The sequence below is a fragment of the Sceloporus undulatus genome, chromosome 3, assembly GCF_019175285.1.
Source record: "Sceloporus undulatus isolate JIND9_A2432 ecotype Alabama chromosome 3, SceUnd_v1.1, whole genome shotgun sequence".
NCBI classification, from domain to species: domain Eukaryota; kingdom Metazoa; phylum Chordata; class Lepidosauria; order Squamata; family Phrynosomatidae; genus Sceloporus; species Sceloporus undulatus.
In genome coordinates this window covers 254,344,979-254,417,067 of record NC_056524.1, presented here as the reverse complement: position 1 = coordinate 254,417,067, position 72,089 = coordinate 254,344,979, and the positions used below count along the sequence as shown (strand labels likewise).

The 72,089-nt window shown below is 39.7% G+C and overlaps 1 protein-coding gene across 1 annotated transcript; it reads right to left on the bottom strand.

The window, feature by feature from the left end:
• Positions 1-29,783: 29,783 nt before the first annotated feature.
• Positions 29,784-66,171, bottom strand: SEC62 (SEC62 homolog, preprotein translocation factor). Its single transcript, XM_042457525.1, has 8 exons — positions 66,050-66,171; positions 52,631-52,739; positions 49,071-49,176; positions 47,656-47,866; positions 45,662-45,754; positions 36,020-36,080; positions 33,600-33,719; positions 29,784-31,744 (listed from the first exon to the last, which is right to left on the bottom strand). Exons 1-8 carry the CDS (start codon positions 66,083-66,085, stop codon positions 31,278-31,280), a joined length of 1,203 nt encoding a protein of 400 aa, XP_042313459.1. The 5' UTR covers positions 66,086-66,171; the 3' UTR covers positions 29,784-31,277.
• Between the last annotated feature and the right edge of the window lie 5,918 nt (positions 66,172-72,089).

Below are 72,089 nucleotides of genomic sequence, written 5' to 3'. Positions count from 1 at the left end.
CACACGTCTCCCAGCTGCACCATCTGGAACCTCCCAGAGAGGTAGGACCGGAACCACTGGAGCACAGTGCCCCCGACTCCCACCTCTGCCAGGCGCTCCAGAAGGATACCATGGTCTATGGTATCGAAAGCCGCTGAGATGTCCAAGAGCACCAAGAGAGACACGCTTCCTCTGTCAATGCCCAGACGGAGGTCATCGACCAAGGCGACCATGGCAGTCTCAACCCCGTAACACGCCCGAAAGCCGGTTTGAAATGGGTCTAGATAATCCGTTTCATTCAGGATCAATTGGAGCTGGATCGCAACCGCCCTCTTGATCACCTTACCCAAAAATGGCAACAGCGATACAGGCCGATAATTATTATGCATCAGGGGGTCAAGGGAAGGCTTTTTTAGTAAAGGAAATTGCCCATCCCTGAAAGATGTATTAATAATCCGGTGTAACGTTGATGTTACCACCGGTCCCCCCTGAGCCGCCAGCCATGAGGGACAGGGATCGAGAGAGCAGGTCGTCTTCCTAACACTCCTAAGGATCCTGTCCACATCCTCGGTACTTACAGACTCAAAGTGATCCAGTTTAACCAAGTCCACGGAAGCTCTGGACGCCTCTACTCTGGTTTCTGCGCTAATACTGGCATCCAGACCTTCGCTTATCCGAGAGATTTTATCCGCGAAGAAGTTGTTAAATCGGTCACAGCAGGCCTTGGAAGGTTCAAGGATCTGGTTCGGGGCAGGGGGGAGCTGAGTTAGCTGCCTCACAACCCTGAACAACTCTGCCAGACGCGACTCCGCGGACTCGACACGTGCACCATAGAACGAATTCTTAGCTGCACGTATCGCCTCTCCATAGTCCTTCAAAAGATGGTCTAGGAGAGTCTGGTCGGATAAGCGCTGGTGTTTCCGCCAGCGGTGCTCTAGCCGTCGCAGAACCCGCTTCCTTGCCTGGAGGTCTTCCGTATACCAGGGCTTCCTTTTGGAAGCAGGTCTGAGAGGGCGCTTGGGAGCGATACTGTGTATAGCCCTGGAAAGATTGGTATCCCAGATACCAGTCAGGGCATCAACAGAGTCGCCGTTGGCATTTTGTCAATCCCATGTCAACAGCATTTTGTAGTATCTAGTGATCATCTTTTTTCTACCTTTATCTATTATTTCCTCCCATTCCGTTAGCTGATTGTTAATTCCAATTAAATTTTTGTCCATCTTCCCTCTTTCTCTCATCTGTCTGTAGAGATACCAATGGCAGTCTATCCCTGCTAATTTCAGTTCTTCCTGGGATTTTATCTCTCCATGTTCTGTTTTTGATTTAACCAAATCTTTATATCTTATCCAGCCATTTTTGGAGAGGCTCTCCCTTCCAAAAAACGCCTCATGTGGGGAACATATTAGAGGGATACCTTTACACATACAAGGTTTTAACTTTTCCCAGACCTTTAACAAAGCTTTACGTATTACGTGATTCATAAACTCTTTATGCATCTTTTTCTTTTCATAAAAAAGATACCCATGAAAACCAAATCTCATATCATGACCCTCTAAAGCCAGCATTTTTTCATCTTCCATCAATAGCCAGTCTGTTAGCCAAACCATAGCAGCAGCAAAATAATACATTTTGAGGTTCGGTAGACCTAATCCGCCACGTTTTTTATTGTCACATATTATTTTAGCTTTAATTCTGGCTTTTTTCTTAATCCAGATGAACTTCAAAATTTCTTTCTGCCAGATTTCTAGGGGTTTAAACATATGAAGTATTGGGATTGTTTGAAACAGAAATAAAAGCCTAGGGAGGATATTCATTTGGATAACAGAAATTCTGCCCAGCAGAGAAAGCTGCAAGCCCCCCCACTTGTCTAGATCTCTCTTTACTTCTGACTACACTTTTTCATAGTTATTGTGAAATATATCAACATTCTTATTAGTTAATGTGATACCTAGATATTTTACTTTCTTTTCAGTCTTAAAGTCACTTTTCTCCTGTAAAATAGCTTGTTCCTCTTTTTCCATATTTTTTGTAAGCATTACCGTTTTATCTTTGTTCACCTTTAAACCTGATACTTCTTTGAATTCCTCTAGAATTTGTATTAACCTTTCAATACTTACAATTGGATTTTCTAATATATATACCATGTGTCATCTGCATACAAACGCATTTTGTACACATGTTTCTTAACTTTTAAACCCTGTATGCATTTTCCCCTTCTAATTCTGTTATTTAACGATTCTAGTACAAAGATAAATAGGAGGGGTGACACTGGACACCCTTGCCTCGTGCCCTTTGAAATCTGAAATTCCTCCGATTTACATTGATTTATGATTAATTGTGCATTCTGCTCCTTATAGATTTCTTGGATCCATTTGCCAAATATGTTTCCCACCTCCATCCTTTCTAACATTGTTAGCATCATTTCCCAGCTGATGCTATCAAACACCTTTTCCAAGTCCATGAAAACAAGCACTACACTGTTTTCGTTATGTTTATCGTAGTATTCTATTATGTTCATTATATGTCTTATATTTTCCTTTAATTGGCGATTTGGCAGAAAGCCCCCCTGTTCATCTGGGGTCCAATCCCTTAAAATTTTCTTAAATCTTTCTGATAGAATCATTGCGAATAATTTATAGTCTGCATTCAGCAGGGAAATGGGCCTATAACTTTTCACGTCTTTTTGATCTCTGTTTTCTTTTGGCAAAAGAATAATGTTGGCTTGTTTCCATGTGTCTGGGTATTTTTGTCTTCCAATAGCGTTTACTGTCAGCTTAAATGGGGTGGTTAATTGATCTTCAAACTTTTTGTAATATTCGACCGGGAACCCGTCCAGGCCAGGTGCTTTCCCCTTTTTTGTTTACTTCTGTTATTTCTGCTGTTGTTATGGGGCCATTAAGAGTTTCTCTTTGTTGCTTATTAAATGGTTGCAATTGCGTTTTGTCTAGGAAGTCTTCCACATTTTGTTTGGATTTTTTTTTTCCCTTTATAGAGGTCGCTGTAGAAATCTTTAAATTCTCTCTTGATTATGTCTTGATCTGATGTAATTCTTAAAGCTCTAGTTCTTATTTCTGATATCAGATTACATTCTCTTTGTTTTCTCAGTTTGTATGCTAACCAACATCCTGGTTTATTTGAGTGTTCATAGTATCTTTGTTTGAGATATTTAAGTCTTTTTTTAATCTCTTCATTCTCTTCCCAATCAATTTGTTTTTTAATTTTTTAAATTTCTGTAGTTGTCTTTCTGTCGGATGTCTTTCGGTTCAGCTCTTTTTCTTTTTGTCTGAGTAGTTTGTACATTTCCTCTAATTTCTCTCTCTTCTTTTTCTTTAATATATAATTCTGTTGTATGAAGAAACCCCTCATGTATGCCTTAGAGGCTTCCCTTACTGTAGTCACATCAATGTCGGGTCTCAGGTTTTCTTCAAAAAATAGTGACAAATTTTTTCTTGCCTTTTCAACTATCTCTTCTTTTATTAACAGTAAGTCATTTAATCTCCAGGTATATTGTGTTAAGTTCATTTTTATCGTAATTATTAGTGGACTATGGTCTGATATTGTACTAGGTTCATTGTTCATATTATTAATGTCCTTACACCAAGATTTCGTTGCAAACATCATATCTATCCTAGAGAGGGATTCATGTCTCTCTGAATAGTAAGTGAAGTCCTTTGAATTGCTGTATTTGTATCTCCATATATCATGCAATGTTTGCTCCTCTATTAAGTTTTCAAATGTTTTAGGGAGTTTGCCCTGTGATTTTTAATCTTTTTCTCAGATTTTCTGTCCACTTCAGGGTTGACCACCCCGTTCCAATCACCCTTTACCAAAATCTTGTTGTATTTGAAGTTGTCTAAAGTTTCATTCAATTTTCGGTAGAATTGTTCTTTCCTTTCTAGTGGGGCATATATACCAACTATTAAACATTTTTCACTTTGCAGGATTACTTTGTTCCCTATAAATCTTCCTTCTTTATCTGCAAATAGACATTTAGACTTGTACTTGTCGCCTACATAAATTACTACACCGGTTTTTTTTTTACATTGGCTGAGACATATTCATTACTGAATTTCCTGTTTTTAAGTAATTTCATATCTTTTTGCTTTATGTGCGTTTCTCGCAGGCATACCACTTCTACGTTTTGTTTTTTAAGATAGTGAAAGACTTTTTTCCGATTTTGGGGAGAGTTCATGCCTCTTAAGTTCCATGATATTATCTTAATTTTTAAGCTTTTTTGATCTTTAATATTTTGTCTGTTTTGTATATTTTCTCTCCCCCCCATTGTCTTTAAATAGCTGAGCTTGCTGATTCTTCCTCGTCTTCTTTTCCTTCTTCTTTTTCTTCCTCTTCATCTTTCTTATCCCTTTTTTCTAATTCCCTCCTGTATTTCTTAAGAAAGTCTTTCATTTTCATTGTGGAATTTATTCTGTATATTTCTGACTTAAATTTAAATATTACACCCTCTAGTCTATCCCATCTGTATATCATGTCATTGTCTTTCAAAAGATTAGTAAGTGGTTTGTATTCGTTCCATTTTTTAAGTATTCTTATAGGAATGTCCTTATATATAATCAATTCTTCCCCTTCAACTTCTAAGCTCTGTTTGTAATTCAGCTGTATTATTTCATCTCTTGTTTTTTTTTCTTGTAAAATAAATAACTACGTCTCTCAGGAGTTTCTTTTGTCTGGCTATCTTAGAGTTTATTCTAAACATTTTATTGATCTCCCATTGAAATTTATCTTGTTCCTCTCCGATGTAATCTGCCAGAATGGGAGTCAGGTATTCATATATATCCTCGTTTTCTTTTTCTTTCAGGCCCCTGATTTTGATGCAATTTTCTCGTTGTTTCAAGTTTTGCAAGGCCCTTTCATCAAGTTCTCTTTCATGTCTTTTTTCTATCTCTGTTACTTTTGTATTTATTTTTTCTGTTTTTTCATCAATTTTATTTACATTCCTTTCCAACTGTTTTATCTTCTGTGGCTTTGCCTAGCGTGTCCTTGATTTCTTTCAGTTCAGATATGATTTCTTGTCGTATTTCTTGTTTTATTTCTTTCCTCATGGCTGCCATATCTCTCTTTAGTGCTTTAATGTCTTCTTTCATGTCATAGTATAGAGTTTTTAGTTCTTTTAATATAGCTGTCTGTTCTGAAGGTTTTGGGTTTGTCTCAAGTGAGTTTCTTCTTTGTTGATGTTGTTCCTTTGCTTTTCTGGTGTTCATTTTGAGTCTATCTTTTCCCCGCTCCTCTTGGGCCTTTACTACTGTATTTTACTCGCTATCTTCTCCTCCTTCCTCTCTCCTAGTCTTTATTCCTCTCTTAACCTCCCTCTGCACTCACCTGGCCAGCCTGATCTCCCCCTGTCTTTCAGCTTCCTTCTCCACTCTAATATCCCTGGTTAAAAGCTTTCTTCCTCCGCTGGCCTCCTTACTTCTTCTGGGTCTTAGCCGCTATGCTTTGCTCCCTATCTTTCTCCTTGTTTTCCTCAATCCTGTGCTGCTGTGCTTGGCCTCCTTCTAGACTCTCTTAGCCAACCTGATCACCACCTGTCTTTCAGCTTCTTTCTACACTTACTTAGTTCTTCCTTCCTCCGCTGTCTTCCTTGCTTTTCTCGGTCCACTGCCGATGTGCTCTGCTCAGTGACTTCTTAACTAGCCCCAGCTTTAGTTTTCCTACCTCCACTATCCTCCTTGCTGTTCTTGGTCCTCTGCCGCTGTGCTTTGCTCGCTGTCTCCTCCGTTTTTCTTCAATCTGGTCTCCTCCTCCCACTCAGTTTCCCTCCGGGCTCAGGCAGCCCCGGCTTAGTTCTTCCTTCCTCCACTGTCCTCCTTGCTTCTCTCGGTCTACCGCTGTGCTTTACTCACTGTCTTCTCCGCTTTCCTCCGACCTGGTCTCCACCTCTCTTTCGGCTTCCCTCAGCGCTCACACAGCCCCAGTTTGGGTCTTCCTTCCTCCACTGTCCTCCTTGCTTCTTTCGGTCTGCTGTTATGCTTTACTCACTGTCTTCTCTGCTTTCCTCTGACCTGGTCTCCACCTCTCTCTCAGCTTCCCTCAGCGCTCACACAGCCCCGGTTTGGGTCTTCCTTCCTCCACTGTCCTCCTTGCTTCTCTCGGTCCTCTGCCGCTATGCTTTACTCGCTGTCTTCTCCACTTTCCTCCGCCCTGGTCATCACCTCTCTCTCTCTCTCGGCTTCCCTTCACACACACACAGCCCCGGCTTGGGTCCTCCTTCCTTCGCTGTCCTCCTTGCTTCTCTCGATCCTCTGCCGCTGTGCTCTACTCGCTGTCTTCTCCCTTTTCCTCCAACCTGGTCTCTCTCTCAGCTTCCCTCCGCGCTTACACAGCCCTGGCTTGGGTCCTTCTTCCTCTGCTATCCTCCTTGCTTCTCTCAGTCCTCAGCCGCTGTGCTTTGCTCGCTATCTCCTTCCCTTTTCCTCCGACCTGGTCTCCACCTCTCTCTTGGCTTCCCTCAGCGCACACACAGCCCCGGCTATGGCTATAGTTCTTCCTTCTCTTGGTCGTCTGCCACTGTGCTTTGTTCGCTGTCTCCTCCGCTTTTCTTCGACCCGATCTCCACCTTTCTCCCGGTTTCCCTCTATGTTCAAAGAGCCCCGGCTTGGGTCCTCACTGTCTTCTCTACTTTCTTCTCCACTTTCCTCCACCCTGGTCACCACCTCTCTCTCAGCTTCCCTTCACACACACACGGCCCCGGCTTGGGTCCTCCTTCCTTTGCTGTTCTCCTTGCTTCTCTCGATCCTCTGCCACTGTGCTCTGTTTGCTGTCTTTTCCTTTTTCCTCCGCCCTGGTCACCACCTCTCTCTCAGCTTCCCTCCACACACACATGGCCCCGGCTTGGGTCCTCCTTCCTCCACCATCCTCCTTACTTCTCTCGGTTCTCTGCCGCTGTGCTTTACTCGCTGCCTTCTCCGCTTTCCTCTGACGTGATTTCCCCCTCTCTCTCGGCTTCCCTCAGCGCTCACACAGCCCCAGCTTAGGTCTTCCTTCCTCCACTGTCCTCCTTTTTTCTCTCAGTCCTCCAAACTCAATTTCCCTTTATCTCCAGAGCACCAGCTGTTCTCGCTCCATGATTGTTGATTGTTAACAGCTGTGGAGTCTGTTCCAATCTCCTCCGCTCTATGCTTCTTCGTTTTAAACTTTTCTTCAAAATGATTTTAATTCCTTATTATCAAGCCTGTCCTGTCCACTCCGAAATTAACCCCTTCAGTCAATGTTAATTTGTTTTTTCTGCCTTCCCTCTTTAAATTTGGAGATGAACTTTGAATTGAATAAAAAGAAATATAAGGCACTGTTTACCTGCTTTTTGTAGATAAATTCAGCTCTTTATCTTTTATTCCCTTGAAGGCATTTGATGAAGATATCTTCTTAGTTCTAAATACAAGTAGCAAACTGTTCTTTTCACAGGTTATGCACTCGTTCTTTTTCTAAAATAAATTGGTGGCGGCTCTTGTGCCTAAAAAGGCTCCCTTGCTGGCGCCGACTCTTCTTACCTCCTTTGCTCTTACCCGCTCGGGTCTTGAGAGACTGAAGACCCCCAGTCAGGGTATGGCTCTTGGAGGTTCGCAAAGCTTCTTCACCCAGACAGTGCCATGCCTGGGGTTTTTCCCTGCTTCGTGATGGAAATAACGAACTGGGAAAACACCAGTAAGGGAGGACAGTTTCTCAGGAGCTGCCTGAGATTGCGTCCGACGGGCTGCCGTTCCAACCCAGAAGTCGACAGAGCCTGAACTATAATTCTAAGAATTCCTCAGGAAACTCTCAGTGGCCATACTTTCTGGGGGATTGTAGGAGTTCTAGTAACTTTCCCAAGCTCTGCTTCAGTCATGGTCTTGTTCATTTTCAATAGTGATCATTCAGTTATTTTCCTCATTTTACTTAGTGAACATCATCACAGTCCATTCTTTCCAACCCTACCCTGGATGCCAGCTGTGGGTCATCTAATCCCCTCCTACCAGGGAGTTGTGATATGGGAACCAGAAGCAGGGCTTCTAATCTCACTGCAGATGGTTGGTTGGATGAGTCTGGAAACATCACCCTGCTGCACCCCAGTCACTAGCAGCACAGATCTCAGTCACCTGGTGCACCTGCTGGCTGTTACGGTAATTTGGAGAGTTGAGTCAGGAGACAATATAATCATAAGCACATCTGTGATGCATGACCTCAGCCATGCTTTGTATAGAACACACACACTATTCATAAGTGACACAAGGTGCAAAGCGGCTGAAATGTAAATAATGCAGTTGCATAATATTCGGTGGGGGGGGATACTATTGGTTTAAATCCTTAAGAATAGAATAATCCAGATCTGTAAATGAGAAATAAGAATACAGATACTTACATGGAAAGAAACAGAAATGTGGATAATAGTTATAAGCAAGTATATAAAGACAGTTTTTAAGGTCCAAAATACACTGCAGAAATAGTCCAGTTTGAGACTACTTTAACTGCCCTGGTTCAATGCTAGGGAATTCTGGGAACAGCAGTTTTATGAGACATTTAGCCTTCTTTGTCAGAGAGCTCTGGTGCCACAATACACTACATTTCCCAGGATTCCCTAGCCCTGAGCCAGGGCAGTTAAAGTAGTCTGCTGTGTGTTTTGGGCCTAAGTTTACTTTACTGTATTAAATGCATGATATAGCTTGATTGATTACTTACCAATAAAATTCTACAGTTATATTCGAATTCAGAAAGACTAGTTATTTTCAGTAAAAGCAAGAACCATTAGGAAGGAAGTCAATATCCTTTTATGTTTTTGTTTTTGTTTCTATATCTCGTTTAGTCTGTTTTGTTATTATATGTTAGTTTTTCATTGTTTTGATGTTGTTGTTGGTAAAACTGTGGATAAATGTTTTGATCATTTGTGCTAATATTTAATAAACATTTATTTTTAAAAAATTAAAAGTAAGAAAATACATTTCTGGTTTCTTGTGTATGCAAATCAAGAGGGAGGATGAAAAGCAGTTTTTAAATGACATATCTATACTGTGGCTTAACTGCACACTTTCTGCCTATAAACCTTTCCTCCAAACCTTCCTTATGACCCGTAAGAGCAAACACTTGTGTTGGATATGCGCAGCTGTAAAACATAATGTCTTTCTGTTTTTCTCCACACCCCTTCCCACCTGCCACTCCTATGAATATGGGCTAAGTAACAATAGTCTGCCAAATAGATACGCCCTGCTACAGAGAGCCAACAGCCATAGGGAGGCCTAAATATATTGATTCTTTCACTCTCTTTCATCTCAGCTTGCTGTTTGCATATAGAAAAAAAAATAGCAGTATATGTACCATTTATGCTAAATGCATTTGATATTCTGTTCCTGATTTGTTATAGCTTCTGTGTTTTGATCTTTGGCTTTGTTTTCAGAGTTTTGACAAGTGAGAACAATTTAACAACAGAAAAACCCTGCTGGATTAGATAAAAGACCTATCTAGTTCATATTTCTGTTCCATCTGCATGACCAACCAGTCACCCATGGGAAGGCCACAGAAAGATAAAAACATAATAGCATCTTCCTCCTCATGTTCCCCAGGGATTGGTTTCCAGAAGAACATTGGCCAAAGAGAGGCACAACTTGAAAAAATAGTCTAAGAACATATTCAACCAAGTAATGTTTTCAACTATGAGGCAGATTCCCACACAGAATCAGTCAGTTTTACTACACTTCTCATAACTTACTCCTGCCCAGCATGGTCAGTGCCCTAATTCAAAAAGCTGCTGGCTTCCTTAGTGATTTTGGTACCATATTTTCCGGCATATAAGGCTACCCCTCTTCCAACGCATATCAAATAAAAAACATCAGATTTGATTTCAAATAGGTAATTTTAATTCAAATGCTTATGACATGCAGGTACTTAGCAGGAAAACTGTCACTTATAAACATAAGGCTTCTCTGAAGATGCCAGCCACAGATGCTGGCAAAACGTTAGGAAGAAACTCTTCTAGAACATGGCCACATAGCCTGAAAAAGCCACAAAAATCTATGGATGCTGGCCATGAAAGCCTTCGACTCAAACATAAGGCTGTTTGTCATCAAACTTGTAAACATAAAACAGTGCAAGTGGATTAAACTTTTCCTAATTCACTCTAAAGGTGAAAGGAAGGATAAGACAATAAGCCCATAGGAGCTGCCATGCCGTTTGTTTTCTAAACTGTCAACCAAACTGGAACAGATGATGATAGAAGGAAGATAACAAACAAGAGAGAGAGCAAGTGCTGGGCAAGTCCCTGGTGAGTTAGCAACACTCATCATAACTGTAAGCTACAGTATTTTTACAGGTTTTTCTGGCATGACAGTTTCCCTGTAAAAGCCTTCAAAATCCTCCTGTTTGTCATCTGATATCATAAATACATCAATGAGCTCTTGTGATACATTTGTAAGGCAGTCATCGTATGGATCGAATTTCGTATCAGATGGTGTGGTCTCAGCTTCAGCTTCCTCTTCATCTCGCCACAAGTAGTCGTCCTCCATACCATCTAATGAATTTGATATGCCACACTCATTGAAAGACTTGATTACTGTTTCTGCATCAATATCATTCCAGACTTTTATGACAAACTTGCACAAAACATCCAACTGTGGAGCACGCATATTTCCTCCTTTTGTGAATGACTTTCCACCACTAACCATCCATTCATCCCACTGTTCTTGAATGCGATCTTTAAATGGCTTGTTTAGGCACACATCCAATGGCTGTACCAATGATGTCAATCCTGCAGGAATAACTGCTGCATCTGTGTTTAGTTTTGCAAGCCTTTGCTTGGGGCTGGGAATTAAATGAGTCCCGAACATATCCCAAACCAGTAGACTGTGTTTTTTAATAAGTCCACCTGGTTGCCTGCTCCATACATTATCAAGCCATAGCTTTACCCTTTCTTCATCCATCCAGCCTTTTTCATTCGCATGTCCAAAACAACCAACAGGGAACTTGAGTTTCAGCATTGTTTTTCTTTTAAAAATAATCATTGGTCTCAGTTTGGCGCCATCAGCTGTGCATTCAAGTACCACTATAAAACTAGACTTCTCATGTCCTGTTTTAATTTAAATTGTTTTTTCACCTTTTTGATGGACAGTTTTATTTCCAACCATATCAAAATTCATTGGAGTTTCATCCATATTTCCAATACTAATTAACGCACTGCCATGTTTAGTGCGCTGTTGTATTATGTATCGATGGAAACTAATTGGTTTGCTATCAAGATCTGCAGGTACTTTTGGGGCAATTTTCATCTTTTGCCTCAGTAACATATCATGCCTTTCCATGAATCTAGTACACCAAGATACAGTGGCCTTAAATCTGTTGCTGTGATCTGGGTTAGATTTGACCCACTGAAGTGCAAACAAATGTATTTTATTTCATGTCACTACAGTGGTACCTCGGGTTACGAAATTAATTCGTTCCGCGGCTAATTTCGTAACCCGAAAAACCTTCGTAACCTGAATTGCCATAGGCGCTAATGGAAAAAAATAGCTCTCTGCTGCCCTCCGGTGGCGAAATAGCGCCGAGGTTTTTTCGTAACCCGAAAAAACCTTCGTAAGCCGAAACAATAAATCCCTATGGGATTTTTTCGTATCCCGAAAAATTCGTAAGCTGGGTAATTCGTATCCCGGGGTACCACTGTACATAACCATTTTGGTGATGTTCGTTCACCATGTCTGCTATATGGTTTTCGAGTTCTGGCCAATGTGGGGTGCCTCTTCTTAATGCACTTTTACTCCTTGGCATACTCTTTAATGCTTTTTCATTTGCTTTCCAGTCCCGAACCATCTTTTCTGTTACTCCATATTGTCTTGCAGCAGGGCAGTTATTAGGTTCCAAGGCAAAGTTTACAACTTTACGTTTGAAACTGGCTTCATATTTCTTTCTTCTTGCTGGTGGAGCCATGATGGGGTTTTGACTGTTGGACATTTGTATACTGTCCTGTATGTACTGGTGCTATACTGTATGAACAGGTACAGACAGTGGTCCTGTATTGTCTGTGGTACTCAGTATACAACAACCAGTCAATCATGGCAAGTGATGTACCTTACAGGCGATTGGCTTGTTTGTTTGTTTGTTTGTTTGTTTGTTTGTTTTTAAACTCCAACCTGCTGGGGCAGTAGTGCCTACGTGCGCCGGCTCCCTAGGCCTCTGCTGAGGTCTGCAAAGCCTACCTCGCACGCAGGCCGCGCCCTGGCCTACTATAGACTGAATCAAGGGGGCCTGGCGCACATATGCGCTGGCTTCAGGGGGCCTCTATGGAGGCCTAGAAATCTGGCTGCTGCACAGTCCCTAACCCTAAAATTGATGCCAGCATGGTGCATTTGTGTGGTCTGTACTGCACCGTTGTCTCGTTTTATTCTTCTCCAGATGTGTGAACTTCAGTTCCCAAAATTCCTTGGCCCTGGCCATGCTGGTTGTGGCTAATGAGTATTGAGAAATGTTTGACCTGCAACACCTGCCACTTCTTTGCCACCGGCCAAATATCTACTGCACACATGTACCCATGAGTGACTTCCACTTTCTTGACTTTAGCAGGCGTAGTAGTATGCCCACTATTCAGCAAGATGGCAATCCTTCATTAGCATATTACTCTGGGGCAAGGCCAAATACCTTCTTCTTGCTACAGCGGCCCTTAAGGTCATAAACAATGGGCTGATACAGGTTGAGTAATAATAGTAATAATAATAATAGTTTTTATTTGTATTTTCTCACCTCTCCCAGATGGATCGAGGTGGGATTACAGTCTGTTAAAATACATACATCAATATAATGTATCCCTTATCCCTTGTCCAGAAATCTGAACTCCAAAGTACTCCAAAACTTTTTAGACTACAATCAGTGTAGTACAGTGTGCCCGCGCCATATGCGGGCACACTATACGCGGCTTTCAGCATATGCTGAAAGCCGTGAGTGAGCCTGCAGAAGCGTGCAGGGTGCAAGCGGCAGCGTGTCCCATTAAGCTTAACGGGGTGCGTGCCCTTGGTGCACATGTGCGCCGCCACTCTGCCACACTGCCACGCCATGCACAAGCCCCATTACTTTCAATGGGGCTCGAGAATACGCGGGGGCTCCAGAACGGATCTCCCGCATATAAAAAGGGTGCACTTTACAGGCGGATTTCCTCTTCCACAGACTTGCCATCTGCAGATTGGTGCATCCATGGATGGTTCCGCCCCATTGTTCCCAACTGCGGTGCTTGCACACAGTTGCCCCAATGTGGGCATGTGCACACTGCATGCCATTGGGAACAATGGGACTTCAGGTCCCACATATTTTGCTATTCACGCAGGGGATCCAAAATGGAACTGAATGGAGCATACCTGTATTGTACTTCCAAGACTGGAGAGAAACATGGCTAGAGAGAGACACAAGGTAATCCATGCCTACCAACAATTTCACAGGTTCTCAGACTCTCCAACCTCATTATGTCTCACTGTGTATATGCAAATGCAAGTTTTTTAAAATCTGGAAGAAAAAAAATTGAAATGCAGAACATTTCATGTCCCAGGAATTTTTGGATAAGGGATATTCAGCCTTACAAAAAGGATTTAGGCTTTTAAAACTTTTCAAAATACTTGCATTGAATTTTTAAAAGTATAATTACAAAGAATCAGGATAGGGGAAGAAAGAAGATGGGGGGGGGGGAAATAGGTAAATACATAGAATATGAATGGAGGCTAGTAAGTAACAGGGTGTCAGGTCATAACTCTTCTAAGGGCTGGAGATTTCAGGGCCAATATCTCAGACCTAGGGACAACTCTTTGTGATCACAGAGGAAGCAGGTCTTGCTGATGTCACAAGGAGAAGCTATCATCAGGCATGATGATATGTTAAACATCTACCATGTTTTTAGTACATTCTATCTGAGTATTCATTTTTGGGATTATCTTATTCCCTGAACATGGATAAGGGTTACAAGTGTTTAGAGACTAGGTCACTAAAAATTTAATGATACTCTCCTATAATCTTACATCTTCATCTTGATCTTTTGAATTGCACTAATACTGTAACCTCCTCATTTTGAAATTAGGACGTTATTACTGGGCAGGATGGGGTGTAGTCAAATAGAATAAAAATCCCAGAGGAAAATAATTAATGTGGAATTAATTAATTAATTAATTAATAATTTAAAAAGAATTAATAACTCAGCCAGCAGAAGAAGAAAAAGACAACATTTGAGAACAAATTGTTAATTGTAACCAGATAGTAATTTCATATGCTGAATGTGTGTGTTTGCCTTCAAGTTGCCAGTCAACTGACTTATGCCAAGGCAATAAATGTCATAAGGTTTTCTTAGGCAAGGAATACTCAGACATGGTTTTGCCATTTCTTCCTCTTGAAATATAGCCAACAGCATCTGATATTCATTGGCAGTTTTCCATGCAAATACTACCAGGACTGACCCTGCTTTGTTTCCAAAATCAGATAGGACCTGATACCTTTCAGATATTTAGGATACATAAGTAAAAAAAATAACAAAGGTGTGTGTGTGTGTGTCTGTTAGGAGTTGTCAGTCCAAGTAAGGCAGCTGGGATCAGGAGTAGCTTGAAGTACAGCAGAATATGCAGATTAATTCATGAGGAGCAGATTTTTGGAGCAAAGTGTGCAAAAATGAAAGACAGCAATGTAGAGAGACAGCTGCCCTGCCAAGTGGGCTGGCAGTACTTAGGATGCTGTGTTCTGACCGTAAAAAGTTAGTTTTGGACTACAGGTCCCCAAATCCCACAGTCACTGGCCAAACTGCCTATGAAATTCTGGGAGTTGTTATCCAAAAAAGTAAATTTTCCAAGCTATTAGAACTGGACTGTGGGTTACAGTAAACATCTTTCTGAGTACAACCTGCTAGCAACACTTCTGGAGAACCCATTTCCCTAGACATCCATATTATTCTCTTGGGAGCAAGTTGGAAATTACTTGAAGGCACACAAGAACAGCAACCAACACATCCCAGCAATTTCTCTCTGTGGCTAATCTGATTTTGTCTCACTTTTGCTGCTCCCTTGGGTTTGGTTGCTTTCAGCCTCCATTAAAACTCACAACAGATTTGTTCTCCCTGTAGTTTTGAAAGTATTTGCCAAGGCAGAGCTAGCAAAGGTTCTCATAGGTGCTTTCTGCACCGCCATTTGGGATGTCCTCCGGACGTCCCATTTTAAAAAAGGGGCGTCTCTTATAGACGCCCCTGGGCCTAGTACGGACTCCGTCCGTACAAGATGGCGCCGGCCCTTCTACATGGCCGGCGCCGTCTTTGCGTATCGGACGCTGAGCGTCCGTACGCGTCGCGCCGCTTGTGACGTAGTGAGTGCGCCCCTGGCGCCTCGCTACGTCGCAAACGCAACGGAAAAAGAAGCTCCATTTTGGAGCTTCTTTTTTGGTCCGCGCGGGAGTCGGGCCGTGTGAAGGCTCCGCCCCCCCCGCGGACCTACTGGCGGCGGCGGCAGACCGCCGCAAAGCGGCGGTCTGTACCCCGCCACAGTTTGCAGATGCCACTTCCACTGGAAAATGTAGTTCTGAAAGAGGCAAATTGGAGCAGGAAAAAAATCTGGTTGGGAAATCCATAAAGCACCTTTTTTCCACCCAGCAATGCTGCTGAAGAAATGCTGACAAGCTTCGTTTTTACTCCACCCCTGTCCAAAACATGTTTAATGTTTTAAGGCATGCAAAACTGGACTCAAGGAAAGAGTCATTATTTACTAATTAAAATATTTCTAAACTACAGTTTATCACTTGATCTCAGGGTGTGATCAAATAGTCAATGTAAAACAATAATTAATATAAATGCTATACAGTAGTTGTTCAACTGTAATAATAAAGACCTCACCTCCACCACATAGGATGTAGTTTGGTTACCAGGATGAACTTTGGATTCAAAGGTACTTTACCAGAGGGAAAAGCTTTAGAGCAAAATGGATCTCTTTAGACAAATAAGGTGACAAGGTGGTCCAAAAAAAAGAACCAATGTACCTTTGGTCTTAGAAATGTGGCAAAGGATGAGTATGGAGCACAGAAAGCACTAGGAAAGGCTCACAGGGAGCAGATCTAAAGACCAAATGAATCTTCACTTAGGCCCCATTCACATTATGAAATAACCTGGTTTGGAAACCGCATTATTTCCCTGTAGTTCAGACTTGCACCAGTTCCACTCGGCACAGTTCGCAGGGGGGGGGGAACACACCAAAAAGCCCATTTAAACCGGTACATTTGGCACTGGATCCCTTAGCGGTTCGTTTTTTAGAAACACAATGATCTGCATCTCCAATAGTGTAATCTATTGGGTTTATTCAGATTGTGCAGCCACTGTTCAGGAAATGGAGGTGCTTCCATTTTGATCTTGAATGGTGGTGAATGGAAACTTCAGACTGGATTTAAATGCCAGAGAGATTCGCTGCTTTAAAATGCAATGTGAACAGTGAATTGATTTTGAATCGATTCACAGATGCAAATCTCTCCATGCAAAAAACATAAGTGTGGCTGGCCCCTTAAACGTCAACCTGAGCTAAACCCATCAACCTGCTAGGTGCCCAGCTAACAAAAAGCAACAATAGGGCCCTAAACTCAATAGCAGCTAAAGGGTTCAGAAAAAAAAAAAAAAAGGAACAACTACTTGGAGTTAGGTGGCTCAAATGTCAGTGGGGCTGTGGATCCACTCTGAATTGTAAAGGAACTGTTCAAGGTGGCAAGCCCTATTCCCCAAATAGTCTTTGTACCCCAGCAACCCTTTAAAGTTCGGACTAAAATCTGGAGCAGTTCACTCGTAACACAATTTAAAGTACTCTGATAGCAGACCTTGGGAAAGCTCCTCTGTTTGTCACAGGCCATGCTGGGTGGGGGGATTATGGGAGCACTGGCTCCCAGAAGTAACTTTTCTAAATTCTGAATTTGAGAGCAGAGTAAATGAGTGAGTAAATATGAAGCAGAAAGTTTTAGGTGTCAGCCGCTCTTATATGCAAGACAAAAACCATTTGAAAATTTTATATTATTACAGTTGGACAAGGATACCAAATTCTCTCTCAGAAAAAATTATTTGTTCCTTAATAGCCACAGCTTAAAGTGTTGTTGTTGTTGTTGTTGTTGTTGTGTGCTTTTGGGTAATTTCTTACATAAGACAACCCTATCATGGTGTTTTCTTGGCAAGATTTCTTCAGAGGGGGCTTACCTTTGCCTCCATTTGAGACTGAGAGAGTGTGGCTTGGCCAAGATCACCCAGTGATTTTCCTTGGCTGACCAGGGATTCAAACCTTGGTATCCAAAGTAATGGACCAGCACCCAAACAATTACTTCTTAGTTAATTGCATCTAAGACAAAGGAAATTAAGGAAGAAGGGACAGAACTAAACATTTGACTCCTTTAAAAAGTTTCCTTTTTGATGGGGGGTATGGGGACCAACTTATCAATGATTGTAGGAATACATTTCCTTATTTATTTATTTATTTATTTAATAAATATGCCACATTTTTCCCACCTGTGGTACTTGAGACAGCTTATAATTGTTCAAATCATATATCAATAGAATTTAATGCAATTAAAAGAATGCCCATTAAGATAACAAAACAAATATAGGTAAGACAAGCTTTTTGACTGTGAGTCCTCAAAGGCCTGCCAAAACAAAAAAGTCTACCCCCTCCTTTCCTTCTGATCAGATAGATGAAACTAAAGCATGAGTCACTATTGGCAGATCCAGCATCTCTAGGAATGGGTGCAGCTGACACAGAAGCCTTAACTGTTCATAGCACTCCTGGCCACTGTAGAAACCAGGCTTACATGCTCAGGGTTGAATGCAGGAGTACACCCAACCTGCAGACCTATGTCTTCAAGTGGAGTGAGCCCAATCCAATACAGGCTGAATTTCCTATTCTGTAATCAGCCTTTCAATGGACCAGGAGCACCTCTTTTTTATCTGATAAAATTTCAGTTTGTTCTGATGCTGATGACAATCACCACTTTAAAACTGCAATCACTTCTTAGGATTGTGGTGTAAGGAAGTAATAGAATTGGGTCAACATACTGGTAGTACCAAACCCGCAAATTCTAGGCAACCTTTCCAAGCACAGACATGTAGATGTTGAATGGTATAGGGGACAGAACCAACTGCTGAGGGACTCTAAAGGACAGCAGTCAAGAGAGTCCGCCAACACTACCTTCTGAGTTCACCTCTCCTGGATGGTATGGAGCGACTGTAAAACAGTGCTCCCAAGTCCCATCTGAGAAAAAATGGCCCAGGAGGATATCATGGTTGGTGGTATCAAAAGCTGCTGAGAGATCCAGCAGAACCAACAGGGTTGCACAGTTCCTCACCTAGGTTGTCTACCATGCTAATCAAACCTATCTCTGTGCCATAATCAGGCCTGAAGCCATATCGAAATGGATCTAAATAATCTGTCTCATCCTGATACCCCTGGAACTGGGGAGCCCCTACATGGTCTACTGCTTTCCCCAACATTTTGGATTTGGAAACTGGCTGGTGGTTATCCAATGTAAGGGGAAGGTATTTTAAACAATGGTTTTATAACTGCCTTCTTTAAACATAATTGATCACTCCCTCTGCCCACTCCACCAGTTCCCCTCAAGCTTTCTTAAGAAGCCAGGAAGGGCAAGGTTCTCATACACATGTAGTGGCCTTCACTTTTCCAAGAATATAGTCCACATCCTCAGGCTGTACAAATTGAAAAGTATAATTTTTTTCTCTCCAAATGAGACACAGAGAGGCAGACAGAATCCCAGGGTTTGTGTGTGTGTGTGTGTGTGTGACAGCTTTTAACTGGTGAATGAGAAATATGGTACCTATGAATCTATCTACATAGCAGTTTGTGTCGCTTTCCAAGGTGTGATAATTATCCAATATTCAGTTTAAAAACAGTACATGCATTAAGCCTGCATTCCCTCAGATGTACTGGACTGTAACTATACGGCTTGGGTCCAGGCTATTTGAAGCTCCATATCTCCCTGTACAAGCCCCCCAGAATATTAAGGTCATTGGGAGAGGCCCTTCTCTCTGTCCCACTCCCCTCTCAGGTGCATTTGATAGGAACAAGAGAAAGGGCCTTTTCAGTGGCTGCTCCCAAGCTTTGGAACTCCTCTGGCGATAGGTAAAAATGTTTTTATGCAGCCAGCCTTTTGCATGACATGGGTGCTGTTTTTGTTTTTGTTTTAAAGAGTTTTGAACTTGAAATTTTAATAATGTAATGTTTTTAATTGTTTGATTTTTAATTGTTTTTTAAACTTGTATTTTTGTATGGTTTATAGTGTTTTACCTTGGTGTGTTTTAGATTTGTTAGCTGCCTTGAGTCCCTGTATTGGGAAGAAGGCAGGATATAACAACAACAACAGCAACAGGACTGCAAATACATTCCTGGAAAATAGAAATGTTACCTGCATTCACTTGGCCAGGTGAAGAATGTTGACTTTTAGGATTAAGCTGACAGTTTGCTGTAAGGCAAGTTTCTGCCTGTCCTAGCCCCTGCATCTCAGGGCTCTCTTGATGCTGGAATGTAAGTCAGGAAACATAGGCAAGGCCTCTCCAGGCTAGGATGCTGGTATAGAGTAAGTAAACCTAGTATGTTTTGGACTGCCACTCCAGAAGCACATACCATCCAACTGTCCAGATTTGGTAGGAACAGTCCTGATTATTCCTCTTGTTGCCCTGTTTTTTCAGCTGCTTTTAAAATGTCCTGTTTTCTCTCCCCTGCTCCCATTTTCCCTCGTTGTCCTCTCCAAACTCAGTTCAAAGTGCAGAATTAGTTTGCAGTCAATTTGCTCAGTGGGAGAAGAGGAGCGGAGAGGGCAGAATCTTACCTTTCCCCATAGATTCAGGCAAATGCAACCTGCTATGGGTTCTCCTAGCTCAGGGGTAGGCAACCTGCGGCCCGCGGGCCGGATGCGGCCCAGCGAGGCCTTGGGAACGGCCCCAGCCTGGTCCTGCCGCCGATTGCCGCCGGGGCCTTTGGGGGGGCAATTGTCTATAGAAGCCTCAGAAACATGCATTTATATTAACATTTTATAAAAAATCAGCAATTTTTTTCATTTGTCCTCCATTTTTTTTAAAAAAAAAGTGTCTTCCATTTGAAAATTTTGTCCTACATTTGTCCTGGTTTATTTATATATTTAATTTTAATTTTTTTTAATTATTTATTTTTTGGCTTCGGCCCCCCAGTTGTCTGAGGGACAGCAACCCGGCCCCCGGCTCAAAAAGATTGCCTACCCCTGTCCTAGCTAGTCAGTTCTTCCTCATTAAATCTTTTGCCACCATGACCACATTCTGATGTTGCTTGGCCTCATATATACTGGTTTTCATCTGTGAAATGTTGTTGCGGGATCACCTTGGATTTAGACATAATGGGACTCTGCCTTGTTTTCTCAAGGTATAGCTCACTCCCTCTGCCCACTCAGCCAGTTCCCTTCTAGCATGTCCACATCCTCGGGCTGAACAAATTGAAAAGTATTTTTTCACCAGATGAGACAAAGAGAGAGAGAGAGAGAGAATCCCAATTTTCAGCTGGTGAATGAGAGGTGTGGTACCTATATATGAATCTATTAACCAGCAGTTAATGCCACTTTCCAAGGAACATTAAATGTCTTATATTCAGTTAAAACATTAACCTGGGGTTATTCTGGATTCCCCCAAAGAACAACCATTCCTCCTCTTCCACAGTTTAGAATAGATAAAGATTCTGCTAAGCACCTCCACAAGTTTTTTTTAAATGAAGCATTTTAATAAAATTCAGATGGTGGTCATTGTCAGCGCAACTGCTGGGGTCCACTGTCAGCGACTCCAACGAGTCCTGGGGTTAAATCAGACCCTTGGAGCAGAGCTGGCCGAAGCGTGGCTCCAAAGTCCAATTGGGATGACCGCAACTGGATGTCTTCTAGGAACTGCAGCAATGCAGGAACCTTCGGGGACACACAGCAAACCGATGCTGTAGCTTCTTCTGATAAACCACCAGAGAAACTAAGTCCTCAAAGTGCTCTTTATTCACAGTGCTATAATACAAAATCAGATCTCTAAAACTCCAAAACATACCAATCCAACTCCTACTTCAAACCCACAAGCTATCCCTTGCAACCCCTGGGTTTATATAGTCTCCAGACCATGTGGTCTCCCAAACCCAGTGAGTTAAGGTGTGTAACCATGTCATGTGTCTCCTGTGCAATCCAGACATGTGGTTTCATCATCCATGGCTACGTGCACTTGGGCACTGAAGTGTCCTTGAGCCAATGGGCTTCAGCTGTGCTGATCAGCTTTGCCACTCTGCTGAATGCTCATGGCCAAACACACACACATCAAGCATTTCCCTGTGTGCTGTGTTTTAACCCTTCATATCCCTGACAGTCATTTTCTAGCATTTGGCATTTCAGAGTTAAAATTCCTACAGTTAAAAACCACAAGATGTGTTAAAAGTTCTGTTATTGCTACAGTTAAAAACCACAGCTGCCCTGTTGCCTCATTTTCCTCTATGCTGAGGCCAACTGACAACTTAGATACCCTCAGATGTACAGTAATACATCTTGCCATGTGTGGCAAGAAGGACATGTACTACTGCCATATATCACCTTTTCCCTTTGCCATCACCATGCATTTTGCCCAGGTCTGGTTCTTTCTTGAACTGAGGCACTGTGGCCACGGTTCTCTTGTTGCCCTGTAATAGCAGCTGGCAACAAAGGGCAGCAAGCGGCTCTGCCATCTGCATGGGAGATGCAGTTCACTGCCACTTCCAGCCTACCACCTGAAGGGTTTGCTTTGTTTTATCAGAGGGCTGGCCCTGCCACAGACTTAGACGACTTCATATCTCAGTTGCTCTAAGCAACCTCTGCTCAGCATCAGGTCCTCTTGCCGCTGTCATTTGGATATTTTGCTCAGTCCCCATCAGCCCTCCTCTGAGATTTCTCCAGGCATTGCCTCTGTACCGGGGCTAGGAATTGTGAGGTTTTCCCAGTATTGGTACGCTGCAGCTCCTAATATCCCTGAACATAGGCTATGTTGGCTGAGCCTAATGGGAGCTGCAGTTCACCAACATCCAGAAGGCCACTCCTGTGGGACATGTTTATGACTGTGCCAGACCTGAGCAGTGGAAACATGTTCTCTTTTGGCATGAAAGCAGAAATGCTCAATACTGCAAGCAAAACCAACATCTGTACATGCTTGTTTAGAGTCATGGTGTGGTTTGAAATGCACAATGGTATGTTCCCAGCTCGGCCATGAAACCCATTGGGTGACCTTGGGCAAGTCACACTCTCTCAGCCCCAGAGGAAGGCAATGGCAAACCTCCTCTGAACAAATCTTGCCAAGAAAACATTGTGATATGTCTGCCTTGGGGTTGTCATAAATCAGAAATTACTTGAAGGCTCACAACAACAAATAATAGTGACTCTATCTCTACCCAACAGTTCCTTTCCTGCTGCTTAGTATGTTCTCCCAGTGACAATGCAAGCCAGGTGTCTTTTTCTGGCTATAATTTCTGACATTTACATAAAGACCCAGTAAGGGAGACTACTGCATTTTCTGCAACATAGAAAGCTCTATAATGAGTTCATGGCCCAGCAAAACAAATCTAAGTCCAAGTTCAGTATGCCATACCCTCCAACATTTCACCTATGAAAACCAGGGCATGTGTGGCCAAGCAACTTCAGATTGTTGTTCAAAATGGCAAAAGCTATTACACACAAGCCAGGGGGGATTAAAGTAGTATGTGTTTGGGCCTCCAGGGGAAGGGCTAGATTCTCTCCCTTCCTTTTCTTGAACCCTGCTGAGTTAACTGAGTGCAAACTACTTTGCCCTTTGAACTCAGTTTGCAGCAATTAAAATAAGCTGAGGACATAGTGGGAAGGTGGAAGAGAAAATGGGACATTTTAAAAACAGTTGGAAAAGTGAAATGACAAAGTATTAGTTGGGATTGTTCCTTCTAAACTGGGACAATTGAAGGATATGGTATGCTACTCAAAGTTGTCAACATTTGAGCCTACTGCTACATGTGTGCCTTAAACAGCAGCTCAGTGTATCTGCACATAAGTGCAATTTGTTCCACATTACGAAAGGCTGTGCAGGCTGATTTCTGCACATCTGCTGTTAAAGTAATAGGAGCAGGTCAGACAATGTTTATCTGTTCAGTTGGCAATCCTGAGCCTACTAAACCATCTGCAGTGCACAAACCTTGGTCTGAGAAAGACCGGAAATTTCTGTCTTGCATGAAACAAGGAATGGACAGTCTGAACTATACATTACCTGCTTAACCAGTCTGACAGCATACTAGGTACCAGGATCAGCCACTTAAGAAGTTTCAAAAATATTTGTAGTTCCTTTCCACTCAATTTGATCTTTCACTGAGGGAAGAGACAATTGTCTCATTTCACTACGTATTTGTTGTGCGTAGGTCCTTACCTACATGCTTGCCAGGCCATTTCTGCCATTAGGGAGAGTGAGGCAGTTGCCTCAGATGGGAGGTGCAGGGAGGCAGCAGTAAGTTGGCAAAGAGAGAGATGGGCTAAGTAACTTGTTTGATGTGCTTTCAGGTTCAGTGGAGGATGGTTTCCTCCTCAGTACTACAGTTAGGCTTCTGTATTCAGATTCTTTATCCACAGATTTCATCATCCACAGTTTGAATATACAGTGGACCCTTGTTATACACTGGGGTTTGGTTCCAAGATCCCCCATGTATAACAAAATCTGTGGATGCTCAAGTCCCATTAAATATAACAACATAGCAAAATGGTGTCCTTTATTAAAAATGGAAAATCAAGGTTTGATATTTGAAATTTACACTTTTTTTTTAACATTTTCAAACTGTGGATGCTTGAATCCGTGTATAAAAAATCTGTGTATAAGAAGGGCCAACTGTATGTGTGTGTCAAAAATCAGACTTTGCTGTGGGCCACTTTGTATATAAGGGATACCATCGTACTATGCTATTGTGTTTAATGGGACAAGAATCCACACATTTTGGTATCCATGGGGATCCTTTAACCAAACTCCAGTGGATACAAAGGGCCCACTGTACTGAAGAAGGATTCAGCTGCCAATCCAGTTGGAGCAGGCAGCAGTAATGCAGGGGCATCACTAGGAGTATTTGGGTTATGTGGGCCCTGTTCCCTTTGCTCTTCTCATACAAGTTGGAAGAGAAAAGGATTTTCCCTAGTAGTGTATTGTTGTTGTGAGATCTCTCTTTTATATTGCAATATCTGGAGTAGCTTCATCTTGAATGGGCAGTTAAAACTCATTGGTTCATAATTTAATGACACTCCCTTAGTATTAAGGAGTTGGTAATTTGAGGACTTGGCTTAAAGTCACTTCTAAAGACCTGCTCCTCAGGGTAGATAAAAACTCCTATGACTGGTTTGTTGATATGGATCAACACAACTGGCTGCATTTTTGGACTCTCCTTAGGACTGACAGATAATAAATGGCCTCAAGGCATTTTTAAGCAATAGTTGTGTTTAAGTAATAGTTGTGTGCCTAAGTCAACATTGAGTCCCAGATTTTGGATAATGAACACATACTACAGTATTTCATCAGTGAATCAAGGATGCACATTCAGATCAGAAGATACTGAAAGGCTGATTTGAGAAATGAAATTGCAGTGATAATTGCAATATGTCTTTTTCCAAAGGAGGACCACTACTTTTAGTGGCTTCCAGGACCAGTAATTCATTTTGTCTCCAAATTTTCAGTGGAGGAAGAGGCCCAAGAGTGGGAGGTGTATGTCAATGGCCCAAAAGCCACGTGCTTCCTTCCTTTGTTTGACTAAGAGTGTTTATTATTAGTGACTCAAACATGTTTTTCCAAAATTGGGACCTGACACAGATTAAATCCACACTTGTTCTGAGAAAAGCAAGAGAACACTTATGTATGAGAAAAAGATGTGACGGGAAAGAGATGTCCATTTTCAAATGCATTTGTTGTTGGGTGCCTTCAAGTTGTTTCCAGTTTATGGCAACCCTATCATGGTTTTGTTCAGGAGTTTGCCTTTGTTGAGAGAGTTGGACTTGCCCAAGTTCACCCAGTGGATTTCCATGACAAAGTAAGGATTCAAATCCTAATCTTCCAGTGTCCTACTCCAACACTCAAACTACATACAACCCAATATTTCATTAGTTAAAACAAGGAAAAACGTGTTTCAGCAAAGAAACCTGCAGATCCCCAATAGTCTACCATCCAAGCACTAACTAGGCCCACTCCTGCTTATATTTCCAATCAGATGAGATCAGGGCCCCATTCACACTAAGAAATAACCCGGTTTGGAAACTGGGTTATTTCTCTATAGTTCAGAGTTGCACTGATTCTACTTGGTGCAGTTTGTAAGGGGGGGGCAACCCAAAAGTCAATTTAAACCAGTGCATTTAGCACCAGCTCCCTTAGTGGTTCTTTTTTTAAGAATTGCAACGATCTACATCTCTGATAGTAGTAAGTCAGTTATCACGCAGCTACCATTCAGGAAATGGAGGCACCTCCATTTTGATACAGAACAGTGGTGAATGAGGACTTCAGATTGGATTTAAATGCCACTGAGAGATTTTCTCCCTTAAAATGTAGTGGGAATGGTGAATAGATTTTGAATCTATTCACAGATGTGAATCCCTCAGTGCAAAAAACGAAAGTGTGACTGGCCCCCAGGTGTGTTCAGCATAGTGAGATTTACAGACTATATTAACAGCCTGGCCACCTTAGTGGAACTGTTTTTGGGAGATAGCAAATGCACTGAATATCCCCAGAAGGCTATCATAAATGGAAAGAAATATTGATGTCCATGTTGGTCCCAAGATTTTTTTAAAGAAATACTTTAAAAAGTATCTGTAAACAGTTTACAGCTTCCAATCCCATTCCCAGATTAAGACTCTGATGGTTTACATCTGCTTTGAGGAATGACAAGCAGTTTCCCACAGCCCTTCAGGAGACAGAACAAGCATGAAGAAATAGAAAACAGGTAAGCAAAGTGTAGTTTCATAAATTGCTGGAATATAACTTCCAGCATTCCACACAATTGGTTATGATAGTTAGAACTGAGAGGAGTTGCAATCTCAAGAACATCTTGAGGTATGCATTTTCCTCACTCCTCTACTGGAGAAAGAAAATATGCAAAGAAAAGGAAGGTTCTGGAAAAATCACAACTTCCCATTCAAACAAAAATTAGTCATATAGAACAAGGGCTAATTTAAGGGGTGGGTTCATTCCATAACCACACTATGCATTCTGTTAATGATGCAGGGTATTTTTTAAAGGAATAAAATATATGTGCTTTAAAGTTCTAATAAAGACAACTTCCTCATAGAATTTAAATATGTTATCTATTGCTAAGAAGTTTATCAGCTGTAGGAAGAGAAGGAAATGTTTACCTGGGATCTACATCAGAGACAGAATCTAACCGTATGGAGTTACACAGCAGTTGTGCAATGCGGCCTCATTAGTGAATTGCAACACTGTACAATTCGGTGTGCATGCCTCTGCATGCATAATGCACATCAGTGGATGTGTATCCATGTGTTATGTACACATGTAACCTCCACAAAGGTTCCAGATGCACAACTCTGCTTCTGCAATCTTGATCTAGTTACAGTGGATGAAAATGTCCAGCCACTTCCAGAGGAACTGATGCATGTGAAAGACACCAAAAAGATTACACCTGTTTTTTAAATGTGCAGACATCAGAACAGCAACATTTTCTAAACTATATACAAGTGTCAGTTTCCATATTTGGAGCCAGGTAGGATTTTAATCAATCTGTGACAGTGGCTTTGCAACAGAGTGAATCTACACGTGCCACTTTGATATGCAGAAAAACAGCCTGTTGGGAATAGGAATGTGAATTTCATTCTTGCATACATTTTTTCTCCTTGATGCACAGTTTTTTCAAGACTATTCAGTTTGGGACTTTCAGTGACACAAAATGATAAACAGTTAATTACTGCCCATTTTTGGAGATAAAATTGTACTTTTAAAAATTAATTCTTGGTTCGCTTCTGATTTTGGATAATACATTACGATGACTCTTGACACTAGATTTACATGCACATAAAAACTGAGAGGAATAGAACTTTTGCAGTTGTTGTTCCTCAAGATGCATTTAAATTTAAAATGAGGACACAAATTAAGATGAAGCTTTTCTGATATTCTAAAGTGCTCCTCAAAGTAATCATCCCTGGGCCAGTACCTGGCAAATTTCAATGGAAGAAACAATTGTACCCACTGGGCACAAATATGGTGCCAGTCCCTAGCACAGTGGAAAAAGTAATGGTCGGTTCTCCACATCCTACAGGATTGTTTAGCAACTGGCAGCTCAATGCAACTAAACTAGTTCCTGCAGCAGAGAACTGGCACTTCAGTCTTCACTGTCACTGTTAACACGCACTACAAACCATAAGCTGTTTCAAAAAGTTCATTTTTGCAGATTCAGATTATGATCAATGTTACCTATGTTCCATTCAGCAATTATTAGCTCAAAAGTGGACATTGGCCCTCCAGTTATTGTGGGATTGCAACTTTCATCATACAGGGCTCCCCCGGGTTACGAAATTAATTCGTTCCGCGGCGCCATTCGTAACCCGAAAAGCATTCGCAAGCCGAAGCCCCATAGGCGCTAATAGCGAAAGCCGCGATTTGGTGCGAAAAAGCGCCGAAAAGCACCAAAAATTTTTTCGTAACCCGAAATAACCTTCGTAACCCGGAACAGTTTTTTTAATGGATTTTTTTCGTAACCCGGAAATTTCGTAACGCGGCGCATTCGTATCCCGGGGTACCAGTGTACCTAGATGGAGGGCCACAGCTTGCCCATCCCAGCCTAGATACCCATGAATTCCTAGCACCCGTTGTTTCTCCCAGGCTATGCTATATGCACTGGTGTACAGCCTGCACCAGGTGACCTCTTAAGGGGCAGTGATCCTATGGATGAGACATCTCCAAGACCCTCTGTCTTTCACTGCTCTGCTTCGGTCCTGTAGATTCAGACCCATGATCTCCCTAATAGCATCTAGACATCTGGTGTGCTGTCTTATTCTCTTACTGCTGTCTCCTACCTTTCCTAGCATTATTTTATTATTATTATTATTAACCTTTATTTATGAAGCGCTGTAAATTTACACAGTGCTGTACATGCAATCTTTTTAGTTAGATGGATCCCTGCCCTCGGGCTTACAATCTAAAAAGACATGACACAGAAGGAGAAGGGAGTGGTGGAGGAAAAGGGTAAGAGGTCCAGCAGTTCCTCTCTACCTCTGAGGCCTGGACCAAGGCAGATGGACTAATTCTAATTAGTCATGCCTTCTCATGATGTGGCCAAAGTATGACAGTCTCAATTTGATCATCTTGGCCTCCAGGGAGAATTCAGGTTTGATCTAGCATTCAAAGACCCATTTGTTTGTCTTTTTGGCTGTCTACAGTATCCTTAGCACTCTTCTCCAGTATCACGTAACAAATGAGTTAATTTTCTATCAGCTTTCTTTACATCTCACATCCATAGATGGTGATGGGGAATGAAATGGATTGGATGGTTCTAACTTTAGTGTTCAGTTGTATAGGTTTACTCTTTAGGATCTTGTCTAGTGCTTTCATCACTGCCTTTCTCATTCCAAGTCTTTTTATTTCTTGACTGCACTCTCTGTTCTGATCAGTTTCAACTAAGGTACAGGAAACCTCTATTTTGATTTTCTCATTATCTAGCTTGAATTTGTGTAGATTTTCCATGGTCATTATTTTTGTTTTCATTATGTTCTGCAGTAAGCTTGCTTTTGTACCTAATTTCTTGACCTTCCGTAGTAATTGTTCCAAGTCCATTATGTTTTCTGCTAGTAATTATTGCTTAGTACTTATGTCATATATCCATAAGAAGCTTTGTCATCAGGTAACTAACTGTATGGATGATGGAAAGCTAGATGCCATTATTTTTAGAAAGCTCATCTAAAATCTATTGTACACCACAGAGTTCTGAAAGTAGTCTTGAGAGGAACTATAATTTGTGTATAATGTTTACAAGATGGACACACTTTAAGGAAATCCTTCTGTATTTTTATATGGGAGGGATCATAGCTGAAAAAGAAGTGGTGTGAATCTCATGTAAACTTGCTTAGAGTGAACAATTTAAAGCAGTGGTTCTCAAATGGTGGGGTGGAACCCCCAAAAGGGGTGCAAGACTTGGAGGCCCAGATCCCTCCTCCCACCTTCCTAAACTTTTTTGTGTGTAAAACATACACGTGTTGGGTTAAATATCGAACTTACTAATTTGAACAATGTTATTTCCTTAAAAATGTTAAAATATGAATAAACATGAATGTGTGAATGAAAATATGCACACTAAATAAAATATTTTTATTCACATACTAAGTCGATTGGGGTGGGGTGTGACATCTGCATGTAGATGTAAAGTGGGTCCAAAGGGTAAAAGGTTTGAATACCACTGGTTTAAAGCCATCTTAGCCATGCAAACAGGTTTTACAAGCTCTGCTTCACCTACTTTTATGCATGCAGTTATTTAAGCATCTCTCAGACACAAAGTAGGATACACAAAGAACTAGTTTGTTTTTATGTGCCTCCAACAAAAGGGAGTAGAGATCACCTTCTACATGAACACTGTAAAGTGTTGAGAATGAACTGCACAGGTGAATGAGGGAAGAGTTTTGAGCAAATATACTGAGATATAAAACACGGACCTCTAAATAAAGAAATGGGACTGTGATGACAATTTACGGAGAGAAATTACTGCACGTTGCTGACTCAGATAGTAGCAGTCATGACAGACTGCTTTGCAGATGAACAGAAAAATGTAAAGCTCATGCTTTTTACTTTAGCAGCAGCTAAACAGCAGGAATAGTAATAAGAAAATCAGACCACATTTGTGAATGGTTTTTATCAATGCACACATAAAATGTATATATTTGCACAATCAGAAAAATTAACATCTTCAGTCAAAACACTGGTGATGGAAAAAGGAGAAATCTGTTATGTCAACTATTGAAAATGCAAGCAAATAACTAGCATTACCTCCTTACTAGAAAGAACTGAATCTGTATTCATAATTTCAGTTTCAGACTGAAATTCAGTGATTCACAGGAATGACGTAAAGTCTTAACTTTAAAAATGTTTATAGAACTAAACACACAATGGTCTCCCAAGTCAGTGAAATAAAGGATGTGCAAGAGAGAAGGTGAATACTCAAACTCCCCCAAGGTTTCAAGAAATTATTTGGTCTTGGTTACTTTTGTATGAACTCTGTAAAATCTTTATGCCTATCCTTCTAAAGAGGTGAATACTCTCTCATGGCAGTGTCTACTCATCAAATACAGTACTCCACTTTCTGAAGACAGAAGGAAATCATTAACATTAAGGCATACACAGAACTATGCTGTCTGCTTCTGTTAAATTAGAATCAGTTCTCTTGAACTTGAATATATGGAATGTTGGCACAGAACTGAAGCCGCCATGGAAACAGCTGCCAATCTCACTGATTCTGTGAGGTCTTTGTAACTTGCATTTCCCTAAAACACACACATCCTGAAATGGCTTTTAATTACACAAACTGAAAATTGGATAAAACTTTCAAATAATAAGTAACAGGTAAAATAAGGGGTTTACTTTATTTGTATGTTATGTACAGAATACACTTTTTGTATTATGATGGGGCAGGTCAAAACAACAGCTATAACTTCCATATTATGCTGGGTTTTTTTCCTTTTAAACCTGCTGGAGATGATATTTTATGCTCTCAACCAGAAGGACAGAACAGACTGGATTTCCTAAGCTGGATGAACACAGCTAAAAAGAAGCTTATAACCCTACAGCCAAGTTAGCACTATCTTGCATATCTGAAGAAAAATGTTTTCTTCTTAAACAAAAAGTCCTAAGAATAGTTTTATAGTTTTATAAAGATTAACAGTATCAATATGATAAACTGAAGAGTACTTTGTTATAAGCAGCAATCAAATTAACCTGCCAGGAATAAACGTGAGAGATGGTCATTCAACAATTACCATTTTAGATTACTATTCTGGAAGTGTTCACTTACTGCAAACATGCAATCTCCCAAAATATTATTAAGCAAACTATGTTCTTCAATATGCTTGATGACTCATCTAGACAAATCAAAACATCTACTGATCAACAAAAGGTGTAACAGATAGCTTTTGTAAATGTATATTAGACTACTTAGAACTTATCTTATTAAGTATTTTGTTTTATTTTTCCTCTTTGTAAAAACAAATCAGGAATGATGTTATAAAGTTATTTGGCTAAACTGTATACTTCAGCAAATTAGGAAAAAACATGGTGTTCCAGCCAATGCAGAAAATCCAACTGCCTGCACAATATTCAGTCCCAAACAATAGCTTAATTAGGATTGTTCATGTAAAGGCCTAGTATCTTCCTCATCCTCTTCATCTTCTTCACAATCCTCTTCATCTGTTTGCTGATCAAGTTCCTCTTTAGTTATCATTTCAAAATCATTTCCATTGCCACTACTGTGCTGAGACCGGTCATCTTCTCGCCTGTCACTGTCTGTGTCTGAATTCCGTTCGCCTCCAGAACCTTCAGATCCCAAGTTTCCCAGCTGATCAGCTTTGCCATCCTCATCTTCCTTTTTCTCACTGTCAGATTTCTCTTCACTGTCAGATTTGGGTTGCTTTTTGGATTCTGACTTCTCCTCTTTCTTTGAGTCAGCTTTTGGTCCTTTGTACTCATGTGTGTACAGGGGTCGGAAGGAATCAATGAAGCCAACATCAGCGGTGAGATTGGGCAAGAACCAGAAGTGATGCCTTCCACCCGTTATCAGCCAGATGATAAGGAAAAGGATGCAACGAGCTGCAAGGAAAAATGTTCAAATATTTTTAATGATATTTATAGAAGACATAGCGTATTTCTTACTGCAAGTGATAAATACCCTAAATGGTCAACAGAGGCAAACATCTGGGTGAGATATATATAATCAGCCCAGGGAAAACTTGAAGGTATTTAAAGGCTCAGTATTTTCTCACCACTATCTTTCCTTAACTGCTTTTCTTCTCAAAGAGGCAGCTCAGGTATCTGACAACAGAGGATCTCTGCACCATTTCTTCTTTCCTTATCTACCTTGGGTCTTATGATGGAAGAAAAAGGGGGCTATAAATCGAATAAACAAATATTTACTACATTAAAGTCTAAAGTATTAAAACATAAGCTCAGTCCTTATTTAGCTGAGAACAAACACACACTTTTTTCATTCCCTGAAGACAAATAAAAGCCTACTTTGGATGGCAGAATAATATAGACCCTCTGCCTAAGCTATAAGACTCAACTGCACTTCTCAAGCCAGATCTTCTTGGTGGTACTACAATGGTCTGGAGGTCTGCTTTACACTATCAAGAACAGAACATTTATTGTTGCAGCTCCTGCTCTGTATGTTCTCCCCACTGATGTTAGGCAAATATCAACAGTTTTGACATTTAGGTTTAAGATATAATACTTCACTCAAACTTTGTCTGAATTGTGATTGAGCTATGTTGTCTTGTGACTATTTTCCCCCCGTTTGTCCTTTGTAATTGTGGTTTTTAGGCTGGCTGCTCTAAACCATTTCCTTCCCTTCCACTTTGCATGCTACTACCTTTCTATCTAAACTTCTTCCACTCCTACGTGTGCTTATATATTTTGCACGCAGGGACCTGTTGCTGCTAACATCAGTACTGTGCCACTAACAGGCTGCAGTGCAGCAGCCACTGGCCAAGGGAGTCAAGCAAAGTAGTGCTGGGCAAGCTGAAACACTGAGACCTACTCAAAAGTGAAAAAATACCACAGTGGACACACAAATTGCTGTATTAGTTCACAGACAGCAAAATCAAGAGGGCAGCAATTCACAGTTGGAAATATTGACAGGTGAAGTTCCTTATTTATACAGCTTCATAGGTCAAAATCACTAGTATTTGTAGGTTTTTTTTATTTCACTTCTAATTTGTAGTTCATTTGTAATTTGTAGTCTACTTTCTTTAAGCATCTCATGATATTGTGCTACCAATTAATGAGGTTATCTCATAATAGGAATCCTCCATCTACTTGCTTTACCCAGATCCCCCTATTTAAAAGATGCATTTAGAAATGTAGGATTGCTGTGTAGATTTGGCACAGGAATGGAACATTAGCCTCTAAAACATCACATTCATCACTTGTATTTTATAAGAATCTTATAAATAGATTAATGGCAGTGGGAGAAAAAAAAACACCCTAGCAATCCTATTCTATTTCTACGTAGGCAAAGGACTGCAGTCTTTAGAACTGCTTACAACTTTGGTCTTCTAAAAACAACTATCTGTGTGGTTTTTGCTTATTTGTTTACTGTCAGGTGCTGTAGCAGAGAGATGGATTGCCTAGTCCATCAAAAACTAAGGACAAACATGCCACTGCTGCAAAGGCAATGAGAGAAAGAATAGGCATGAGTTCTCTTGAAGGAGCACTGTACTTAGGTTGCCCCATGAGACAGAAGTGGCAACAGAGCACTGTTTCTGACTCCAAAGTTTGAAATCAATCATAAATGCTGCTCATTCACAGTCAGCTATTTTTCAAATGGCACAGTGGTGACATATAGTGGCCATCTGGGAAACAGCCACATTGTGTAAACCTATGGGGAACTTAGGGCCAAGTTGTAGAGATGGGGTCGGGAAGGAAAAGACAAACAAGACACACTTACCAACAGCCAAGAGGAGAATGCTAGCCACAAAACACCCGGCCCCTACACTCAGATAATAAACTCCTACTCGCATCTCTGCAGGCCAGAGTGGGAAAAGGGTTGCAGCTATAACAGCAGTCACTGTTTTAAAAAGAGAGAGATTAAGTATGAGAAACACCAAGAAATTTAAAACCAAATGAATAGCTTGAGTTGCATAAACTGACAACACCTGAAAAACACATGTTCAGTAACACTGGCATTTTAACAATGCAGTAATAGCTTGTGGCAGCTGACTGGGATCTAGTGCATCCACCACACATTCCACTTTTGTTTAGGAAAAAAGAAGAATGGGAACAAGCCAAAGTAAAGTTCTTTCACAAAAGCATCATCAAAAGCTGCTCATGCAGTGATTGCTTATGGATGGAAAAACAAACCAAATTGGAATAAGTCTTATTTGTTTAAATATACAAAAGAATACATATTATTTGATTTCCTTAGGGAAAGAAGACTTAAATATATTGGGGAAAGTAATAATCATGCAAAGATAAATGGGCAATTGTGATTAAGAAAGTGGGAGATAAAATGGGATTATGAAGAAGTAAAAAATATAATTAACAATCATTATCGGAGATGTGTAAAATATCATTAACTTTTTTAACAAATTAATTTTTATTACACAGTACGTAATTCAAATTATACAATTCACATTTCATAATATGCTTTTCTCCCTCAATGCTGTACTTGGGAGGGAGGAGAGGGGAGAAAAGCATATTATGAAATGTGAATTATATAATTTGAATTATGTACTGTGTAATAAAAATTAATGTGTTAAAAAAAAGCATCATCAAAATCTATCAGAGCTTGCCAATGCACATTGGGTTCTATGGCATAAAAAAAACTTCCTAGGGGAGTATGCCCTATCAAACTGGACAAGATCTTCCCAGTCATGAACAATGAGGAACTCATTCAGAACTCCTTGAGGTTTTTCCTAGCTGCCCAATAATGACTGCTACTATCATTACTGCTACAACATATGAGAACATCACTTTCATCCTATCATAGCCCTTTAACTTCTACAGAGAACAGAGTAACTAAAACAGGATAGTTTTATCAGTCATTATTTCTTCTAATGCACAACACATTTTTAATTAAACTTTGGAATTCTTTGGAAGTGCTAAAAACCATTTCCCCATTCCACTTCTGTCATGTGACACAGATGATCCTAATGCTGTCCCAAGGCCTTCTTTGGATAGTCAGGAAATAAAACTGTGAACAGGCACTTCACTGTCTCACTCTCATTTTGATGCAGAAGCACCATAGCAGTCTTGTGGCTCCAGTATGTAGGAGTAAGACTCTTGATTGAACAATTCTAATCTTCTCTTCTTTCGTCAAGCACCCTGGAAATATGTTCACCAGAGATTTCTGCAGATTATATAAATCTGTTAAACCTTCCTAAGAATATGTAATGTACTCTCATTTGTACCATATATGTATTCCCAAATATTCTGCGTGTTAATACTTAATAAAGCTAATTTAAGATAGATTAAAGTACTTCATAGAAATAGCAAGAACTCTACACATAAGAGAACACTTTCTATCCCTAGGCAGTTGTAGCATCCCATACTTTTCTCCTGTCTGTATAAACCTTTAAGGAGGACCCTGAAACACTTATGAAATTAAGGCACACAATCAATTAGCACCAAACCTTGAAATCTGTCAGTCATTTAAAAGATACAAGCACATGTATCCAATTCTAGTACTGATTTGACACAGTAAAAATCTGGTCATCAGTTTGTTTGGGGTTTTTTTGCCTTCTTCAATAGATCTGGCATCTTGAGGTAGGTGACAGAACATTATTATCATATATACTCGTGTATACGTCCAAAAATTTATACCAGAAATGACCCCAAAAACTGGGTTCAACTTATATACGGGTCAATACAGCAACAGGCACTTCCCAGTCCGGCTCACTCTTGAGGGGACAGCCAGGCACAGGAGGAAGGGTGGGCATTTGTCCCCTCAAGCCTCCTCCCTAGTCTGGGCTGAGGAGGAAGAGGAAGAGTGCATGCCGCCCATCTGTGATTGCTTGCAGTCACCCGCTTGTCTCTTCCTCCTCTCCACCTTCTGTGAGGAGATACAGACAACTGAGGGTGGGTGGATGGGTAGCAAAGCAAGACATCCTTTACATCCTTTGTTACATGCACTTAGGTTTTACCCTCAAATTATCCACAGGTCATATAAAAATCCATAATTTCGGCCCCAAAACCTACCCTCAACTTATATGTGAAGTCAACTTATAGTCAAGTATATATAGTATATTACAGACAACTAGTAAAAACTAAAAACATCATAAAACATCATAAAACATCATGCCCTTGGAAAAGTCACAGATATAATGAGATTATTACCTATTTCACTCATTAATGATCATTCTAACTTACCAAGTATGAGTCCCATGGCAAATGTTTTAAAATGAACTGGGTCATAGATCCACACATATACCTGGAAGGAGAACAGCCAAGCAAAAATTAAACCAGAATAAGAAAGACAAGTATTTACTAGAAGGCTGTTTGGAGATGATTTACATTAGTTCTTTGTTACTCTAGCAAGGCAGAAAAGGCAAAGAAGTATAAGAGGAATACCCAAATTCCTGGCTAGGCAGTCATCTTGCTTCCCAAGGGAAGATATTCCTCTGCCATATAACATTCAGTAATTATTCAGGATGGTTAAAATGTATGAGCTAAAAAGGGTTTTCTTCGAAATGGGTGAACAGGCAATCAAACAACAAAGTTCAAAACATATAAGGAAGAAATGTTGCATAGTGGGACAAAAAGAAAGTCCCAAGTTTAAGTAAATATTTTATTAGATCTCAACTGGCTGTGATTTTCCAGAAAAAAAAGAACTTGGCATCATCATGGGCAGCCCAATGGAAACACAGTATAGTTCAAGAGGCAGTGAAAATGCAAACTCTAGAAGACAGTTTACAAAAAAAGGAACTGAAAACCAGAATGGGAGTGCAGGTTAAATACCATCTGTAGCTCTAGTAGCTCAATCTAAGGAAGGTTGCCATTATAGGTGTGGTAAGGGTAGCTGAAATGATCTTGGAGTTCCCACACTACACAGAAAGTCTTAAATGTTTGGGGCTTTTTAGCACATAAACAAAAGCAAAGCAAAACAAAAAGGGCATGATTAAAGACTTATAAAATTAGGACAGAGAAATCCATTCCTTCACTAAAAGAAAGAGACAGTCAATTTATTGAAAATAGGTTGAGAACAGTCAGACCAAAATAAAGTAATTTTTCACGCAACTGTCTCTTTCGTCATAGGCTTCATACATAGGAATCTAGTTACACAGGGAATCTGTTAATTCTTTGACTGCTCCCAAGAAAATTCTTGATCAAATGAAAGTATTTGATTCCAAGCAATAAGACTACTTAGTGAGGAATGATGCGCAGAAAAGAGGGGCTATTTTCTCTGACCTTCTAAATTATAAATAGCAGCACCAGGTTGAATGCAACAACAAGAATGAACAATAACAAAATAGTTGGCACCAGAAGATACCAGGAAGATGATTATAACAGAAGGGGAAGCAAAGCTCAGAACACAACACTTGCTTTGCATGTATAAAGTTACAGGTTTGATGCTCCGCATCTCTAGGGCTGCATCTGCACTGCAGAAATAATGCAGTTTGACATCACATTAACTGCCATGGCTCAATGCTATGGAATTCTAGGATTTGTAGTTTTATGAGTTAGTTAGTGTTCTCTCTTTTTTTTTTTTTTTTTTTTGATTTGCTCATTTCACATCTTAATCTTATTTACACTCAATTTTTTTATACTTATTATAATCAATTTGACAAAAACAACTGTTTCTGAATAGAAAAAAAATATGTACACACATTTTTCCTCATTTCACATACATCAAATTTATATCAAAATATCTTTCTTTATATCAAATACCTTTACCCATGTCTGTGCTATTGGTAACCACTCATCATTTAATTCCAATTCAAATCTATTATTTAGCAATTTTGTCAATCTGTCCATTTCCTTCATTTCTTGTGTCTTTATTATCCATTCTTCTATTTGTGGTGGATTACTGCTCTTCCAATTTTGTGCTATCACAAGTCTTGCAGCAGTAACTAAATATAAAAAAGTTCTCCAATATTTTTTTTCCATCTTTTTTTCCATCATTGGCAACATGTTCAGTAAATAGAACTCTGGAGACATGTTAAATTGAAAAGAAAAGGCTGTTTGTATCTCAGAATGAACCTTGAACCAAAATTTCTTAACTTTTTTACAAGACCACCACATATGCCACATCGTGCCCTCCTTCTCCCCACATCTCCAACATTTTAAGTTAGGTATTTTATATATATTTTTATTTTAGCTGGTGTGAAATACCATCTAGTGGATATTTTGAGATGATTTTCTTTTAGAGACTGTGAGGCGGTGAATTTATTTGTCTTGTCCTAGGCCTTCAGCCATTCTTCATATGGGATTGGATGTCCTATATCCCGTGCCCATCTTATCATATTTTCTTTTATTGTCTCCTTTTCAAGATCTCTCATTAGTAATGTCTTGTAGAATTTTGCTATCTTTTTTCTTTGTGGTTTCCACCATATATCATCGAGTTCATTTATTATTATTTCAATCCCTCTATTCTTTATATCATCTTTGAATTTAGATTTGATTTGAAAGTATTCTATCCAGTTAAGTGTGTATCCTTGTTTACTTAGCTCTTCTCTTTCTCTCATTGTTAGTATCCCTTTTGAACCAATATTTACCAAATCTTTGTATGTTAGCCATTTTGTTCCCTTCTTTCTATGGCTGAAGAAAGCTTCTTGTATTGATGTCCATAAAGGTAGTTTATTGTAAAACTTATCTCTTATTTTTGCCCAAGTTGGAAACAGGATTCTCCTTATATAGCAGTTTTTAAAGTCCTTGTAGGAAACTAGATCTTTATATAATAAATATGCATGCCAACCCATCTTTAGTCCCTCTCCTTCTAGGTTCAACAATTCTGTATCCTCTAACTTAATCCATTCTTGTATCCAATTAAGTTTCCCCGCCCACATATATAATTTGATATACGGCATCACGTAACCACCCTTCTCTCTAGTCTTTCAGCGTTTCCCATTTAACTCTTGGTTTTCCTCCCTTCCATATAAACTTTTTAAAAGCCCTATTCATTCTCTGTATCAGCTCTTCCTTCATAATAAAAGGTAAATTGCAAAACAAAAACAAGAGTTTTGGGAGGATAGACATTTTTACAAGTGCAATTCTCCCGAGAATTGACAGATGCATGGTGTTCCCTTTCACTAGCTCCTTCTGAATTTCTTTCCATTTCTCTTTATAGTTATTTTCAAGCAAATTATTATTGTTGTTTGTCATCCAGATCCCCAAATACTTGACTTTCTTTGTACTGTAATTGCACATCCTGATTTTTGACTTAGTTTTTCCCCTTCTTTTTCCCCAATGTTTTTTATTACCAGTTGAGTCTTTTCCTTATTTATCTTAAACCCAGCATATTTTCCAAATTCTTTAAATTCGCACATCAGGTGGTTTAAACCTTTAAGTGGGTCTTCCAAAATTGCTACTAAGTCATCTGCAAATGCCAATACTTTTCTTTCCTTTCCCTTTATTCCACTACCTTTGATCTTATCATTATCTCTTATAGAGTTTATCAATATCTCTATCATATTTATAAAAAGAAGGGGTGACAGGGGACACCCCTGTCTAGTACCTTTGTTTATTTTAAAAGTAGTGGATTTACTCCCATTTGTTTTTATTTGGGCAGATTTCTGCTTATATATTTGTTTAATATTATTGATAAAAAATTTCCAACCTTCATTCTTTTTAATATTTCGCACATAAAGATCCATTTTATATTGTCGAACGCCTTTTCGGCGTCGACGAAAAACAATGCAAGATTTTTTTGTCTGTTATGATTATAGTGTTCCAGAATGTTAATCAGAATTCTAATGTTCGTTTTTATTGTCTTCCTGGGAGAAAACCATTCTGATCTTTCTTAATGATATCATCAAGAATCTTTTTAAACCTCTCCGCTAAAATCATCGTATATGCTTATTCCTTTGATCTTTTGTTATCATTTCTATTTTCTTTCCATCTAAGTATTTGTTCATTTCTAATATTAAGTCCTGTGAGCTCTCTTCCTCCATGTATAGTTCTTGATAGTATTCAGAAAATGCTTTTTGGATTGACTCTTGATTGTGGACCAGTTGTTCTTTATATCTAATTTCATCTATTGTTCTGCTTTTCTTGTCTCTCTTTATTTTCATTGCTAACCATCTGCCTATTTTATTAGCGTGTTCAAATTGTCTTTGTTTCATTTTCCTCAATTCAAAAGCTATTTCTTCTGCAATCTCTGATTTTAACTGATGTTGTAAAAATTTAATTTTGCTTGATAAGCTCTTATTTGAAGGGTTGGATATTAATTTCTCCTCATACTTTTTAATTTCCTCTAATATTAATTTTTTTCTCTTTTGTTTTTCTTTTTTAATTTCACATGCTCTCTGAATCAGAAGGCCTCTCATAGTAGCCTTGCTAGCCTCCCATATAGTTTTCATTGGCATCTCACCTGTATCATTTTCTTCAAAGAATAACATCAACTCTTTTCTCATTCTTTTAACAAAGATTTCATCTGTCAATAAAATCTCATTTAATTTTCATTCATAATCTTTTCTGAACTGACCTTGTAAATATAATTCTATGGCATTATCCGATCATGAGTTAGTTAGTGTTCTCTATCACAAAGCTCTGATGCCACAACAAATCGCAAATCCCAAGATTGCACAGGATGGAGCCATGGCAGTTAAAGTGGTGTCAAACTGCATTATTCTATGATTCTATTTCTTTAGTATATTTGCAGCCTCAGTGGGGTTGGAAGAACTCCTGCCTGGACCTCTGCAAAGCTGCTGCTAGTCAGTGTCAACAATGCTGGGCCAGGTGGAGCAATACTCTTAGTATAAAATAGCTTGCTATTTTTTCTAGAACATTCCAAGTCACAAAACCAAAGAGTCAAAAAGTCAGTGTCATAAAATGTGGAATGCAGTCTGATAAATGGTTCCTAGACTGTAAACACCTGAACTATTTAGGAATTATGACCATTCATATATTGTGTTTTAAGATAAATCATTTTTTTAACCAAAACTAGGCCTAAAAATGTCTTGATAAATGTGAAAGTTGTGGCTTTAAATTATTGATATCATTAGTGGTCCATAATTCCTAAACTCTGTTTGAAAGCTGGAACAATCTTATCTTTAAAAATGCCAATAGCCTGATTTGGACATCTCTGATAGGGAGTCTTTGAATTTTGCTTATTTCTAATGAAAGTGAGCACAATATATTTGATTTGTTTACTTCAAATGTTTTGTATTAGCAACTGATTTTACTCTGTTTTGCATAATGATTTAATAGTAAAAGAAGAGAAGACTAGCCTCAGAATGTTTCTTGCATATTATTATTCAGTAATTTATGCTATATATCTTGCCTTTTCTCCAGAAATGAGACTCAAAGTGTTTATAAAAAGTGGAATACAGAAAAAATCACATATAAAGTCAGAAGTTAAAACATAAAACGTTCTTATTAAAAGGGAATTAGATAAGCCATAAAATTAAAACCATTTAAAACAAATCCATGAGAAGTCAGTAAACCAACTGTTCCTAAAAATCTAATGGAAAACAAAAAATTTCAACTCTTCAAGGAAGGATAGCAAATAGAAAGCTGTATTTACTTCTTTGGGAGAGAGTTCCAAACCAAGAAGGCCTGCTGATAAGACGAATAATCCTATGCCTGTATAATGCATACATAAATAAATCTTATGCCTCTATTTTACTGGAAAATTTGCTCTCTAATAAAAAGCTGCCTTGTTGTAGAGAAAGTCAAACATCCTCAGTTAACTGCAAGTTCAGGATTAGCTATACACATAGGACATATTTTAGGACAGTCCTTGAACAAAGACATATTTGTCACACAATACATAATGAACTGATAGCACTTGTTGCAACACAATGTGATGATGGCCACTGTTTTATAAGGAGTAAACAAATTCATGAGAAATAAATTAACAGCTATGTAGCTTGCAAACACAAGCACAGTATGCTTCGAAATATCAGTTTCCATGGTTAAAATGTGTATGGGGGTGGGGAACAGTCATGAACAGAAAACAAATGAGTGGGAATTGAAAACAAGCCTCTTGTCATAACATAAACTGCTAAAAAGAACCTCACTTCAAAATTGGTAAGCATATCTAATTGGACATTTCTCAGCAGCTCTCCTGACCAGTTTCCTCCTCTGTATCAAATTGCTTCTTGGAGTTAATGAAAAAGCCCATACTTCTAAGTGATCAACAGGGGACCACAACTTCTAATTAATAAGACTAAGGCGGGAGCCAAACTGTGCGGCTCCCACGCGGAGCAAAAAAGAAGCTCCATTTCAGAGCTTCTTTTTGCAACACCTTTATGATGTTGCGAGGCGCCACTGGCGCATTCGCGACGTCATAGGTGCCGCGACACGTCTGGACGCTATGCGTCCAGTACGTAAACATGGCGGCCCCCCATGTGGAAGGGGCACCGCCATGTTGTACGTATTCTATACGTACTAGGGTTAGGGGGGTGCGGAAGCACCGCCCCTTCCTAACCCTAGTACGTATAGAAGACGTACTATATGGCGGTTTGTATCCCGCCTAAGGCAGTCAATTGTTCGAACATCAGCATCAACTTTGAAACAGAGAAATCAATAATAACGCCCAAGCAGGACAAAAGTAAAAATACACACTGGCAGGGAGATAGGTCAGCAAAAAGAATTTGTCCAGAATTATGTCTCCATACGTAGACTTGCATATGCAGAAATTAAAACTGTAGTTCTTTATCATCTATATCCAGTACAGTAACAGAGTCAGCAGAGTGCCAGATGCACATTGTGACCAGTGCATACTGTGTACCAACTTCCATCAGGACCTCTTGCTAATGTCTCTTTACATATCTTCACAATTCAGTAAAGGGGTTTCATGGTGCCTCTACTACATAGTTAGCAGAATTATGTAACATCACAGGTAATATAGGATTCCGGGGAACCTTAAGAAGAAAATCTCACCAATGGATAGTCAAACAGTAGTCAATGGGTAGTCAAACAGTAGTCAAAGGATGCAGTAGTCAAAGAGTCATCAATGAGTAGTCAAAGGATGCAGTTGCACAACACAGTTCTAGGAAATTTAACCAAAGCAGCTAATCACATAGCCCTGTCTGGCCATGAAGAAAACTCCAGATTCTGCAATGTAGTATTACTGTTCACATAATGAATGGCATTCAAGCCAGATGAGTTCCTTCATTCAGACCAGAAATAAATGTCTACAGTCAACTTCCTAGCTGCACAGCTAATTTGGGAGACATGCAAACTATTGAAGAGAAAACAATATCGCCGTCTAACAAATGAAAATAACTAATAATTTATGGTTCTCCTCACTACACCATAGCCCATAATGACCTACACTATGAATGTTCATATCTTCAACACATTTGATCTCAAGCATTCTTAGAAGAAAGGATGATGAGATTGTGCAATGAAAACACTGGTTATGCGTAATTGTATTCACTTGTTTCCTGCCTATTATTTTTAGATTTAGAAAGGTAATCTATAATTTATTTGTGTAGTCATTTATGTAGGCAGCACTTTACAAAGAATAGACTTCACCAGTCCCTTTGGGGTAGAATTTAAAAGAGAAAAAGGAAAACAAAAGAAGAATGGAGGTGGCTACAGAAGATTTATATACGATGTTTGTATATGTCAGTGATGTACCTGACTTCATTACAATAAGGAATAGAAACAGGGAATCCCCTTGTCATGAGGAAGACCTTAAAAGGAAAAAAGATGGTGGTAACAAGGAGGTGTTTCAGAAGTATATTAGTACCAATTCTTTACCGTGAACATTCTTGATAATTTCATCATTCAAAATTCTGTATTTCAAATCACAAAACTCAAAGTTCTATTTTAAAACCTTTATAGTCTGTGTATGTTACATTACAATGAAATTTTATTGGACTTGTTTTACATAATCAGAGCCGGCTTGGGAAAGTTAGTTCTAACAGGTGGCATAAAGATGTTGAAAATATAAATAAATATATTTGGGGAATTATATTACATCAGAATATTTTGAATATGGCTTGGACACTGCCTGCTGGGCCAAAACTAGCAAAATGAATTTTAACAGAGAGAAATGTTGGACAATACTCATGGGCAGTAGAAATTAAATGCACAGATACAGGATGGGTGACACCTGGTTTGACATCAGTACATGCGAAAGGGATCTAGCTAAACAACAGTCTTGGTGGACTACAGGGTGAACATGAGTCAGCAATGTGATGCAGCAGCTAAAAAACCCAGAGCAATTCTAGGCTGCATTAACAGGAGTATAGTGTAAAGGTTGAGGGAAGTAACAGTACTACCCTATTCTGCTTTGGTCAGACCTCACCTGGAGCACCACAATTCAAGAAGGATGTGGACAAGTTGCACATGTCCAGAGGAGAGCTATCAAAACAGTGAAAGTCTAGAGACCATGCCCTATGAGGATCTACTTAGGGAGGCTGGGTATGTTTAGCCTGGAGAAAAGAAGATTAAGGGGTGATCTGAAGGGATGCCACATTGAGGATGGAGCAAGCTTATTTTCTCCTGCTCCGGAAAATAGGACCCAGAGGAATTGATTCAAGCTACAGGAAAGGAAATTCTACCTAAACTTTAGGAAGAACTTCTTGACAGTTAGAACTGTTTAATATAGTGGAACATGCTGCCTCAGAGTGTGGTGGAGTCTCCTTCTTTGGAGGGATTAAAACAGAGGCTAGATGGCCACCTGTTGGAAGTGGTTTGATTTTATATTCCAGCATGGCAGGCAGTTGGATTGGATGGCTCTTGTAGTCTCTTCCAATTTCATGGTGTCTAGTTCTACTGTCAAACCCAGATCTGTGAGCCTTGGTCAGTAATAATTTTAAAAGGTTCATATGGATTTATTGGGACAACCAGGTGGGTACAAAAGTGTTTCATTTTTATTGCCCATTATATTTTACACAACCCTTACCTATCAATTTTTCCCTAAAATGTAACGTGACGAAGACATATCGGGGGGGGGGGGATTGAACAGGATACGGAGGCATGACAAAACAATGAAAGGTCAAGCAGTCATCCACCTGTGGAATCTTTCCTGCCATCTGCACAACCCAGAATCTTAGCCAAGTCTAAAGGTTCAGCCAGAACAGAAAGTTTTGTACTGGCTATAGGGAGAAAAACAGAAGCCATTTGTCCTTATTCTGAATGCAACTACAGTCATCCCTCCATATTTGCGGCTTTGATTATTCACGGATTTGATTAATATGTTCTCTCTAGGAATATCTAGGTCCTCCAGCGCAACTCTATGGTTAACTTTAACTAAAAGTTAAAGACAGAATGCTCTACTAGGCCTTTGTAGCTCCTCCAGGGCAGTTCTATGGTCAGTGTCTGTCAGACATCAACCACAGAGTTGCACTGGAGGACCCAGAGATACCTAGAGAGGTGTCCTTTCAGTAAAAACATGGTGTTTTGTTATTTGCGGTTTTTCCATATTCATGGGGGTCTTCTGCCCCTAACCCTAGCGAATATCGAGGGACAACTGTAATGGTATGGTCCATCTGACTAAGGCATACATTTTTCAGGATTTTCAGCAACAGCAAGCCCATTCTTTTCCAAATTATAAACATATTGGGAAGCCACAAGCTGTGGTATGAAGATATAAAAACTGTCTTGTTGAATCAGACTAAGATCAATTATCGGCCAGACCTGGAATTTCTATGTGTTACAATTTTCTGGTAAGTTTTTGTTCTGTTAGATTTTTTATTTAATTTCTTTAAATATGCCTTTTTAACACAGAGAGCCATATAGCTTTAATTCTGATCAACTGCTTCTCATTCTACTATTAGCACTTCAAGGAAGAATCCAGTCAAGCTAATGGATTTCTCCACATTTTTACGTAATGTAAATGTTACAGACAGCAAAATGTCAACATTAGAGCAACTGAGATGAACAGATACCACATACCTCGTTTCCATCCAGAAAAACTTGATCTTCATGAGGTTCAAGTTTAAACTTTCTTTTTGTCTCCTTCTTTTTAGGTGTGCCTGGGGTCTCATCCTAAGGACATATATTGAAAACAGATTTAAGGGAACCAAGCTCATGAGTCGTCTCATTAAAGCTGTGAGATGGAAGCATTCAAAATAATTTTTGGAGACACAAAAGAGTCCCCACTCACTTCCCTCCCTCTTGACACTTTTTGATTTGAAAAAGTAAATACTAAAGTGAAGGTTCCAGTCCAGATTATAGATTTCAAGCTTCAATATACCCTTACAAGTGATCATTTCATTAAAACCCCAGAAAATATTCTCTTGCTATCAAGGAAGTAAGTTAAACTACTATTTGGTTAACTATTCAGTCTAAGATTACAGATCACTCAGTGAGTAAGATACAACTACTGATTGTTCTTGCCCACTGATTCTCTTCTTGTTCTTAGAACATCCAGTTCTAAGATAATGTATTTCAATTTGAACACAAATTCCTTGAACATCTTTCCAAACAAATCTTAAATCATAGATCCTTATAAAATTTGGATTAAGTAAAGTTCAGACTTTCCAATAAACCAGAAAAAAATGTATCTTCCATCTACTTTGCTCTTCTCTCTGTCAACATCCCCTTCCCTCTTCTACTGCCTAGAGATGTATTTATTCCACCACAGTGGATAGAAAGAGTACTGGAATGTTACCAAGTCTCTCTAGGAATCATCCACTATTGTTTAAAAATACAAGCATGATCCAGCCAATGTTAAGTACTTCCAATTTCCACTCATTTCAAAGATTTATATAATTGCAAAAGTATCCTATAACAAAATCTTTAAATGGTCTATGATTGGTAGATGTACTATGTTTTTTATTTTGCTGATAAATGTAAAATAATTAACCACTGGTAACTGAAGAGGGCAAAATAAAAATAAACATGGGACTTAATTATAGCTATGTTTTCAGCCCACCTAGATACAAAAGTGAAAATGTGTTGATTGTCTTGACTGAGAATCTTTGTGAGAAATTGCCAAGGCAGACCTCTTTGTTCTTCTGGATTTTTTAGTGGCATTTGATACCATATCTTAATCTCACTCTGGACTGCTTTTGGGAGTGAGGCTAGAGCCTTTGGAGGGGCAGGACCAAAAAGGCAGTACTGGCAAATTACTCTTTTGCCCCACAACTCTGTTAGAGACCTAGACGTTTGGGCTGATGTATTACCGCTACCATTTTACCTCTTGTTTTGATCTACTAATCTGGAAGACAGACATGTTTGCTTCCAAAATCTTCTATACCAAACACTTCATGTTCTCTTTTCAAAACTATCTCATATGGAACCATATCTTAAGTATGACAAAATATCATGAAAAAAGATGTGGTAGAAAGGAAAAAAGCCAAACAGAAAATCTTAGGGGAATGTTTCACTGTGGTTTTACTGCAGTAAGCTTTGTTGGCTTGTTTTTGTTGAATTTTCATCTTATTTTGAATGAAATGTTATTTACTCCACCATTCTTAGCAGTTTAATACTAGTATATTTTATTGTTATTATTATTATTTCTTACCCACCTCTCTCCATGGATTGAAGTGAGGAGTAACAAAAATTAACAGATACACATCAATCAAAAAGGAGCCCTGGTGGTGCAGTGGTTAAATGCCAGTACTGCAGCCACTCACTCACAAACCACAAGGTTGTGAGTTCAATCCCAGCCAGGGGCTCAGGGTCAACTCAGCTTTGCATCTTTCCATGGTTGCTAAAATGCATACCCAGCTTGTTAGGAGCAATTAGCTTACATTTGTAAACTGCTTATAGACTGCTTAGTGCAGTATGAAGCAGTATATAAAGAAAGCTGCTATTGCTATCAAAATACACATCAATTTAAAAGGACATACATACAATTTAAAATGACAAGATATATGAATATTAAAACAATACACACTTAAAATTCATCATTTAAAATTCACTCACTTTACATTTACACTCACCTTCTTTCCCTCTTCTTTCTCACCATCCTTTTTCTTCTCCTTTTCTTTCTCCTTCTTAGCCTTCTCATCTTTCCCACCATCCTTTTTGCTCTTTTTCTCATCTTCCTTTCCACTCTCAGTCTTTCCTTTCTCTTTCTCTTTTTTTATGTCCTTGTCTGGTTTCATTTTCATCACTTTTAGTGCTCGATGAAAAAACTGTTTCTTCAGAAGCCTTAAAAATAAAATCATACTTAATTGGGTAGTTCACTGCTAGAATGGAATTATATGGTAAAACAGATCCATAACTATGCCTATGAGCAAGCACAGTACCAATTTTCATTCTATTTTAGCTGTGGCAGAGTCTCTAGAAAGATCATGGGGGGAAAAATCAACAAATAATACATTTAAACTTAGTTAACCCCAAGTGACTTCTTCCTGAAGTGCTATCAGTAACAATTAGACTGTTCAGCGTAAGAGCTATTTCTCCTAGTCTTATCAAGTACAAATATCTAATCTGCAACAGGAACAATATGCTGTGGCTGGAGCGTTGGCGTCAAATTGCAAATTTTGTAAACTGTTTGGACATAGGCAAAACTATACAATTTCAGGCCTGGGTCCTTAGAAATATACTTTAGGGGCAAAAACAAAGTTGGCCCAATGATTACTTCGAACATAACCTTAGCACAATACCTTATGATTTATCAGGCATAATACATTTAAAATACATTTAACATATCCTGTTTAAATAAAGTCCATATTCAAGATGCACACCTAAAGAAAGAACCAAATCATATGTAGCAATGATGGATAGCATCATGCAGATCACATCCACCCTCAAAGTCCCCATTCACCTGAACACAAGCAGTAATAGTTACACTATCAAGAGCCATGATAAAGAAAGGTCCTTGGCTGTGGGGATATGCCTCCTTATATTCAAATGAACACAAGAAGGAATACCCTTCAGATATTTCTGCTCAGCACAGGAAAGTTGGGGTTTAAGAGAATCAAACTTCCATGTGCAAGGATTGTGGGAGCACAGCCAGCATGTGAGGCCTCATACCTCTCGTTTCTCTACCCTGTTTAGGCATAATGACCAATCCACACAAGTCCTTCTGCAAATGGAAGAGCTTCTTCCATTCCTGAAAGAGCCTCAGATTCAGCAGAGACTTCTACCAGAGGAAAAGAGAAGGGGAAAATAGGTACTTCTTGGTGATTCCCTATTTCACCTTGCAGTCCCCTGCAAAGTTAATCCAAGAGGACCAAGAGGGATCCTCCAGAGCAAAATGGAAAGTGATGCGGGGGACTGAAGAATCAATGAAATCGCTGAAAACCATTCTACTTCCTCCAGTGACAATACTGTGAAAAGAAGTCTACTTAAGAGAAGTTTGGAAAGCGCCAACAAATTTAGCAATAACTTTTAAAGACTAAGCTCCTACCTGTTGCAATAATCAACTACAGATTCTCGAGTTGTAAACAGAGCTTCTTCTCCTTTCTTGGCTTTTGCCCACTTAGAATCCAAAAGGCAATCCACAGCTTTTGATGCTAAGGGAAAGGAAGGGGGAAATTAACAGTTCTCAGAAGGCTGCTAGACAGGAGAAATGTGATTGCTTTTGCATGATACCTGAAGCTAATGGAAATTTTGGTCCAGTAATCCACTACAATTGCCCCTTCAAGTTCACGGACATGAAATCCACAGACTCGAAAATCCATGGAGGGGCAATCGCCATTAACCTTAATGGGGCATGCACCCCACATGCACATGCCCCATTCAAGCCTATGGTGCTTGAATATGTGTGAGATTTGGAACTCACTGGGGGGGGGGGGAGATCCCCCGCGAGTTCCAAGGTGCGACTGTATTTCTTATTTATTGACATCTCAGGGAAACAACCTGAAATAGCATTGAAACCATTACTTGAGAACTCCCACAGTGTTGAAACACATTCTTTAAACATTTGGGGTATCAGTTCAAAATAAAAATTTGCATTTTAAAAAAACCATGAACAGCTTAAGTCATGGCACACTTAAATTTGGCCTAATACAGACAGATCAAAATAAAGCTGCTTCGGGTCTCTTTGGAGGTATGCTGTTTAAATGATGCATGCGTCTTAAGTCCGGAAGCTGCGCCAAAGCTGCGCTCCAGTGCTTAGGACTGGAGTGTGGCTTTGGTTCGACTTTCAGACTCTTAGGACCCATATATCATTAAAACAGCATACCTCCAAAGAGACCCGAAGCAGCTTTATTTGGGCCTGTCTGTATTGGGCCTTTGATTGCACAAAAATCTAATTATTCATCATTATTTAAACATTTTTGCTTGTCCAGGCTTCTGTCCAGTATTGCTTTGCATTCAAAGAATTGATGGCATGACAAATGTCTACTACAGTGCGCCCGCACCATATGCGGCCTTGAGCATATGCGCTCAAGCCGTGGGGCGCGCGCGGGGCGGCGCGTCCCATTCAATTGAATGGGTGTGCGCCTCTGTTGCGCCCTGCGCGCGCGCCGCCGCGCACAAGCTCCATTGTTTCCAATGGGGCTCGAGCATAGGCAGAATTCGCCTTATGCGGAGGGATCCGGAACGGATCCCCCGCGTAAGGAGAGGACGGACTGTACTGTAAAGTGGCAACCTGCTGTATCTGATTGTCAAAAGACAATGCCTGGTGGAGGAAATGCAGGAAAGACACTAAATGCCAGCCATTTTCTATTGTTATGAATGTTGTTCTCTTTTTTTCCTTCTAAGCTATGACCCAAAAACTAGATGTGCAGGGATGAGTGAGTGAGTGAGTTGGACAGACAGACCGGCTGGATATCAGGTGTTAATCTAATACAAATGTGAGGCTTGTGGAAACGAACATTTTGAAATTGCTTACAAAAGAGGATGGTAAGCCTAATTTGGATTCCTGGATAGACCATATTTATAGGATAATGTCCAGGTAAGATGTGCAATGATACATTTAAAACAAAGAATTTACATACATTCAATAAAAAGATTGCATGTACAGCGCTGTGTAAATTTACAGCGCTTCATAAATAAAGGTTAATAATAATAATAATAATAATGAAAAATCTCCCATGTTTCTGAACACCAGTATAACTCTTAAGAGTCAGCATCAAGTACTTGGAATTAACCCTGTGCATGGTTAGAAAAATAATCAGACTGCCTAAGAACCAAAATAAAAATTTAGACATTCAAATAAGTAGGGATTTTCCGGCTTTGAATATGTGCATATTCAAAACATTAACATAAGATGCCATCCCATGAATGGAGGTTTTACATCATAATTGTTCCAGAATGGTTTCCAGAAGTAGAAATGAAAAAAGGAAATTTTCCTCCCAGACAAATCTGATATTTGAGAACACGGCAGCACAACCCTGTATATATTAGCTCAAAAGTAAGTTCCATTATGTTCTACAGAGATTACTCCTTCATAACTGTGCTCCGAGAACAAAATTATTAAGTAGGAGAAAGCGGCTTATCTACCACCAAGAGCACTCTGTTAACTAGTGTTTTCAAAATCACAATTATCCATGAGAACAATGCAGGACTTTTTATTCACTGCAAGCTCAGAAATAAAGAAAAAGTGATAAAACCTGATGCTGAGACAATTAATGGCTCACGTTACTATACATCCTCCAATAGCAAATATACAACTTCAATAAGAGCAGCTCTTTGACCATGTCTGCTTGTAAACTGTGCCCACACTGATGAAATCACTCCCCTATGTCATTTTTAGTAGGCAGCATTATTGAAGAGCCCTGGGGCTTCTTAAAGACTAGCAAATGATAGCATGGGCTTCCACGGACTTATCCATCAAATGCCCAGATTAACACTTCATGCAAATGATGTAGTGGGATACAAGTCACAAGAGCTCATACTATATTAAATCTCTTAGTTTTCAGCATATTTACAGGATCCACTTCTTTTTTGCTGCAACAGGCTACCACTTTGATAACTGATATTATGGTAGTGATGAATTAAACAAATGAACACAGTGCTTCTGTGTTGATATCGTGGAATTGCTTAGATGCAACATCAATATCCAGTCTAGTTTTGCTCACTGAAGCAGATGCCAGCCACCTTAAAAAAAAAGGTGCTACTGCAGCCATCCTCTCCAATTCCTGTGGGCTCCACCCTGCCATGTATGTTAAGTATGAGGCTAACAGACACTGACATAGAAGATGATGATGGTATGGAGGGGAAATGTCTTTGTCTGTTCTAATATGGGAAGGTAGTGAGAACAGAAGAAATCTACTCTGCACAAAGTAGCACAACTTACCATGCTTTCCCTTTGTTGCTAGTGGCCATACAATGTCATTCCTGTTCCCCCTGCTCACCTCAAGTAGCAGAGGCAATGCTCCTTTGGGTGAATGGAAACTGACAGAAGCTGGAGGCCAGCAATACAGAAAGGGGGGGGGGGAACCCCTCCTAAGCTGTAATGCTCTCAGAACAGGTCATCAAGCAAGACACTAGTTCAAGATGTTGCAGTGATGCCCAAAGTGGCACAGATGATGAGATTCCTCTTTTATAATTCCCACTCACCAGTGCCTCATAAATCTAGAAAGCAGACACACAGAAGGCACCTGGGCCAAGGCTTTTTCAAACTTAGGACCATCCCTGATGTTGCCCAAAGAACTTCAAAATTCACATTTAACTAAACTACAAAATGCAAATTTCACACAAAGATAATACTGTCATAGAGAACCAATTAAGGGAGCTGTTTGTCTTATTACAAGAATATTTCTTGTGTGTGTGTGTTTTATTGTTGTCATCCATAAAACTTTCTGAATTTGTATTAAAATAAACATCATATATAGTACAAAGTGGGAAATAGATATTATAAAGATTTAGCAGGGCTGCAGGTTTTTAAACCACACACTCACTCTCCAACTATCTTCCATCGAAAGACAAAGATAAATTTGTGATTCACTATTATTTACTCCCTAAATGTTAGAACTTCCAGCAGTTATGTTGCCTTATTATTGGAAGAAAACATAAATTTACCAATGAAATAATCAACTCTGTGACCCATCATGTTGGTAGACTTGGTTGGACAGTTGAACCGCAGGTATTTAGCAACAGCCTTTTCTTCTTTGAATGGCTCACCCACCTCCTGTAAGAGAAATACAGAGCAAATGAAAATTGTATTTTAAGCAGGGAGGCTGAGAAATCCATTCTAACAGTGTCCATTATGCATGGAAATAGACTTCTCTGGAGATAACCCACTGTCACAGGATCAATTAACACATGTACTTTCATTATTAGATGGCTTCAACAGGTGGTGAACTGTATGTCTGAGTAGGCCATCAGAGATCAAACACCACAGAGCATCTCCCATCACCTCAGATGTATTACCTTAATCAATCTTTTTATTATGGAATTAACACTCAAATCACAAACTTAATAAAGCCTTTCAAAAGTTCCAACTCTATGATTCTATGATTCATTGTCATTATGTGTCTTCAAGTCATTTCCAACTTATGCCAACCCTAAGGTGACCTTATGACAGGGTTTTCTTGGCAAAATTTGTTCAGAGGGCGTTTGCCCTTGCCTTCCTCTGAGTGACTTGACCAAGGTCACCCAGTAGGCCTCCATGGCAGAGTCTCCAGAATTGTAGTCCAATGTTCAAACCACTATATCACACTGGCTCTCTTCAAAAGCATGGGCAATACTAAAACAATGCTAAAACAGAAACAAAAAACTAAAAGAATTGAAATTTCTGAAACAATATTATTGTGCTGGATTGTAAATATATCTTCATAAGAGGTTTCTTCTGATGTGCATATTTCAATGCAAGCTGAAATATTTTTACACTGGAAGAGTGGGGGCTCACATGGATTCTTGGCAATGATACACTAAGACAGCAGCTGTTTAGTTGAAAACAGATAGAATATACCTCCACTTTTTGTTAGTACCTGTATGGGAGAATATCCTAATGAAGCTGGTTCACTGAATGTAAAATCTTTAAATTTCAGACACACAATTTATTTTTTGATCTGGTGAAAGCAAAGGGTGGAAATATGACTTTGCTAGTATAGATGAAACTGTACTTCCTTGAAGAAAAAGATGCAAGGCCTGGTCACGATCCTTACATTCTGCTGCTGTTGGATTCTCTGGAAATAGCAGTAACTATAGGGGAACCTTCTAGTAGGTGAGCCTAGGGATTGTTCTTGAAAGAAAAGGATTTGACCTCAATCAACTCTTTGGCTTACTGCAATGTGTTCTATTCAATAGCAATAACAAGTACATTTCTGTAACATTTACCAGTGCACTTAAGCACACCCTAAATGGTTTACAATGTGTAAGCTAATTGCCTCCAACAAGCTGGGTACTCATTTTAGCGACCTGAGAAGGATGCCAGGCTGAGTCGAGCCTGAGCCCTTGGTTCGTCACAACCTCATGGTTTGTAAGTGAGTGGCTGCAGTACAGGCATTTAACCACTCCACCACCAGGCCTCTATCAGGCCTGATTGAAAAGTCTAGATATTGCATATAGTTTAAAGCGGAGCAGCTTGTCTCTTGTCATGGTCAAGTTAGAAACAGGGTGTCCATGTACACTCTTACACAGGGCAGTCCTCTACTTGAAGACCTGTCCAGTGCAAGTCCCATCAAAAGACAAAGAACCTTGACAGGAGAAAACAGTGCCCTTGAATTTGCCCTTTAGGAGTTAGCAAATCAACAGCAGACAAAGCAGGCACACAGGTCTTCCAATCAAACTGTGCCCTATAGTGAGACATACTGTGCTTCAGTTTATAACAATTATTTCTAAATTTGCTTCTGCATATACAAATTAGCATACATAAATTTTGTCTTCTTTTTGTCTTGTTTTTTTACTGCTGCATTTCCTATTTTTCTGGCAATACATTAAGTTGCCACATCAGTTACAAAATGTCTATTTCTCCTGCTACAGCTCAAATGCACAAGTTCTTTGCTTTGTCCTGTTCCCAGATCCATGATGGAATGTTTGTTCTATATCCCCTCCTTTGAGGCCAAAATGGGGAAACTACAGCGCTGAGCTTCTCTGTGGCAGAATTTACACTACATAGTACTATGTCTTCTCGTTGTTGTTACCCAATCCTCAGCAGCTCTATTCAGGTCCTGCAAACACATGCTCATGTCTTCCATGACTGAGTCTATCTGTCTAGAGTGCAGTCTTCCTCTTAGCCTATTGCCCTCCACCTTACCAAGTATTATTATCTTTGTAATGAGTTCTGTCGTCTCATTATATGGCCAACGTACTATGTCTATTGGGGCTTATTTGGACCCTTAGAATGTTGTTTAGTGAGAAGCAAAACACCAGCTATTTCAAAATGTTTTGCTGTCAACTAATGAGGTTTGAGCTACTATTGGTTTTAATCTGTTTATGAATTCTTTACTTGGCATGCTGTCTGATTTTCAATGATCAGCTTTTCTATTGATGACTATGATTTTAGACTAATTTTAGACCTTTATATTTGGTTACTAAATTTTGGGATGCTAGATTTTGCCAGAATTGTAGTTTATAAAAAATGTGAAATGACTGGGAGGAAAAGAAAGGCTGAGACAATCTTAAAATAATGGTTTGGGCTAGTTTTTTCCTTATGGTATTTGACACAGAAGTAATCTTTAAAAAAATATTTTATAAAAATGGCTTAGGAAGATGTTTTTAAACAGTGACAAGCTAAGGAACATGTAAAATTATAGTAATAGGTAACCCCTACTTCAACAAGCTATTAACATGGCAGGGAATATTTTTCATGTTTTATGAAAGAAAATGTTAAGCTGGTGAAGCAAGTTTACTTATGGCACAGTGGGTTTTTATGTCTCTTTGCAAACTGGTAGCAAAGTGCAGAAGCAGATCTGCAAATAATACTGACTAGTCAAATAGCCACAGTTCAGGACATTATTGCTTTCTATTCAGCATTGAGAATAAGGTTTGTTTTAAAAGTAGTTAGCTAGCAAAGAGCACAGCGCAAGAGAATTCAGGAAGGGCCATGGGGATTTTGAAAAATATGCACAGAATCTGAAAAGCAGTGGAACAACCTTAATTCATAAACTATTTTTAACACCATGATTCTATTGTTAGTATATGATTAAGCGGGCTCAACCAATACAGTGGTGCCTCGGGTTACGAAATTAATTCGTAACGCGGCCGCTTTCGTAACCCGAAAAGCCTTCGTAAGCCGAATTGCCATAGGCGCTAATGGGGAAAAGCCGCGATTCCGTGCGAAAAAGCCGAAAAAAGCACCAAAAGTTTTTTCGTAACCCGAAAAAACATTCGTAACCCGAAACAATAATTCCCTATGGGATTTTTTCGTATCCCGAAAATTTCGTAACCTGGGTATTTCGTATCCCGAGGTACCACTGTATGGTCCAAAACACACTACATAAATAATCCAGTTTGAGACTGCTTTAACTGTCCTGGATGAATGCTCAGGAATTCTGGAAACTGTAGTTTTGTGAGACATTTAGCCTTCTCTGCCAGAGAGCTCTGGTGCCACAATAAACTACAATTCCCAGGATTCCCCAGCCCTGAGCCAGGGTAGTTAAAGCAGTCTCAAACTTGATTATGTCTGCAGTATGTTTTGGACCTATGTTTAGTATTTGAATGGAATGCCACTCATGGCACATGATAGCAAAAAATATCTTGGTTAATAAAGAAAACGTTAGGCTACAGAGAGGTTGGGGTTAAAAAAATGATTGGGCAGTGAGGGTAAATAGCCAAAGAGTGCCAAACAAGGAACTAATGAGCCCCCTCAGCCTTGAAATCTTCCAAGAAAAATGTAAATCTCATACAAATAGAAGATTACAATGAGAGAAATTAAAGGTATCAGGAAGCCATCACTCCTAATCCTAAACAAAGTGACCAGAGGTTCTACAGAAATGCACAGGATGTACTTCCAAATAAACACAATGCACTTATTATTATGGAAACAGCACTAGCAAATCTACATGGCATCTTAACAATAAATTTTTAAAAGGGGCAGATTCTGGGCCAAAAGTTTATTATCTAAATTTCAACAGAAAGATGGATGGAGGAAAGAAAAGCGAAGCATTCATTCCAGGGAAAGAATGGGCACATATTTAGTCAATCAGACTTACACCTAGTGCTCACTGGAGTAATAAACCTGAGCCTCAAGTATAAAACTTCACTGGGAACTCCCTTGTCTGAATACTACTCCATACAAAACAATCTGAAACATCCCATCAGCTTAGAAAACTAGAATCAGTTTAGGCTAAACAAAAATACAAAAAAGGGCTACAGTTATACTTTTATCCCTCCTTTTGTATGGACCAGCATGCCACCATGTGAACCTTCACTATACAGTAGACGTAAATAGATTTACCACCTCAGCAAGAATCAGCCCTTAGTTTCAGTAAAGAGCAGTCAAATTATATTAGATTTAGTTACAGTAAAACTAAAATACAAAAGTAATGCCCAATAGTATATTCAATGTGAAAAGCAAAGTATCATGAAATAGGAACATGTATGAACCAGACTCCTACCACACTACTACAATAAAAATGACAGCTTGTAAAATAAAGAAATAGGCTTGTGTGTCTTTAGAAAATTTGCAGGACCTAAGCAGTGCAGTGGAAGATAAGGAGGCCTTAGAGCTGTCTCATTCATGGGATCATCATGGGTCGGGGACCGAATCAAGGGCAGTTAACAACAACATTTTGTACTTTAACAATTAAGATAAATAGAAGTCACAAGAATAAAGTCATGAACACTCATCTCAAATGTAATCTGCAATGAAAATACCTAACTGTAAGGACTGAAGATCTATCATGACAGTAAGGATAAAATTAAGCTCCAATGTTGCATCTTGATGACACTCCCACAGCAGTGTTGAATCAAGAATTATAGGATGCACTTCCTACTATAGGCACTTATAATAAATACATACGTACATAAATAATATTTGGAACTACAGTACCATCTCTGCTTTGATGTGACAGCAGCAATGCCATTTGAAATGACACCTGCCGATATTGTCCAAACAAGTTCCATATGATTTAAAGGCAAGCTAAGCAATGCTCCAGTTGAGTACAAACATTATTTCAAAATTATCCAAAATAAAATTCACATAAAGGTCCATTTAAGAAGGCAAACCTTTCCATTCCCCACTCATGCCAATTACTAACCAGTTCATTTCCACACAGATCAGGAGGAAGCTGCGGACAGAATAGGGGCATATCTTCTGGACTCCCATCTTCAGATTCCCACATGAAGCCTTTGTGCAGAAATAAACCAGCAGAAGAAAATGAACACCTCCCAGTATTTAACTATTACACCTAGCAGAGAGGGTAAGTGTGCTCTTAATACTGTAGAACAGACAATGTCAGAAGCTCATACAAATGAGTGGAATACAGTACTTTCCTTTTTTTTTCAGTGTGAGGCAGTGCTAGTAAGGAAGTAATGTTATGCAAATCAGGAAGCAGTGTTGTCACATCTTAAATTTCTTACATATTCACCTTGGTATTTTAACATACTTTTTTTTGCTACAGGCTGTTGAGGAATGGTGCAACATGAGTAGAAAAGGAAGACCACCATTATTTCTATCATGCTTAACCATAGAAGCCTTTAAGAATTAAAATACCTTTGCAGGAGGAACTTCCTGATAGTAAGAGCTGTTCGACACTGGAACACACTCCCTTGGAATGTGGTGAAGTCTTTTTCTTTGGAGGTCTTTAAACAGAGGCTGGATGGCCATCTGTCAGGGATGCTTTGATTGTGAGTTCCTGCATGACAGGGAGTTGGACTGGATGGGCCTTGCGGTCTCTTCCAGCTCTATGATTCTACGCTTTTGCAGTCTTTGAAAGACGGTGTTTATAAGAGAAGAGCATAGCAACTTGTATACAGACTGTCAAATTAAAAATGTAGAATCATCAGTATATTCTAGGTGCATATAAATTAAAGCATTTTCACTAAAATATCAAATATTCCTTATTGTTAGCAACTCACCAGAAAAATTTCTATTCTTTTCAGACATTCATAAATAGCAAAAATTAAGAATAAACAGTCAGAGATCGACAGAGAGAAAGCAAAAGTTTTGAGAAGGAATCCAAAACTGCTGACTGATGCTGTAATCTCAGAATTATTAAGCAACACGCTAAAGCATACTAAGGCCAATCATTCAGAGATCAAAACATTCAGCAAACTATGAACTCTACCCATCTGTGCACAGTGAAGACAAATACTATACTATATTTCTGAAAAAATCATTTGACAATCTTTACAACAATATTACATCCTAGTTAAGTGCTTAAACCATCCTTTCCCTATCTAGTGCTCTCCAGAGCTGTTGGAATACAACTGTCTCCTGCACAGAAAATAACCATTGTCCACACCATTAAGGGATCTATAGTCGAACAGAAAAGCACCAAATTAATGAAGGATGGCTGAACCCAAAATAAAGCAACAGAGACAATATGCAGTATACAAGACTTCTCACTTCAAATTACATGATTATGGGGGTAGTTCTGAACATGCAATAGGAATGAATGCAAGGACTCATACTGCTTCTCCAAAGTCCTTGTCTGCATAAGAATCATAGAATTGGAAGAGACCACAAGGGCATCCAGTCCAACCCGTACCATGCAAGAACTCACAATCAAAGCACTCCCGACAGATGGCCATGCAGCCTTTGTTTAAACACCTTCAAAGGAGAAGACTCCACTACTCTCTCAGGGAGTGTGTTCCACTGTCAAACAGTTCTTATTGTCACCAAGTTCCTCCTAATGTTCAGGTGGAATCTCTTTTCCTGTAGCTTGCACCCATTTTTTCATGTCCTGGACTCTGGAGCAGCAGAAAAGAAGTTTACTCCGTCCTCAATGTGAAACACCAACCAATTCCTAAACAGGGCTATCATATCACCCCTTAATTGTCTCTTCTACAGGCTAAATATACCCAGCTTCCTAAGTCTCTCCTCATAAGGCATGCTTTCTAGACCCTTCATCGTTTTGGTTGCCCTCCTCTGGACACGATCCACAGCTCCTTTGTATCTGTGTTCCTTCTCATTGGTGCTCTCTCTAATACCAGGAGTTTCTGTACCAAAGTGAGTTGATATCACAGAATCATAGAGTTGAAGACCACAAGAGCCATCCAATCCAACCCCCTGTCATGCAGGAAATACAAGCCAAGTTGTCCTTTTAATACAGAAATTAAGACCCACCTGCAGACTTTCAAAAATCTGAAGTTCCTCACAAATTCTGTGTAATTTTCTCTTATGAGTCTGCTGAAGGTTTAAATTGGAATATAACTCGTAATTTTAGTTCCTGTCTGACAGTTTGTCAGAACTTAATTAATCTTAAAAACTGTTCTGACTTTTAAAACCTGATAACCCCTCAAGCACTCATGCCAGGACAAACACAGTAAATCCCAAATCTATCTGACATAAAAAAAGGTAAATAACTTTTAAAAAATACCACTGTATAGGTTTGCAGAGAATTTTGTGATGTGGAGGATTTTGTGCTATTCGTGTATCATTGGAGTAGCCCTAATTGCTGTCATAGAATGGTTATTGATTAGGGGCAAAGCCTTGCACATTCAGGAAGTAATTTTAAAAACAGTAAATGGGTTTCTATGGTTTCTTTCATGCTGATGGATTTTGAATGGTATCTCTGATGTATAAATATATCTGTCTGCACTTTTGACACATTGGTAGCCCTGCACTATTCCACCAAAGGAAACATATAAGAGAAAAAACACTGCTGATTTTTCTGGTGATTCTTCATACCTGTTAGATGGGAGTTTCTAATTAAGTGACTGAGTATTACATATGCCTGAGGGACTGATGGGAAGGGAGGAAGCAATAGAAAATATTATTACTGTAATCTCAAAACAATTAAATATGATTACTTTATCCCAACATAGAGAAGTAAGTTGGGAACTGGAAGCTGATATTTCTAGAAACTGCTTCATTTCAACATGTTTTTGACTGTGAAGGGAAGTATGTCAATCTGTTTAGTGTCTTTTTTGTGTGTGATTAGATATACTGAGCCATCTTTCAGCATATTAAATATCAGTTTCTACATACAGGTATGTTAAAGCCAGAAACAAGTTGTAAAAAGCAGAAGACTTAATAGTGGTTTCTGACTACTCTGTATTTTGTAGGAACCTTGAGTCCTGCAGATCTCCAGATCATTCAGAATAATGGCTTGCCACTAATTTATACCCAGTTTCACACACAGAAAGTTTGCAGATTACTTAATATAGTTTATAATTATGTGAATATGCCTGATCTTGAAGAACAGGCTGTACTCAGAGAGTTCATTCCCTAAAAGATAAAAGTAGCATGAGGATCCTCAGATCTGCACTGATATTACTACCTGTACAGAGCCAATATTTATGCAAGTACAGCAACCTGAAGCAGAAACTAGGAAAAAACAACAACAATGATGACATTACCATCTCACCTATTTATTCATTGGCATAATTATTGCAGCCATATATTTATGTTCCCTACATAGTGCAAATCTATCCTTCCACTGATCGAACTACTACCCCTGTGCCCTCTGTGTCGTCAGAAAACTGACTCCTGGACTTTCAGGAAAATTTACTCCTGAGGGATTTTTCATTCTTCCAAAGCCAGAATCAGAATCTTGAATAAAAAGCTGTATTCTGGGGATGCACTCCATGAAAAATTTAAGTAGCATGAGGATCCTCAGATCTCCACTGTACAAATCCAAACTTTATGCAAGTACAGTAGCCTGAAACAGGAACAACAAAAAGGGAGTGATGATAGGACACCTGTATTGAAAGACCTCCATTGGCTGCCCATTCGCTTCCGAGCGCAATACAAGGTGTTGGTTATTACCTATAAAGCCCTAAATGGCTTGTGGAGGACCGCCTCTCCCATACAATCCGCCCGCACTCTCAGGTCGGGTGGGAAAATCTCTTGTCTATTCCAAGTTGCACATTAGCAACACAGAGGGCATTTTCAATCTCAGCCCCCAGATTATGGAATACGCTGCCCGACGAGCTCCGCACAGCCTCATCCCTTGATGGATTTAAGAGGATGCTAAAAACTTTCCTTTTCCGTCAAGCTTTCCCCCCTATGAGTTGATGTTTTATTATGTGTTTTTAGATTGTTATTTGATGTTTTAATGCTGTTTTTGCCATTTTTATACTGTTTTTAACGTGTACACCGCTATGATCTTGAAAAAGGAATAGCGGTATATAAGAATAAAGTATTATTATTATTATTATTATTATTATTATTATTATTATTATTATTATTATTATTATTATTTATGACCATCTCTCCTGTGGCCAGATTTCCCCCTCAAACTACAGCGCAAAATTACTGCTCATGCTGAAATCAAAAATGAATGTCAAGTCCCTGGCTCCCCTCACAAACCTTTTCAGAAGCAGCCACCACTGTGTTCATCCATAGGGATATCTGTACCAGGGTCAGTTCATATGATCTTTCAAACAATGACTTGGAGCATTATGGATAGTGTGCTTCCTCACCTGTCTTGTTTTAATGCTTTCTTTCCTATTGCTGCTAGCTTATAGATTGCTATAATGCACAAATCAGAAAACATTATTGAGCTCCATACCATTTAAAAAAATAGTTTCAAACAAGGGCAATTAGTTTTTTTGTTTTTTTCCGGCTATGTGGCTGTGTTCTGGAAGAGCTTATTCCTGACATTTCGCCAGCATTTGTGGCTGGGATCTTCAAAGAATGGGCAATTAGCATTTGCCAATTATTGCTCCTCAGCAAACTATATCTAGTACTAATCTGATAGGTGGAAGGTAAGTGCCACAAAGAAAGGAGGAACATAACATGTGGTGCTGGCAGCTCATTCACAATTCTCTGAATCATCATTTGTGGGCACACATGCCATCACCCAGCACAGAGTTTGCCAGAGTTTGTAACTAGAAAGCCAGAGGGACGTGGCACTTTGCAATAAATAAGTGGGTTTTGGGTTGCAGTTTGGGCACTCGGACTCTAAAACGTTCACCATCACTGGTTCAGTCAGATATAATAAGAGCAGGCAAGTTGGCAGAGAATGTTTCAGAATACATTTCCCACTTTCTCACTGGCATCATATATTCATGATGTATATATTCATATATATACGTATATATACGAATATATATATTCATCATGTATATAGGGGAGAGAGGCAGGCAAGCTCCAACTGCCTGCCTGAAAGAAGAAAAAGCCCTCCTTCCGACCACCATCTTGAGGGGGAGAGGGGCCTGTTATGTGTTTGTTTGTTTTTTTATTTTGTATTGTACTTCCTGTTGTATACCGCTTTGATCTAATTTGGAAAAGCGGTATATAAATAAACATTATTATTATTATTATTATTATTATTATTATTATTATTATACTACAGGGAGCCAACGTGGTGTAGCGGTTTGAGCATTGGACTATGACTCTGGAGAACTGGATTTGAATCCCTGCTCAGTCATGGAAACCCACTGGGCAACTCACACTCTCTCAGCCTCAGAGGAAGAGAAAAGCAATCCCACTCCGAAGAAATCTTACAAAGAAAGCCCCATGAAAGGTTGGCCTTAAGATCACCATATGTTGGAAACGACTTGAAGGCACACGACAATGTTCACACTACATACATATAGCTAAATCCAACAGTCGACTCGAGGGACTGCCCCCAAGCCCTCTGCATTGCTGGAGAACTGGCTTCTGAACAATTTCTCCTCCCTCCAGAGACGGTTTGGTGAACAGAGAGAAGGCTACACCAGGGAGAGGGGAATGATATCCATCCACGCTCCATCTGATTCCACCATTCTGTAAGTGAATACCCACTGTTCAATAACAATATTATCAATGGTTTAACTGCATTTTAATGTTCACTTTTTGATATAGATTTATTAATTTTTTAAAATTGTAAGCCATCTTGAGTCCCAATTTTGGAAGAAAAACAGGATAAAAATAAATGTAATAGCAATAGTAATAACTGTTATTGTACCCTGACATGGACATAACAGGCCAGAATTTCTAATTACTAGTGTTAGAAATCTAGCACTGTGACCACACAGAGAGATACAAAATACAGAATAGAGAACAGTAGGCTGTATAGTATTAGCTTTAAAACTAGAAAATGTCCTTTTCTTCCCTCTCATGAGAAAAAAGCAAAAATAATTACTGCAGTTGACTGCAGAAAAAGTGACTCATTCGTGTATTGTCACTACATCTGGAATATCCAAGAAGCAACCCTCTCCAAGAGGTTGTGAAGCTGTATATGAACGCAAAGATGACACAGGAGCTGTGAATGCATATGATAGTACATGTGGACAAGTGTGCTAAGATTAGCAGAACTGGGAATGGGTGATAAACTGTTATTGTAAAGCAACAGGCTGGCATTTACTAATGCGCAACAGGCAAGGTCCACAAAACAAAGAGGTAAAGGAACAGCAGGCTATCATATTCACCACCAATTAGGAAATTCCCAGAGTTACTGAATGTAAGTGCTACAGGAATGCATATGACATCTGCATTTCAAGTGTACAAGAAGGAGGCAGGACAGTTTGGGGGGGGGGCAGGGTGTGTTTCCCTTTGGGTTTTGTGGAAACACCTAGCAAAATTAAGTGTTGTGCGGGAGAAATTCATGTCACAGCATGACACAACAAGGGGGATATGAATGAAAGGGTAGAGAAGTGGGGGAAGGTGAAAACATATGTCACGGCAGGAGACAGATGTTGTGCTGGAAGGCAACACCTTTCGGCTGAGCCCATGAAATATCTCCCATTCGAAAGTAATTGGGATTCAGATTTCCCACCAAGAGGATGGGAACGGAGGCTTCTGTGTGGCATGGGCAAAAGCACCTGGAAGGTGCAAATTGTAAGATGGGGAACACTCTTTGCGAGGGTGGGAGGGTGCGTAGAGCGATGCACAAAATGCATCCCAACCCATGTACAAAGCGAGCCATGCAAGATGATGTCTTGACACGGATTTATGCTCTATGGTCCAAAACACACTGTAGAAATAATCCAGTTTGAGACTGCTTTAACTGCTCTGGCTCAGTGCTAGGGAATCCTGGGAATTGTAGCTTGTTGTGGTACCAAAGCTCTCTGAGAGAGAAGGCTAAATGTCTCACAAAACTACAAGCATTGAGCCAGGGCAGGAAAAACTGCCTCAAATTGGATGATTTCTGTAGTGTATTTCAGACCCTTATCTTCAGTTTCCTTGATTCTCTCTAATGACTACTACTTTGTTTAATTCTGCATTGTGTGTGTTTTCAAAATTGTAGTTTAGTATTTGATATTATTATAGTTAGAATAGTTTTAATTGTAACACAGAATAGTTTTGATCTATAATACATCCACACTGCAGAAATAATCCAGTTTGACACCACTTTAATTGCCATGGCTGAATGCTAGAGAATTTTGGGAACTGTAGTTTCATGAGGCATTTAACCTTCTCTGTCAGAGAGCCACAACAAACTACAATTCCCAGAATTCCACAGTACTGAGCCATGGCCATTAAAGCAGCATCAAACTGGATTTTTTTTCTGCAGTGAGGATGCAGCCCAGATTCCATATCCAGAACTCGGCTAATTTATTAATTTCTTGACTCCAACTCCCAGAATCCCCTGCCAGCACATCCACTGACCATGAACCCGGAGGTTTCTGGGAGCTGTAGTCAAGAAGGCAAGGTTTTCAGTGTGGATACAACCCCTTGGGGTGGAGTTGTGAGGAGAAACCCAGGCTGAAGGGTTGATGGCGGATGGACTCTGAGATGCTCTATCCACACTGCAGAAAGTAATCCAGTTTGACACCGCTTTAATAGCCATGGGTCAATACTGTGGAATTCTTGGAATCGTAGTTTGTTGTGGCAGCAGAGCTCTCTGACAGAGAGGGCTAAATGTCCTGCTCAGTGCTAGGGAATCCTGGGAAATGGAGTTTGTTGTGGCAGCAGAGCTCTGTCCCACAAAATTACAGTTCCCAGAATGGCATAGCATTGAGCCAGGGGCAGTTGAAGCCATCTCAAACCACAATTCCCAGGATTCCCTAGTCTCCAACTGGGTTCAATTCCTGCAGTGTGCTTTGGACCAGTCCCTGCCTCACCTTCCCAGGATCTCCAAGTGGCTCATTTCTGCCGCGTATCTCGGGACCAAGGCCTCCCAGGCTCCCCTGGCCCTGACCGCCTTTTGGACCACAGTCTTCCCAGGATTCCCTAGCACTGAGCCTGGGCAGCTAAAGCGACGTGGAAGTGGATCTCCTCGGAGAGGCGGGGCATCCATCAATCAATCAATATTATTATTATGATTACTATTACTATTATTATTTCTGCAGCCTGAGGAAGAGGAAGAGGCGGTTGAAAGGGGGGTAAGAGGGGGGTCGAGAAGGGAAATGGAGGAGGAGGAGAGAGTAGGAATAAGGGCGCTGAGGAAAAAGGGAAGCTGTGGGCCAGAGGAAGATGGAGGACAAGGAAGGAGGGAGAGAGGAGAGAGGGACGCTTGGTACCTGAACCCGCTTCCTGTGTCTCCTCCGCTCCGCCATGTTGTCCCCGTCTGGTCTCTCTCTCTCTCTCTCTCTGTGACGTCAGAGGGAAGGGGGCGTGGCCACGGTGCTCGCTCGGCTCTCTCTAGCGCGTGCGCGCTCTCGCTCTCGTTCGCTTCTGCGCGTGCGCTTCGAGAGGGAGAGGGGGCGAGGAGGAGTGGCACGAGCCTGGCGCGGCGGCAGTTATGTAACCGACCGTCGCCGCCAGGGGGAGAGCGCGCGCGCGCCTCGTTCTCTCGCTCGCTCGCTCGCGAGGAAGGAATGTTAAATGTTTGTGTGTCAGTTAGAAGAAGAACACAGGGAAAGCAGGGAGGGGGAGGCGAGAGGAGGATGGAACGTTGAGAGACACAGCTCTCTCTCTCTCTCTCTCTCTCTCTCTCCCCTCCTTCTCCTCATGTTCCTTTTCCCCCGCCTTTTTCCCCCCTCACGCAGACAACAGCAGTCAAGGGAGGGTGATACCCTCCCTAATAATAAACAAACAAACAAAGTAATAAACAGCCTTGCAATTTGTTTGTGCCTCCAGGATACAGAATTATATTACAAAGCCTGACCTACTACTGTCCATTGCTTACTGGATAATTCCTCTGGCAATAAGAGGAAGATGATGATTAATAATAATAATAATAATAATAAATATTATTAGGGGTTTTTGTGGGTTTTTCAGGCTATGTGTCCACATTCCACAAGGGTTTGTTCCTGATGTTTCGCCAGCATCTGCGGTTGACATTTTCAGAGAAAATAATAATAATAATAAGGAACATAAAATAAAATATTACTTATAAATCTAATAATTATTGTTACTGTTACTGAAGCTAGTCACAGATGCTGGTGAAACATCAGGAATAAACTCTTCTGGAACATGGCCACATAGCCCAAAAAACCCACAAAAATTATTATTATTATTATTATTATTATTATTATTATTGTTATGATTGATGCTGGCCACAAAAGCCTTTGACTTCATATTATTAAGCTTTGTTTATATGGTGCTGTAAATTTACACGGCACTGTGCATGCAACAAATTAAAATAGATAAAATAAACCTGCCAATGGCATACATTCTACAAAGGAACTACATATAATAAATATTAGTACAAGTTGACATTCAATAAAATAAGGCAGGCGACAAAATAGCATTAGGTTGCGATCATGCGATTGCTTTGCTGCTGCTGCAGCTTTGCTTGACCACTGAGGGAGATTTTCTTGTCAAAAGGCGTTTGGACGTTTTTGTTACATTTTTTACTTTTAAAATGCATTTTGGAAGTTAATAGATACTCCTTGTCTTTAAAATGCATTTTTGTACAGTGTGTTGTGCTGTTTGTACGAATACACTGCTTATTTTGATGTAAGGGAGTTCTTTGTCATTGCACCGGTGGAATATTTTAGACATTAAAACTGTTTTTATGTTTTACCATGTAAACATTTTTTCATAGATTGTTCTGTTTGTTACACAGTGTTAGATGAAGGCACACAACAACAACGGCCCACTGGTTTTTTAATTTTATTTTATTTTCCTGTATAATTTTTTTTTTAATTTTGTGAGCCACCTTGGTTCCCTTCTTGGAGGAAAGGTGGCATAAAAATAAATAAATAAATAAACATAAAATATGGTTGTACCCAGATTATTGGGGACAATTAGTTTACAGTTGTAAACTGCTTAGAGATTGTTTAGGACTCAGCGGTTCTCGCAGAGGTCGCCTAAGACCATTGGAAAACACATATTTCCAATGGTCTTAGGAACCGAGACAAAATAATTTTATGGTTGGGCCGGGTGTCACCACAACATGAGGAACTGTATTAAAGGGTCATAGCGTTAGGAAGGTGGAGAACCACTGGCTTAGACAGTATGAAACTGATGGATGACAAAAATGAAGCTGCTACTCCTGTCTTTTTCAGTGCTCCCCAAACTGTGCCCTTTAAGGGATTTTAGACTTCAGCTCCCAGAATCTCAGACTATTGGCCAACATGGCCGAGACTTTCTGGGAGCTGAAGTCCAAAATCTCTTAAAGGGCACAATTTGGGGACCACTGAATTCATTTTTAATTATTTTTAGAGGACCGTCTTACAGATTCCTAAGTGGGTTTTTTTTTTAATTTGCGGTTTTTAGTTTTATTTTGTGAGCCACCAACTGCCTGCCTGAAGAAGACAAGCCCTCCCTTCTTCCACCATCTTGGGGAGAGAGAGGCAGGCTGGCTCCAACTGCCTGCCTGAAGAAGACAAGCCCTCCCTTGTATTGTTTTTAAGTGGGTTTTTGTATTGTTGAGCTATGTATTGGTTTTGATGGTGTTTTTGTAAACCGCTGTGATCTACAAGGAATAGCGGTCTAGAAATAAATTTCATTCATTCATTCATTCATTCATTCCTTTCTTAGGAGAAAGGCAGCACAAAAAAAAAAAACCCACAATCTTTTTATTTTTTATAACTTTCCTTATACTATGGGGCTCTACACACTGACACTTTGTGCCAGACTGTATGCGTGGTAACTGGGCTCCAAGCGTGCGGATGCTCAGCCCTTACCACACATAAAGGCTGCCGGCACAAAGTACCGGTCTGTACAGCCCCATAGTATGAGTAAAGTTATGCAGTGTAGATCATGCTACAGGATTCCAGCTACTGTTTTTAATTAAAAACTCTGTTTGAAAATGTAAAGCAGAATCAATATAATCAGCCTCAGTATAATTATATGGCAGGCATGATAGAATGTTCTTCTTGCGCCAACCTAACTATCATGATTCTGAACACAATTCAAGACAAGTAATACAACAGCAATAGAATATCCCATTTAAAACTTTGTGCAGCTTTTTTTAAAAGACATATTCACATTTCGTAGTTGCTACTAGACAGGAAGGCTTATGAAGCAATAACAATTACAGGTCTGTAACTGGTGCAACCTTTTTGTGGGAAATGGTTTCAAGATGTTACTCAAGCAATTAACGATAACCCCAACACACTTGGAGAAAGATCTAATTAAGCTAGGTTGAGTTCAAAAGTTTTTGTTCTTGCTCATGCTCCAGGAAAGAACAATACGTACTTTGGAGTAGCCATTACAAAGAGACCACAACAGATAAAATCAAAATGAACAACAATGCCATTCCTAGCAGGTAGAATTAATGTAAAAGACAGTTTGTAATCTCTCACTTGATCAGTTTGTCTGATTTGTGCCCAGCGTGGGTAGTGGACAGAAAATCGTCCTATTCTAGGATTTTCTGAGCTAGTTTGGCTATGTGGATCAGTAGAGTACTTTGCCAAATGTTTATTTTCTTAGCAGTGAGACTAGCCAGGGAGAATAACAACAGATGCAGCTTGCCTTCAAACAAAGGGGAAATTGTCTGGAATGTGTAAAAGTTACTTTTCTGAGATATCTTTAGCTGGGAAGGTCATTCGTCATGCTGCCTGTGGTATTTTGGGAATTGCCAAAAAAGTAACACTTCTAAGCTCTGACCCTAAAATACCCAAACTTCAAATGAAGCTGGGCAAGGAGAGGACTGTACCAAGTGAGCCACTTATGGCTGATATACTTCATTTTGATGACCAAAAACCAATTATAAATTTCATGGCAATAGAAAAACTCCCAGTTCCCACAGAAGGAGGAGGAGCCAGTCTGCAAAATTTACCTTTCTCATACCATCTTAACTAAGGGCAGAAACAACAAAATGCAGGCATCTTACTAACAACTCCAATTTTTCTCCAGTTTTGTTTGTAACATCTTGCCTGATGAAGTAGCCAGTGGAACTTCAAAAGCTTGCAACAAGTATATTGTGCATTTTGGTTGGCCAGTAAAGGTATCACTGTTTGGTGGATTTTTCATGGCAGGAGGTTTCTGCATGCCCTTCTACAAAATGACATTCTGGTGACTACAGTGTAGTGATTTAAAAAAACCAACAACAACCCAACACTAAAAACCAGTAGATACGTCTTGCAAATCCTCTGGCATGTGATCAGACCACAGTTTACTATAAGCTGAAAGAAGAATAGTCTGAGACATAATGAACCACAATATTGATCCATGGGAGAATATTTGTGCAGCTGGCTCACTGAGCTGAAAAGTCACTTTGTAGTGGTGACTTTGTTTTGAAAAGACAGTTGTGCGATTTGTTCACAGTTGTCAGGTTTGGGTTTGGAAAAGCGTTCTTTTCCAAGTCAGACTGACTTGTTCTGAGTTGTGTCATCAGATTCACCTTTTTCTTGTCTGATTCAAATCTCTGCTAAAATATTTGCCTCCTCATTAATATAGATTAATTTCAATTAATTAATTTCTTTTAGTCCTTTTTTAAACCTTTGAATGAATGTTTCAATTCCCTTTCACAAGATCTGACATATAGTACATGCAACATGAAGACCATGTTGGAATATGTTTACATAACACTGCTATCTGTGTTGATCTTTCCTATGGTGCGCTACCTGCTTTGCTGCTCAATTTTGTGATAGATAAACCTGATTGGGTACATAAACTGGATCATACAACCTCCACCAAAACTCCTGCCTGCCTGCTGGTTCTCATGGGCCCTGACATCTTAGAGCTCATTCCCACTTACATTTATATCGGTTTGTGATTTGCTTTCGCTCTGTGTTGGTAAATCAATTCCAAAAGGTCTGTCGTTTCCACTATGAAAGCAGATCTTTTCATTATCCCCTTGTAATGACTTCTTTGTTGGCACGATTGTTGTCTCGATTAGTTTGCGCTGCTTCTAAATGCATGTCAATCATCTGTGTGTCATCAGTGATGTAAGCGGTAGCTGAGGCAGCCCAACTTGGGAACTCTCTCTCTCTCTCTCTCTCTCTCTATATATATATATATATATAATTGGTAGAATATTTGATTCATTGGTTTTGCAACTCCTTGCCTCACTGATTACAGGTAGTTGCAAAATCAGTGACTCAAATCTTTTATCAATTGTTTTAAATCATGTGCCCATAGGTCACACCACAAGCAGAAAGGCAGCACTGAAGGGGGGGGGGGGAGTGGATCTACCAAAGACTACCCTCGCTCCTTCTTATGACTCAATAAATACCATATGAAATCCAAAAGCTTCCACGAACCTAATAGTTATCATTCCAAAAGTAAAGAATCCAGACACCTATTTGTCACTACAGCTATCAGGGTTCCTGCCGGCAGTTTCAATTTCTGGTAAAAGAGGAAGCCCACTGGACATTTACTAAAACTTGAAACAATCACAATACGTCTTTTAATAATTCTACTAGCTGAAATAAGACCATAGCAAACCACAAATGTTCTGGTTTTAATACCCCCAGAGGCCCTCTAAGCCCACTAAGTTTAAAATCCCTGAGCCCCAAATAAGAGCTTGAAAAATTAATTTGTAGAAGTGATTTATTTCTGTTACTCTTGTAGTTTTTATAAGTCATTACTTGTTGCAGCGTTAAAGAGGTAATTCATTGTGTAACTCAATGCACTGTTTGTTGTTGCTTTTTTCTTACTAAGGCTGCATCCGCACTACAGAAATAATCCAATTTGACACCACTTTAACTGCCATGGCTCAATGCTATGGAATTCTGGGGACTGTGGTGTTGTGAGACATTTAGCGTTCTCTGTCAGAGAACTCTGGTGCCTCAACAAACTACACCTCCCAGGATTCTATTGTATTGAGCCATGGCATTTAAAGTGGTGTCAAACTAGATTATTTCTTCGGTGCAGATGCAGCCTAAAATCCCTTAGCACTAATAAAAGAGAAATTTTTTCATTTGTTTAAATGCTGCTAAAAGGAACTTTTAAAAAATATAGCCAGAAACACTTACCTGTTACAGAAATTAAGTACCTTTTTTACCATTCGTTATGTTATACATTTTGATGTAACTTTGTTGGGCTCTCATCTCTACCACACCTCCCATAAGGTGCTACTGGTAACTACATCATGTATTACTTCCCAGCTGAGCCTCAAAACAATTTTTAAACCTCTTTTCTCTGTAAGTAACTCGTTCAAAAGCAAAGAATAAATCACACTATGGAGACAAGTGGTTGATTACCAAAGGCTGCTCTCCATGCTGA

Excerpts from the sequence above, each read along its gene's own strand:
- SEC62 (XM_042457525.1), bottom strand. The coding sequence starts at position 66,085 with ATGGCGGAGCGGAGGAGACACAGGAAGCGGGTTCAG. Across the intron at positions 45,755-47,655 it reads AGAAAGAAGAGGGAAAGAAG|GATGAGACCCCAGGCACACC; the intron begins GTGAGTGTAAAT and ends ATATGTCCTTAG. Across the intron at positions 33,720-36,019 it reads TGCCATGGGACTCATACTTG|TGACTGCTGTTATAGCTGCA; the intron begins GTAAGTTAGAAT and ends TTTTTAAAACAG.